Raw genomic sequence first — 70,634 nt, forward strand, 5'->3', positions numbered from 1 at the left:
GTCTTCAACAACCACACACAAAAGTTTGCACATTTACATGAATTTTGTGGAATTCATATTTCATTGTATTTGTCTAAATGCATACGACGCTGAAGTTGGCATCCGATTCGCAGCATCCGATTCGGCTTGAAAACCACTTAGAATCTTCAAATCGGTCCTGATTGAAAACCACTACACCTAGACTCTTCAAATCTGGACTACATTATCACAGTGAGGCTATACATTATGTAAAACATAGTTTCAGATTTGTGAAACCTTTACCCTATTTGTGAAAATGCAATACAGGCTTATTTGAATGCTTTTTAGGGGTCCAGACTGCATTGCATTTTCACAAATAGGTTAAAGGTTTCACAAATCTGAAACTATGTTTTACATAATGTATAGCCTCACTGTGATAATTTAGTCCAGATTTGAAGAGTCTAGGTGTAGTGGTTTTTAATCAGGATCAGTTCTAATGCGGTCTGGACCCCTAAAAAGCATTAAAATGTGCCTTTATTGCATTTTCACAAATAGGGTAAAGGTTTCACAAATCTGAAACTATGTTTTACATAATGTATAGCCTCACTGTGATAATTTAGTCTAGATTTGAAGAGTCTAGGTGTAGTGGTTTTCAATCAGGACCCGTTCTAATGCAGTCTGGACCCCTAAAAAGCATTAAAATTAGCCTGTATTGCATTTTCACAAATAGAAAAAAGGTTTCACAAATCTGTAACTATGTTTATTATAATGTATAGCCTCACTGTGATAATTTAGTCCAGATTTGAAGAGTCTAGGTGTAGTGGTTTTCAATCAGGAACGATTTAAAGTGGACCAGCTGCTGAATCGGATGCTGCGAATCGGATGCCAACTTCAGCGTCGTTAAATGCATACTAATGCAGACTGTAGATATATTTATGAGTGACGTTTACCAACACAATTACACATTTACTTGGCCGTAACACACTCACCCATTATCTCTATCTCTCTCTCTCTCACTCACACACACAGAGAGAGAGAACGTTACCTTGTGTGTAATTCAAAGTTATTGTTGATGTATCTGCATATATCTCTTAATGTTGCTGATTTCTACAAGGCAAAAAATTATCTTAAAACGTAGTTCCCTGGCCCCATTCGTCTTTGTAAGTAAATGTTATTTTTTTGCCTTTACTATTTTGTCAGAATGCACCAGAATGCTTCGTTTGTTTGTGAAAATCACAAAAAATCTGACGGGGGAGGATGCCCCCATACCCCCCCACAGGGGTTTGGAATGCAAACGTTCAGCCCCCCCTCAAATAAATTCCACCAGCCGCTAGGGCTGCACAATATATCGAATTTTTATCGCGATGACGATATTGGCGTCCCACGATGGCACCTAGTGTTCCCGCGATATTTTCGCGATATTTTTTTTATATTATTATTATTATTTATTTATTTTTAATTTAAATTTTTAATTTTAAATAATGCGTCCTCAAAAAAAAGAAAACGAAAAAAGAAACGAGCCCCGCCCATGCAGTAAACGCTCTACCTCCGCTGCAAAGCAAACCAAGCGCTCCCTGTACACCTGTCTGCGACTGCGTGGGTCCGCCGCGAAGCGTGAAAACAGGGGGAGGGGGGGGGGGGGCGTGGGCTGGTGGCAATTTGCCGCTGAGCACAGTGTGTGGTTCCTACCACAAGGGGGTGGTAGAAATTGGAAAGATTTATTTTTCAATGAATAATCGTGGTAAATAATCGTGATATCAATATTGATCAAAATAATCGTGATAATCATTTTGGCAATAATCGTGGCAGCCGCCACTGGTTTGTGCGCATGAGCACGAAATCGCGTGATACCGGGTGGCCCCTGCTCCGGCCGAGCTGGCTGTCGCCTTGCATGGTTGACTCTGCCGTCGGTGTGTCAATGTGTGTGTTAACCGATGTAAGTCGCTTTGGATAAAAGCGTCTGCTAAATGCCCTAATTGTAATTGTAATGTAAAAACTTTTTTTGTTTGTATATTTTGATATATTACCTGAGGTTGATCCCTTCTCTAGACAAGACACACGTATACACACACGTATACACACATACACACCCACCCACACACACACACACACATACATGTATACATGCACACGCACGCGCGCGCACGCACACGCACACGCACCAACACATACTAACACACACTAACATATCGGTTGTAAAAATAAACAACAAGTGTCCTTTGCACGCTCAAAGCCTTGGCAGAACTTAATTGGCGGTTCAACTTCCCTGTCTATGGCGTTCATTCCTTTGATAGGTGGGTCCTCCCAGCTCTTTGGGAGGCTGTTCTGTATGTCGTCGGCCAACTTCTGCAGAAAAACAAACAGAACTTCAACGTTGGCAACAAAGATATCCCCAGTGCACATGAATCAACAGTTTGCCTTCTTAATTCTGATTATGCATGGGAGATTAAGGCCCAACCCCATTTCTACCCCTTACCCCTTCCCCTTACCCCTCCCCCTTGTTTTGAAGGGCTAAGGGGAAGGGGTATAAATGGGATTGGGCCTTAGGTCCAATCCCATTTCTACCCCTTACCCCTTACAGGTTAGGCATTAGGGGATAGGAGACGGGGGTAGGAGTTAGGGCCGGGGCGGGGGAGTTAGGGGTTAGGAGATAGGAGTTAAGAGGTAGGAGTTATGGCGAGGGTTACAGGTCAGGCATTAGGGGATAGGCATTAGGGGATAAGGGGATTAGGGGAGTTAGGAGTTGGGGTGAGGCATAAGGTTAAAGGGTTAGGGGTGAGGCATCAGGAGAAGGGGTTAGGAGTTAGTATTAGGGGTTAGGGGTGAGGCATAATATTCCCCTTCCCGTACGTCAGTACTACGCTGTTGTTGGTAGGAAGGCTGCTGTAGAAGGACAACATTCAGCCAAGTCTAGATGTTTACCTGGTGTTATCAGCCAGAGCAGCTCTGATAAGCTCAATTTGAATTCATCAGGCTCTCTCTCTGTAGGCCACACGAGAGAGAGAGAGAGAGAGACCCATCCTTTTTATCTATTCCGTTCACACGATAGTGTTCCCTATGTTGTGCACAAGCACAGCCCCACCCACACATTAGGCAGTTATGGAATTTCTCTTCCTGTTTTTACGATTGATTCCCGCATTTAGCTGGTAATTCTAGTTCTTCAAATTTCTTAATTGGCCGTCCCACACATTATATAAACCTGGAAGAGGCTCCATGCGTCAATGTTGTGCTGAATAGGATCTCCTCCAGTCTGCTGAACTGCTGTGATATCTGACCTAAGGACAAGATGATGAACCATGTTCTGTTTGCCACCATGCTCACTGCCGGGCTGGTTGCTATGGGTAAGTTTGGCTTTTCCTACCGCCTGCTGTCGAAGACGTTAGAATGACGGTCTTAGTTCTGGTCTTTTTTTCCATGGCGGGAAGCCACAGAATTGATGAAATATGAGGCAAAAGGTGGAGTATTGTCAGTACCTAATTCTTGGGGTATTCTCCGTTTTTTTTTTGGTGATCACAGCAGTGCTTCGGACATGGGTTAGAAGCACCGGGCTACTTTTGAAGTAAATCTTGTACTTTAATCATTTTATTTATTTTTTCAATAATTAATTCATCTTATTGAATAACATAAAGATATACCTGTGTGCCTGTGATACTACGACTACTACTGCCACCACTCCAAAAAACGACTACTACTGCTACTACTAGTACTGCTGCTATTACTACTATAATTGCTACTACCAGTACTAATACTACACTCCAACTACTTTTATTTCTACTACTATGAATTCTGCTCCAACCACTACGCCTAAAACTACTACGACTGCTTATACCAATACTCCTACTTCCACTTCTGCTAATACCCCCCCCCCCCCACAATGTCTTCCAGGCGGGGCGATGGTCTGTAACTACTGCGGACTGAGTCTGGAAGAGGACTGCCTTGGGAACTCAACCAACACCATGACCTGCACGGCCAATCAGAGCTGCTACACACAAACTCTGAGTAAGAAAAAAAAAAACGCTCGGTATAAATGGAATTCATTTGTTGAACAAAAATACCTCGGAAAGTTGGATAGGACATGATAAGGGGCCGATCAGGGATCCTGTTATAACGCTATACATTATAGGCCTTACTACGGAAATAGGTTATGTTTTACAAAGTATGATTCTTCCTAAAAAGTCTTCATTTTGAATGATTAGACGTAAAATGTGTGGTTGTGCAGTATTTCTTTCACCTGGTGGAACGCCCGGGTAGTGCAGGTGGCTCATGGGATTTTATTTTTTACGTACCCATTAACAACACCTGGGCATTTGTAATCATGAAAAATTGGAAACGAGTTATCAAGGTTCTACGTCTGTTTCATTTATTTCCCAATTCATGACATCACCCTTTCCCCTCTTTAGATTTGACCAGTTTTCGTTACAGAACTAAAGGCTGCGTGGACAACAACCGGTGCGTTAGCTCGGGACTCCTGACCGGTTTCAACGCCTCTGTTAGATTGAGCACCTCATGCTGCACGACAGACCAATGTAATGGAGCCACCTCCCTTGATGTTGGGCTGCCAGCCGTGATCATCGCCGCCCTGGTGGCAGTGTGGAGCAGCTAAAAGCAGTAGAACAAGAAGCTGCATCGCTGTGAGAGTCATGAAACAAGATTGACTCCATTTTCTGATTAGTAAATTAATGTTAAGGCTCTGTTTTATTGCATATCAATGCAAAGGCAAATTGTAGCCCATTGTTAGCTTCGGGATCATGTGGTTTTCTTTAATCTTAAAAAATCTTTAAAATCTTGCTTTTATGTCTGAAGGAAAGACGATTTTCATATAAAACAGATATAAATATTAATGTTTCATTCACCATCTTTATTTGTGTTCATATTTGTATCTTTGGTGTCGTTCTGCATGCAAAAGGTACTTATTTTTGCTCCCTTAAAAAAATCAAACAATAAAGAGAAATTCTAAAACAAAGGCTCCTGTCATAAGCATCAAATAGTAACCAGACATCTCATACATATTGGGTTAAAAGCACGCAGCAGGCACTTTCATTCAAAGTCAATGTTCAGGTGGTTTATGGTCAATTGTGCTGTAAAACATAAAAAAGAGTAAAGCCATTCTGTACACTGAAACTCCACTGAGACGGTGAGGGTCATCTTGCCTTGTGCCTGCAGATCAGTCTGGCCTCAAGCCTATGAAAGCGTCCCAGTTTATCTTTAAAGATCTGTCCAATCAGCCCTCAGGGGAGGTTGTTTCAGTTCACGAAGGAGCAAGGAGTGCCCAAGAAAACGTAGAAATTGAAGGAGCAATCAAAACAGTTTTTTCACTGATGAGGACGGGTTGTCCCTCATTCCAATGAACCTGATTACCTTCATTCCTATATATTTTGTTTCATCTGTCTTTACTTCCTCGATGCGGGACAATAAATACAGAGAAGAGCTGTTGAGCACCAGACTGTTGATCCTCTGAGTCCTGTTTGTGTCCAAGCCGTCGTCTTCTGATCTGCTGGGAAAAATGGCCGCTGTTTGGACCAGACTTCTTCTCCTGGGATTGGTTGTTGCCGTCGGTGAGCAAAGAATTAGGTTTTTGACTCAAAACCCTGGTCTGTATAAACAGACTTCGGGAATTAACATTCAGTATAATTTAAGATAATATTGAAATTGAATATTCTGATTTTTTTTTTCGAGGTGATCTACGTTGTATTTCATGAATATATTGTACCTTAATTCAGTGACAATTTTCTCAAAGTTAAATATATGTGGCCGTTGTTGGATGTTATTGAGATCTTTATATATAAGGTTCATCATTGGGGGAACAGGTAAGCTACAGGTAGTCCTTCTTCTTTTTCTGTTTACGGTTGTAAAAACTTTAGGAAGGAGTTTCTAGACTTGACCCCGGCCCGGTTAACCCTCTTTTGAGACAGTCTCTCCTAACTAAACTAACTAACTACGCGCCGCCTAACATTCCCCCCGTTGTCCTCATACAGCCTTTTGGTTCTCCGTTCACGGAGCACTCAGCAGGTATGCAGCCGGGCGAGTGCCATGCCGACAACGTTTCCTCTGATCTCTTCTTCTCTCTGTGCCGCAGCACACGGGCTGACATGCCACCGCTGTCCGATCGGGATCTTGGGGCGTTGTCTGATCCCCAGCGATGATGTCCAATGCGACAACTCAACCAGCAGCTGCTTCAGCGGGACTACGTGTAAGCGGCCCCCCACACATGCTACACACAAATCTGACTGAGTATGATATATATATATATATATGTATATATATATATATATATGTAGATGTACATACATATAGATCTACATCCATATACATGGATGTATGTATCCTTTGATTTAGCCTACTCGACAACCTCACCTTTAAGCCGCAACAAAAAATCAAATCCAACAATAGCCCTATTGATGCAATGCATGCTTTCCATTATGGAGTCAGAACAGTCTCATTATTAATGAATGCACAGAGAAGGATTCACAAATGTATTTTGTGATTTATATATAAATTACTCTCTTCTCACAAATACATTTCAATGCACACACAAATGGATATCGGCATGTATAAATGTAAAATAAATCCATAAACAAAAATAAGTTTCACAAACATATTTCTCATCCACACACAAATATGTCTTGTTTTAAATAAAGGTAATATAAATCCATAAATATATTAATTTAAGAAAGATTTGCAATTTTCATCAAAAATGTATTTGGATGTTGTTACATTTATGTACAAACTGTTAAACTTGAATTTACAAGACGCTTTTCATTTGTGAGCTTGTTTGCATTTGTGTGTGAAACTGTCTGCATTTATGTGTGGATTTTTGAGACTCTCCTGACGTCGCGAGATTCACAAATGCATTTTTTTCAACAAGGAAGTCTCTGTAGCCAATCAGATGCCTCCCTCGTTTTCAGTCAACCACATGACTGCTGTGACTGGGTTTTTACGTCGGTGCCGTTTACTACTTTAACGGCACCGATAATCCCAAAACCCAGTCGAAATTAGATGTAAAAAGTGTCGTGACGCAGCATTTACTTCTTCACCACCTAGAGATTGTTATGTACGATCATTCAAAAAACCATGTTCTTTCCGATAGAGTAGACATTTGACAGAGAACCGGGAGGCTCGGAGGCTGGACTCAGAGGTCGGAACTGCAGCCATGTGATTGGCTGAAAACGAGGGAGGCATCTGAGTGGCTACAGAGACTTCCTTGTTGAAAAAAATGCATTTGTGAATCTAGCGACGTCAGGAGAGTCTCAAAAATCCACACATAAATGCAGACAGTTTCACACACAAATGCAAACAAGCTCACAAATGAAAAGCGTCTTGTAAATTCAAGTTTAACAGTTTGTACATAAATGTAACAACATCCAAATACATTTTTGATGAAAATTGCAAATCTTTTTTAAATTAATATATTTATGGATTTATATTACCTTTATTTAAAACAAGACATATTTGTGTGTGGATCAGAAATATGTTTGTGAAACTTATTTTTGTTTATGGATTTATTTTACATTTATACATGCCGATATCCATTTGTGTGTGCATTGAAATGTATTTGTGAGAAGAGAGTAATTTATATATAAATCACAAAATACATTTGTGAATCCTTCTCTGTGCATTCATTAATAATGAGACTGTTCTGACTCCATATTCCGTGCCTGATTTGTTTTGCCGAAAGCGAAACTAAAGTGCCAACACCTCAGTAGGGTCAAACTTTACAGTAGTCAAGCCCAAGGAGAGAGAACATTAACTAAGTTAAGTAACCCAGGTAACTGACCAGTCGTGGAGTCGAGATAGGCCCACGTGTCCGTTTCCCAGCATTCAGTAGGGCAGATCATTAAGTTGAATGTTGTTGTGTTTTAAACTGATGTTTCAGCCTCTTTTACGTTTTTAATCTTGACAGCGTTCAATGGCACCTCTGCAATCCGACTTCAAACCCGGGGGTGTGTGATTGATAACGCCTGTGACCGGACAGTGGGTGGCTCCTTCCTGGGAATCGGTGTTACCACCTCCTTCGCCTGCTGCAGGACGGACCTGTGCAACGGAGGTTCATCGGTGCAGCTGTCGCTCGCTGCCGCGTGCGCTGCCGTGCTGGCGTCACTGTGGGCTCGTTAGACGACTACTACGATGCTACACTGCGTTCTCTGCAGATAGAGCTATGAATAAATACATAACTGATTAAAGAGACCATAATATGGATTTGGATTTAAATGTGTTGATTCAAGTGTGCGGCATGTCAGAATATTGGTTTTATAAAGTTGAATATTGGTAACTGGTTTAAATAATATTGAAGAATTAAAGGGTGAAAACGTTTTTACCTGTGTCAAATTAATCGAACTCTTCCCATAATCTGTAAAATCATGAACTGCAATATATTTTAAGCCATTCTTTCAGAGCGCATTCTGAATTTAAAGCTCGTATCAGTACGTAGGGTGTGTGGCTTTTATCCAAAGCGACTTACAATAAGTACATTTGTCATAAGAAGTGAAACAATATATCGCTGTCGGTACAGTAAGGATGTTAATGGAACCAAGTGCATGTACTAACGATCGCTAGGCTAACCCATTCCCCGTGTACAGCAGTGAGAGCAGCTACTGCAGACGCTACACAATTAAGTACTATGAATAAATGCAATGTAGATTAAGTGCGTACAATAAGTGCGTACATTAAGTGTAAGCACGTACAACATACAATGGTGGCCCCTGGCCGGAATGGGCTGGGTGGATATGCTGAGTTCAGGTGAACTCTGAACAGGTGAGTTTTGCGGAAGCTGGTGAGCGACTCTGCGATCCTGACATCGGCAGGGAGCTTGTTCCACCACTGAGGTCCCAAAACAGAGCAGAGTTGTGACTTTGCCGATGGACCTTTGCTTGCTCTTAGCGATGGTGGCACCAGACGTCCAGCTGAGGTAGTTGAGCGGAGGGATCGAGGTGGGGTGTGTGGCTTTACCAACGCTTGGAGGTAGGCAGGGGCAGTTCCATCGACCGTCTTGTATGCCAGTGCCATAATCTTGAATCTGATGTGAGCTACTATAGGGAGAACACGATGCACGCTGCCGCATTCTGGATGCGCTGCAAAGGTTTAATCGCAGAGGCAGGGAGTCCAGCCAGGAGCGAGTTGCAGTAGTCGAGGCGGGAGATGACCAGCGATTGGACTAGAAGCTGATTTGCTTAACTTGTGAGGAAGGGCTGGCTCCTGCGGATGTTGTGAAGGGCAAATCTGCGGGACCGGGCCACCGCGGTGATGTTTGCGGTGCAGCATAACTGATTGTCCAGTACCACACCGAGGTTTCTGACAGTTGTAGAAGAAGATACAGTGATGTTCTTAACAGTGACCATGACCAGTAAGTCCATGTGGGGGCAATCTTTCCCTGGCATTAGGAGGAGCTCAGTCTTGTTGAGGTTAAGCCTCAGGTGACGGGCAGTTGTCCAAGTGCTGACGTCTGCCAGACATTCAGATATGCGTGTTGCAATCAGGGCTTTGTCAGCGTAGCAGTGATAGGAAAAGCTGTGTAATGTAATTAAAGAGCCCAGAGATCTGGTATAGAGGGAGAACAGAAGAGGCCCCAGTACAGAGCCTGGAGGGACACCAGTGTCAAGCGTGCAAGGTTTGGACAAGAAGCCATTCCATGTTACCTGATAGGTGCGATTCGTCAGGTAGGATGTGAACCAGAAAAGTGCAGAATCAGCAATGCCAAGTTTGGCAAGAGTGGCAGCGAGAATCTGGTGGTTCACCGTGTCAAATGATGCGGACAGGTCGAGAAGAATGAGAACCGATGAGAGGGACTAGGCTTTGGCAGTACGGAGGGACTCAGTCACCGCGAGGAGAGCCGTCTCAGTGGAGTTTGCCTTCTTGAAGCCTGACGGCTGAGGGTAAGGCAGGTTGTTAGATGAGAGGTAGGAGGACAGTTGGTCAGCGATGGCACGTTCTAGTGTTTTAGAGAGGAATGAAAGAAGAGATACCGGTCTGTAGTTCTGGATGTCATTGGTATGAAGGGTCGGTTTTTTGAGGAGAGTCTTTATTATGGCAGTCTTGAAAGACGCTGGAACAATGCCTGAAATGAGGGAGTTGATAAGCGCGGTGAGAAATGGCAGGATGTCGCTCGAGACGGCCTGGGGGAGTGAGGAAGGGATAGTGTCAAGGGGGCAGGTGGTGGCATGGTTAGATGTTATTATTCTCTTCTGAAGTGAGAGGGATAAATTGGGTTTAAACAGAGGTTGGGTTGGGAGGAGGGAGGATGGTGGCAGGGATAGAAGAGGAGCTAATTTCCTTCACCTTCTGGGTAAAGTAGGTAACGAAGTCATCAGCAGTGAGGCAGGAAAGGGGTGGAGGGGAGGGAGGGGTGAGGAGGGAAGAGAACATGGAAAACAGTTTCTTGGGGTTTTAGGCGGAGGAGTTGATTTTTGTCCGGTGGAAGGCAGATTTGGCTGTTGACACAGTGGACGTGAAATCAGAGATCAGTCTGATCTTTTCCATATCCTCTCAGCTGCCCGCAACTCTGCCCTATAAGTCCGCAGAGATTCGGACAGCCAAGGAGGGGGGGGGGGTCACGCAGGTCTGGAGTGGAAGGAACAGAGGGAGTCCAAAGAGGAGGAGAGGGAGGATTCCTCTGTGGATATTTGAGAGAATCGTTCGACAGAAGGTAGTGAAGACAGAACAGTTGAGGCAAACGTAGAGGGAGGGAGAATGACGATGACGATGTGGCGCTGACGTTTATGACGTTTTGCCGATTTCCTGTCGGCCTCACCTCATTGGGACATCCTTCTCTCGTCCCCGCCAATGATATGAGGTTTGTAGCCTCCCTTCTGCCTGAATCGATAAGCTGTATTTTGTGCCAGTAACCTTGAATTCACACTACATGCACCCATCAACGGATCTCATTGACTTTGCATTGGGCGCTCTCGAAATGCATTGTGGGTCTGTCCGTTCTGTCGGCTTCGTGGCCTGCGTCAAAAGTTGATACATTTTCCAACTTTTCGGGCAGCGACTGATCCGTCGTCCAATCAGATCGCGTTTTGCAAACATACGCAAATACACTGTCCAATGAAATCGCCTTTGTCATACAACCCGGGAAAACACATTGATATGCCAAAAAGCCTCCATACGTCGACGGACGCAAGTAGTGTGACGGTAGGGTAAGGCTGTAGGAAGTCAGGTGCCGAAGTATAAAGTCGTGGATGGTGGAATTTGGATAGGTTTAGGCAACACAACTACTTGGTAAGATTTAGGCAGGAATTAGGAATTAGTTGGGAATAATAGTTATTTAGGAATAATTAGACCAATAGTTTCCCAAACATTTTTGTTCTTCCCTTCCCAGCATCTTAACCGTATTAAATACTATTTCCCTGTCACTTTATACCAGGCCCATTATATTACAGACTTTGATTTAATGAACCCTAGAAGGATACTTTTTCTTTTTCAAAACTTAATGTTTTTGCCCTCATTATTGATAAATGCATTTAGGCGGGCTTTACCTTTCATTTAGGTAACCGGCTGAAATTGTTTAACAGTAAAAAAATGAAGGCAACATATCAAATACAAATGTTATATATTCAATCAAATAATTTCAATGGAAAGAATCTAAAGTAGCCTTTTAAATTCGGTTAGCAGGCTCTGCTTCGTCTTCCTCCAGAAGTGGCTGCTCGGGTGCTTGATCCAAGATTACCCTTCAATCTCTATTTGCTCCTAAACGACAAATGATTTGACTGTAAGGAGCTTTGGATGAGAGCGATTGCTTTCAGTCAACAGTCAGTCGCTTGTCAAAAGAGCGACGGAGGATGTGTGTTTTTTTTATACCGCACGTTTTTTTTTACTGGAGGCGTGAATTTCTGAAAACACTGCCACCCAGTGGATGTATGGAGGACCACATCAGCTAAATCTACCTAATTTGGCAGACGTGGTGACAAGCAAGTTATTCTTACTGGTAATTTTGGAGTGAATTCAAATAATAATTAATAAATCCTCCTAACCCTTTACATTCACTAAAATGGAAGGCTTAAAAAGGCATAGTCATGAACACAGGCCTATGTAGCAATGTAGAAGCATTTTTAAACAGTGTTGAACATAGTGCTCTTGAACACAGCATGAAAATGGCCCAGTCCCCTAATCAAGCCCCTTATATAAAGCAGGTGTGATGTGCGTCAGTATGGCTTTGTCTCTCCTGTGGCTGGTGACCATCTTTAGGATAGCCCCCATCTTTAGGATAGCCCCCATCTTTAGGATAGCCCCCATCTTTAGCCCCCATCTTTAGGATAGCCCCCCTGTGACCGAGTGACTTGCATGCTTACCCCCAAACCCGTGGTGGTGAGTAGTTTGTAGGCCACACCAATTGATCTACGTATGCAGCACACTAGTTTTAGTGTGTAGTGACTGTTGATGTGAGGCACTTGTGGTGAGTGGTAGCACCCCTAGGCACTCTGCGTAGTTTGCCTCTCAGCAGTTGGCCTCAGCTTTAGTCTGGTTGGTTTTGTTTAAGTTTGGGACTGCTATTTTAGATATTGTGACTTTTAGACGTTCTATATAAATGAGTTTTAGCTGTTGGTAATAAAGATTTGGTTAATTTGAATTCCCTCCAATCAGTTAAACGAATCTGTTTGCCTTATCAACATTGTTAATATTATTTAACACAAAAGTAACATCTCTTTTTATTATACTTTATTTCCAGGGGTGTAATTCCCTTGGTGGCGTTGTCGGTCCTCCCTCCCCCCTAGACTTATCCCATGCAATATCGCCCCACACGCTACACCTACATTGGTGATTGTAATGCCAGAGTATGGGCAATTAGATAGCAATTATCAATCATTAGTCAATAAGTCACGACCCAAAAATAAGAAATGTACTAATTTTTCACCTATCAACAATGCCTTCATGTAGGCCTACGGTTAAAAACCTTGAGAAACAAAAATTCTGCAACAATCTATCCATCACCAAGCTTGTCACGTTGACACTTTAATTCATGGGCTTCTTTCTCCGGATTAAGGTTTGCTCTCACCACCCACTTACAGGTCTCGACCCAACAGCCGGAGATCGCTGGTTGTTTGTATACGGCCTACGATTGTATACTGTACCACTGGAATACACTGTAGTAGCACGGATAGCTTGAGAACAACCGGGGTCTACTGTAGTCTGTGTGTCTGTCTGTCTCTCAGCACTACGTGACAGTGGAGCCATAGACCTCTAAGTAATAAGTCCCGCTTCCGAAGCTCTGGTTCCCTTGGTAAAATGTCCATGGTAAATAACATGTTTTTTTTTAATGATCGTACAGAACAAACTCTGTAGGTGGCGAAGAAGTAAAATCTACGTCATGTTTTGAACTACAAGCTTTTCCCATCTAGTTTCCACTAGGTTTTTTCTTTTCTTTTTTTAGGATTCCCTGCTGCTGTTTTGTACGGTTTTAGTTGTTCTGTTGTAGCTGTGCTGTTTCGTACGGTTTTAGTTGTTCTGTTTTAGCTGTGCTGTTTTGTTATGGTTCTGTTTTGGTTCTGCTTTCCTATTTTGTTTTGATTATTTTAGTTCAGTTTGCTTTTGTGTTATTTCCCCTTTTTCTGTTTCATTGTTTGATCATTGGGTTGCTGGGTTACATAACCGCTGTTTGGTTTGGTTTTGCGCAAGTTGTTATTATTGTAATAAAAGAAACAGTTAGTATATTTATTGTCTCTGCCTCTTTAGTTCTCGAACCTGTGTCCTTATTATTTCTGTAATATCATTGTTTAATTTTCTTTGTTCTATATTTCCTGGGGTGTAATTCCCCAGTTGGCGTTGTCGGTCCCTCTTTAGTTATTTCCCCCTCCCCCCTAGCCTAGAAATTTAGTCGCCCCTAGTATGGAGCCAGTTTCCTGCCATAATTCAAACCTGAATTTTTTTTTTTAAGTCTGGGTTTGAGAACTCAACACCTTGTAAAAAAGGTTTTGCAACACTGAAAAAAGACATTATAACCTGAGAAAAATTCAAACAAAAATTCAAACAACTGTAAACATGATTTGGTGTTCTATTTTATCTTCATTTTCACCAACATATTTTCAAAGTATTTTTCTTTTTCACAAACATGTTTTCAAAGTTCAAACAATATCACCAGCGCATTTGCAGAGTTTCAAAACTGGCACTGTTCAAACAGTGCATTTCATTGTTTCCCGGTTTTTAAACCTTGTAAATGGGATTCTGCAAACAGGTGTTCATACATTGAGAAATAAGTTTTGAAAGGTTGAATATTTATTTTTTAAAACCAGCTAAAGGTGTACGTTTACGCCATTGCAATGTATTTTTTCAGAAGTGACTTTTCAGCACTGACTTTTCAGAGATTTGACCACACAGGCGCAAGCTTTGAGTCACGTGAATATTGGCAGTGTTCTGTCACACATTTGTTTTGAAACTCCTGACAGTCAAAGTCTGAAAAAAAAAAAAAACTTCCTGGGGGCGGGACCATTTAGCTCTAAACCTATTGGTTGCTCTCGGCTGACGTACATTCCAATCACATTCTTGTCATCGGCAGAGCACTCTCAATCACGCACAGCCCGGTGAACGGCACATGTACATCCTTCGTCCCTCCCCATGCGGGTGTTGGCGCGGATGGGGGAGTCTGGGCGGTGGACTGCGACTGTATGATAGTTGTCTGACCGCTTGGAATGTACTGACGTACTGACGTACATTCCAATCACATTCTTGTCATCGGCAGAGCACTGTCAATCACGCACAGGCCGGTGAACGGCACATGTGATTAGAATGTACCTCAGCCGAGAGCAACCAATAGGTTTAGAGCTAAATGGTCCCGCCCCCAGGAACGTTTTTTTTTTTCTTCAGACTTTGACTGTCAGGTTCAAAACGAATGCACGACAGAACATGGCCAATATTCACGTGACTCAAAGCTTGCGCCTGCGTGGTCAAATCTCTGAAAAGTCGGTGCCGAAAAGTCAGTTCTGAAAAAATACATTGCAATGGCGTATACGTACACCTATACAAGTTTTTAAAAATAAATATTCAACCTTTCAAAACTTATTTCTCAATGTATGAACACCTGTTTGCAGAATCCCATTTACAAGGTTTCAAAACCGGGAAACAATGTAATACACTGTTAGAACAGTGCCAGATTTGAAACTCGGCAAATGCGCTGGTGATATTGTTTGAACTTTGAAAACATGTTTGTGAAAAAAAAAAAAATACTTTGAAAATGTGTTGGTGAAAATGATGAAGAAGATCAAATAGAACACAAAATCATGTTTACAGATGTTTGAATTTTTGTTTGATTTTTTTTCAGGTTATAATCTCTTTTTTCAGTGTTGCAAAACCTTTTTTACAACGTGTTGAGTTTTGAAAACCAGACTTACAAGCCTTTGAAACTTTTTTTTTCAGGTTTGAATTATGGCAGGAAACTGGCTCCATACCCTAGCGGCAGCAAATTTAATTTGCAGCCAGGGAGGTCTAGCCTTCTGTCGTCGTTTTTCGCTGCTGGAAACAGAAAATGGGACAGGCCAATCAGATCGTCAGGGGCGGTATCGAGCCGAATGACGACAGAGCTGCGACGGTTCCGTGTTAAAGGTAAACAATAATGGCTGCTGCTTTTCGACTCGGCTTTGGCCGCGACTCTTCAAGACTTGAAGTTATCATTTTCTTTGAGCAATGAACAAAGAACTGCACTGAAGTCTTCCCTGGAAAAGAGATGTATTCAGAGTTTTGCCGACCGGATACGGTAAAAGTTACGTCGTTGGTCTCCATTCTCTCAATCCACCATTCGCAACACTTCCCCATGGAAATTTCCGTCGCTCTCACTACGTCACCTTCTTCGTTGCTCTGATTGGTTGTAGCGCTATCCTATTGCGTGCAGAGGGAACTTGAAAGACAACCGTTTATCCCGCCCACACTGCCACCTTACGAGACCAGACCCAATATCTCTCCGATAGGGGTCTGGCTTGCCAGTTGCCAGGCTAAGCCCCGCCACATTTTGGTGCTAACTGTGCCCACGGTCCACTGCGTTTTCGTCTTCACGTCCATTGTTTACTTTGGTGTTTTTAAAACTGCCGGTCTTCGTTGGTCTTCCTGTTTATGAAGGTAAGGATAAGCCCGCCCCCTGCCCCTGGCGTAAAGGCAGTTCTCGTTCTAGCCCATGGTTCTAGCCCAGCTCAATCCTGGGGTTGGAGTTGAACCGGTTTTTACCAGCCGGAGCCGGTTCTTTGGCGATGTGAAACCAAAACACTGGTTCTAGCTCCGAACTAGCCCGGAACGGGCTCAGATTTTGCGGCGGTGTAAAAGGCCCATCATATGTGACATCATGCTCCCTGCGACTGGCGTGGACATCCTCCCCTTGGAAAAAGCGGTGAAGTGGAGCAGAGAGATCGCCATGTCTGTACCAGAGTGGTGATGCAACGTATATCATTCGCGTTGAGAGCAGCAGGGGGCTGTAGTTCGCAAAGCGGGCTCACACAAAACCTAGCATTATTAAACTCCTTCGCAATTTTAGTTTTCTTTGCATGAACAATTATCATTTAAATCCACAACAAACATATGTGTAATCAAGGACATATTAAGACTGGGACCAGAAAAGAATACTTTCTCTCCATTGAAACCCATTCATATTTTTCGATCTGGTAGGTCCCATGGGCTCTACCGGAAGGGGCGTGACTTCGCCACTCTATAGTCAGACCCTTCGCCCTGCAGAAGGGTCTGGAGAAGAGCAATACATTTCTTCCCCAGACCAATGTGCAATCTACAATTGAGCTTTGTCTGGCAATAGCAAGGCTACCGAGTTCAGTGATGACGCTCTCAACAAAAATCGCTGCGCCCATAAAGAGATGTACCACGTTGGACATTTTAATGTCGATTTTAAATGCTCTTACACACTTGAATACATTGCTACTTTATTCTGGTCTCCAATTTATGCATTGCACGATCTTGCTGTGCTTGCAATACAATGTAAAGTTGTGCTGTTTGTTTTCAAGCTGGTTTGCCAAAGAGGCTAATTGCATGACACAACTAAAAAAGAGGAACGGGAACGCTATAAGTGCTCAGAGACCGGTGTGCGACTCGGAAGACTGGTGTCCGAGGCATCTGGATCACACCATGTGTGGATGTGACTGGATGGAGGAGTCGCATGTCACTAAGCTATGGTGCTACACCGTATCCTATCTTGCTGAATAATCAATTATTTCAAAAAGTCCAACCGCAACAATTGGTTCAAACAAATAACTCAGTGTCACAGGCTATAACTGTTGAATCACGCTCAATGCTAAATAAAGTAACAAAAGCGAGCTGAGTTAAAGGGGGCATGTTATGAAAACAACACTTTTCCTGGGATTTGGGGCTTTGGTTTTTGGTATCTGGTGCTCCCACAAGCATTCAAACTTTGAAAAAAGTCTACATGATTATTTGAGTGAGGTATGCATTTCTAAAAGTACCCCGCCTACTGTTACCAAACGGGCGAGTCAGTTTCGGCGCCCCCTCCTACGTAGGAAGGGGGCACATTTTAATATTACCCCCCACTTCCCCTCTCCCCTCCAATCAGAGCATAATTACAAAATCGGAATACAATCCCTTTCTCTTCCATGTTGCGGTTCATGGATATTAAAGCTACAGACACCAGAAACTGCTCATTCTGAAGGGACTGAAACAGAGGGGAATAGCGGTAGGCAAGATCTTTTTCCCTAAACGCTATTTCCAGCAAACAGCTTCGTAAACATGTTTTCTGGAACTCAAATAGTATGTCAGTTGTTGGGAAAACACCATAATATGTCTTCTTTAAGACCCATCATTCCTCCCTCTTTCTTGGTAATTCTGACAAGATGGATACATGGAGTGTGTTGTTAAGTCAACTGTATCTGCAGAGACAGACTTGATCCCAGGCCACGTTATCGTTGATAAAGCAGGATGCCGTCTGAGGTTGGAGCTGTGTGTGTGTGTGTGTTACTTTGTGCAGGCGGGGAGCGATGGCCAGTGCATCGGGACCTTCCCCTTCTCCCAGAGGCTCTTCATGGTGCTGTGGCTCAAAGGAGTGACCTTCGACGTCACCACCGTGGACATGACCAGGTCCGACGCGACCCAAGCCTCTCCACGTCCTCCGCCTTCTCCACCTCCACCCTGCTCTTCCTCCACCTTCTTTCTCCTCCTCCTTGTCCCGGTCAACCCCTTCCTTCCACCTCCTTCTTCCTCTCCTCATCCTTCTCCTCCCTCCTCTAACCCCCCCCCCCCCCCCCCCCCTGTAATCCTCCTTCTCCTCCTCCTCCTCCTCCTCCACCCTGCTCCTCCTTCCTTCCTCCTCCTCCACCCTCCTCCTTCCTCCTCCCTCCTCTGTCAGCCTCCCCCCTCCTCTGGCCTTCCACCCCCTCCTGATTTTGTGTTGATTAACTCGAATGACTGACAAGATGACTTGTCCAGATTAAGATCTTGATTGAATGATGATGCCCTCATTGTTTATTCATTCAGTTTAACTACCTTGTAGTCTTAAGCGTGGGAGGGTGGGTCGTTCCTCATGCCAATAAACCTGATTCCCTTCATTCTAATATCTGTTGTTTCAGCCGTCTTTACCTCCTGGATGCGGGACATAAAAACAGCAGAGACGAGTTGTTGAGCATCAGACTGTTGACCCTCTGAGTCCTGTTTGTGTCTAAGCCGTCGTCTTCTGATCCGCTGGGAAAATGGCCGCTGTTTGGACCAGACTTCTTCTCCTGGGAGTGTTTGTTGCCGTCGGTGAGCAAAGACTTAGGTTTTTGCCTCAAAACCCTTTTCTGTACAAACAGCCTTGGGGATTTAATATTCTGTATTATTTTTTATATAATATTGATATTTATTGTTCAGATATTTTTTTAATCTACTATCATATTGGATCTTAATTCAGTGCAAATTCTCTCAAGGTAAAATACATGTTGCCTTTATTGAGATGTTATTGAGATATTTCTCTGTAAGGCTCATGTGGGAGTATAGGTAAACTACAGGTAGGTCTAGTACTTTGTCTGGTTAAGGTTGTAAAACTTTAGGAAGGAGCCTCTAGACTTGACCACCCTGTTAACCCTCTTTCGAGGTTTTTTTGGTTCTCCATTCACGAAGCACTAAGCAGGTATATGCGGCGGGCCGAGTGCCTGCCGACAACTTTTCCTCTAATCTTCTGCTCTCCGCTCCGCAGCACACGGGCTGACGTGTCGCCGCTGTCCGATCGCCATCTTGGGGCGATGTCTGGTCGCCAGCGATGATGTCGAATGCGACAACTCGACCCGCAGCTGCTTCACCCGGACTGCGTGTAAGCGGCCCCGCAGACATGCTACACACAAATCTGACTGAAATGGAAGGGAGTGCTGTCTATGTAGTCCTGAAGTGTATATATATATATATATAAATATATACATGCATGTAGATATACATGTATGTATGCATCGTTTGATTTACTTGACAACCTCACCTTTATGCCTCAAAAACGAAAACAAAATCCAACAATAGGCCTATTGATACAATGCATGCTTTCGGTGCCCGGTTTGGTTGGCAGAAAGCGAAACTAAAGTGCCAACACCTCAGTAGGGTGACACCTTACAGTAGGCAAGCCCAAGGAGAGAGAACATTAAGTTAAGTAACCCAGTAAACTGACCCATCGTGGAGGTGAGAGAGGCCCGCTTGTCCGTTTCCCAGCATGCAGTAGTGCAGACCCTGAGTTGTTGTTGTTTTTGTTGTTGTGTTTTAAACTGATGTTTCAGCCTCTTTTACGTTTTGAATCTTGACAGCGTTCAATGGCACTGGTTTTTTCCGACCTCAAAGCCAGGGGTGTGTGCTCACGACCTCCTGTGGCCGGACAGAGGCCGGCACCTTCCTGGGCTTCGGTTTTACCGGCTCCAGTGCCTGCTGCAGGACGGACCTGTGCAACGGAGGGACGTCGGTGCAGCTGTCGCTCACTGCCGCGGGCGTCGCCGTTCTGGCGTCGCTCTGGGCTCGTTAGACGACGCACGGCGCTACGATACGTTCTCAGCAGACACAGTTACGCCTTGTTCACACTGCTTGCGTCCGTCGACGGATGACCGAGGGCGTGTCTGACGTATAGGGGACTAGTCTTTGTAGACGCATACTGCAGCCAATCAAATCGCCTCCCTCTACAAAGCCAATATGTGGATATAAATACAAAAGATGACACAAACAACAGGTGACAAAAACAATCCTATCATTCCACATTTCTTTGAATAAATATGGCGGACAGATTTTTCCTGCTACTTTCTGCTTGTTATTGCAAAATAGATCCAGTAGACGCGTGAAGTTTATTTGCATAACCGCGATCTGATTGGCCGACGGATCTGGCGCTGCCTGAAAAGTTGAACATTTCTCAACTTTTTGACGCAGGCCACGGAGCCGAATGGACGGACGGACCCACAATGCATTTCGCGAGCGCCCCATGCAAAGTGACTTGAACACTAAACAGAAAACACAGCTGTCATTAGCACTGTCACTGACAGCGATATACTGCTTCACTTGTTATGACAAATGTACTGATTGTAAGTCGCTTTGGATAAAAGCGGCTGCTAAATGGTAATTTGTCAGCTGTCTATCCTCTATTAAACTGCATTGAAGTGACATGTTTGTTCCGTGCATTATTCATTTGCATTATTATGCATGCATTATTCCTTTGCACAACGTATTATTCCTTTGCACAAAGATTAGTATGCTAGGACCTCGGTTAGCAGGCATGTATCGCGCCTATTTTACAATAATCTCAAACGTTTCATTAATTCACAAACCAGACCAATCAACCACGCGTGCCTTTATGTTGCGATCTCTGAAATGAAAAGGGCTCGGATCGTACAACACTGGGTGCCCAGATACAGTCATTCACGATATATTTTTCAGTCGACATTTTGTAGTCAGCAGGAACCAAAAAAGGTAGGTGGGAACCAAAGTGCCGGTGTTCGGTGTTTCCTGGGATCCACGCAAGCGAAGAGCGTCTACATTCCGATTGGCTGTCAGTGTTTTGCCGCCAAACGCGTCATAGTAATTTGCATAAAGTTCAGCCGTCTTCAAGTTTTTTTGGTCGCTCTGGTCGCTCACCTTTTGCCGCTGGTAGCGTTTGACGCTTGCGTCGCTTTGGTCGCTCTTGCCCATAGAAAGATGGATATGGGCAAGAGCAAAACTTAACTCAACTTATCCAAAGAATGGTGCTGCTTGAATGGAAATTATTGATAAATGCATTTAGGCAGGCTTTACCTTGCACATGGCTGAAATTGTTGAACAGAAAAAAAAAAAAAAAAACAGCTTCGTCTTCCTCCAGAAGAACTGCTCTGGTGCTCGATCCGAGATTAGCATTCAATCTCTAATTGCTCCTAAACGACAAATGATATGACTGTAATGAGCTTTGGATGTTGCTCGTCCACAGAGCGACAGAGGATTTGTGTCTTTTTTAAACCACACATGTTTTTTTAATGGAGGCGTGTATTTTGCAGAAAACACTCCCACCCAGTGGATGTATGGAGGACCACACATCAGCTAAATTGACCTAATTTGGCAGACGTGGTGTCAAGCAAGTTATTCTTACTGGTGATTTTGGAGTGATTTCAAACTATATTTAATCTATCCTCCTAACCCTTTACTGAGACTTAAATGGAAGGCTTAAAAAGGCCTAGTCATGAACACAGGGCTACATAGTTGATTGTAAGCCTAATGGCTGAGTAGGCCTATTGGCAATTAGTTATTAATTATCCATCATTAGTCAATAGGCCTAAGTCACGACTCAAAAAACACAAATATTTACCATTATTGCACTTTAGAACGGCATTCTATCATTATAAAATCGCTATTGTAACATAAAAAAAAAGTTTTTTTCCCCCTCATTCTAACCCATGGACATATTAAAGAAAGGACAGCGGACTAAAACATGGCCGCCCATTCATTCCTATGGAAACTGCTCAATGGCACAGAGGAACATCGAGAGATTTGCTTCCGCATCATGGGCGCCTAGCCACTCCCTCGTGCATGACGTGCCGGATGCAGAAATATTCTCGTTAACTAGCATTGTTAGCATTGTAGCATCATCAGCGAGAGGTCTGAGCGAGCACAGTCGCATTGTTTACCGACAATGTAAGTATAATAACCCCCCCCCCCCCTGATGGTTCTCTATGTGACCTTTAAATTATACTCCTCCTGCCATCTGGACAACAATTAGTAGGTTTAACAATTATTATGCCGAGCCTTAACAACATTTGTTTCACTACGACTCCTTTCAGCTGCCCACCCCTCCTTCTCCCAGCAAAAAATAGGCCTACATCAATAAAATAAAACGCTTGAGTTGGCGTTTTGAAAAGAGAAAACTTACATTTTATTAGTGTGTGGTATAAAGATACTTAAAGTGTACGTACGCCCAAAAGCCAAGTTTTGCGTGCGCCAAACAATATTCAGACTTATAAAACCCTGGGTACGCACACCTCTAAGCAATCTTTGCTGTATAAATCACAGAGTGCCTGCAAGTGTGCGCAGCTGAATCAGCTTCACGTCCGCCCTGTACACGCCCCCTTTTTTTTTTTTACCATATATGGTCAATGCAAACGCCCTTATGAATGCGATTTGCATATAAAAACGACTCAGATGCAGGTATTATGTCTTGTCGGAAACAATGGCAGAAGGACTGAGAAAAGCAAAAAAGCGAAATTTCGCGATGGTTGAAGTGGAGACACGTGGTTGAGGTGGAGGCCCGAAAAGTAGTTTTGTTCGGCAGTCACGACTCACGGGATTGGGATCACTAAAATCAAAAAGCAGAGTGAGTGGCCACATGTTGCTGCAGCAGTGAACACTGTCAGTGGCACGGAGCGCACAGTCCCAGGATTAAAAAAGAAGTGGTCTGACATGAAGGTACATATTTTTATGTACCTATAAATCGTTATGGTCCCTGAAGACCCTCTCCCTCTGAATCGTGCCATTTGCATGGTCCTCCAGCAGTGCATTGGTACCATGGTGCAGCATTACGCACGGGGCTCACCGCTGTATTTATAGGGTTACGGTATTAAGACTGACCGACACCTTGGATAATCAGTTTGTAATCACCCACGTAAAATGTTTTTGAACATAACCCCTTTTTAATGCCTGATTTGTCATGAAAAGCATCAAGAGGAACGGACAAAAATATAACGATTGTGATGAGGAGTATGTGGCTTGGTTTTCCACACTTGGGATTTCATTGACATTTGATTATGTGTTTACAGTGTTACATAAGAATATTATGTTATTGACACATGTATGACAGATGCTTTATTCCATGCAGTCGCACCGTCAGTGGACAGTAGCCTAGGCCCTATGGAGTGACGGGATTAAATATAGAGAATTTTTTTTTCTTTCATTTCTATTCTAAGGAGGTAGATTTAACGCATGATACGGGTTGAAATGAAACTTAGGATGGCGATGATAAAACATAATCGTTCTTCTCACTCTACAATTCTTCTGTCTGACTTCAGTTCACCACCACACCGTCTGTGTCGCCAATTCTCCTTTTCCTCCAAACCATGCGTACGCATGGGTGAGAGTTTGCTTAGGGCTGCGCACATTCTCCCGTCAAGTTGTTTTTTATCCCAACCTTGGCGTGGAAATTCACGTACGCCAATTTCAGCCCCGTTTTGGGCGTACGCAACGGTTATAAATTAGCCCAGGGGCCAAAGAGAACAGCAAGATTAATCTGATTTAGCACACATTAAGACAATGGGACACAGGACTTTAATCTATGTTTAGTAAATTGTATGCGTGTTGAAAGACAACATGTTTCTATGTACACGATCAGGTTTCTTATTCGTAAGCTGAACAGGCTTCTCCATAATGATTTCTGTGGGTGGATGAATGGCCTTCCTCCTTGCTTCATAATGCCGTTGTCTTTTAGTATTCTGATGGTTAATGCATGGTGTCATTGTTATTTGATTCGGTCTACTATTTGATGTTTGTATGTATTTATTTATTAACTAAGTTATGGTGTTACACCATCATATCCGGCTGAAAAATCAATTATTTCCCTAAGTCCAACAGCAACCCTTTGTTTAAATAAATAACTCACAGTGCCACAGGCTATAACTGTTGAATCACGCTCCATGATACATTTCTCTGAAGTAACAACACAAGGTGTGTGTGTGTGTGTGTGTGTGTTTGTAACCATGGGAATCATCACCTAAAAACTAAAGTTTGTGAAGTTTTGTCCGTCGTTACGGCATAATGTCTAAGTGGCTAATAAACATTTCTTAAGACCCATCATTCCTCCCTTTTTCCGGTTAAATCTGACACGATGGATACATGGAGTGTGTTGTTAAGTCAACTGTATCTGCAGAGATAGACTTGATCCCAGGCCACGTTATCGTCATGTTCGCGTGTTCGATGCTGTCTGAGGTTCCCGCTGTGTGTGACCTGTGTGTGACTTGTGTGTGCAGGCGGGGAGCGATGGCCAGTGCATCGGGACCTTCCCCTTCTCCCAGAGGCTCTTCATGGTGCTGTGGCTCAAAGGAGTGACCTTCGACGTCACCACCGTGGACATGACCAGGTCCGACGCGACCCAAGCCTCTCCACGTCCTCCGCCTTCTCCACCTCCACCCTGCTCTTCCTCCACCTTCTTTCTCCTCCTCCTTCTCCCGGTCAACCCCTTCCTTCCACCTCCTTCTTCCTCTCCTCATCCTTCTCCTCCCTCCTCTAACCCCCCCCCCCCCTGTAATCCTCCTTTTTTCTCCTCCTCCACCCTGCTCCTCCCTCCTTCCTCCTCTGCAGGCCTCCACCTACCTCCTCCTTCCACCCTCCTCCTCCTGACTTCCTCCTCCTCCTCATTCTGTGTTGAATAACTCAGAATGACTAACAAGATGGCAAATTATGAGACTTCCTTGTCCAGGTCTGCTTGATTGGATGGTGATGCCCTCATTGTTTATTCATTCACTTACACTCCCTTAACTGTGGGAGGTTGGTTTATACCTGATTCCCTTAATTCTTATATCTGTTCTTTCATCTGTCTTTACCTCCTCGATGGGGGACAATAAAAGCAGTAGAGACGAGGTATTGAGCACCAGACTGTTGAACCTCTGAATCCTGTTCGTGTCTGCGCCGTCGTCTTCTGATCCGCTGGGAATATGGCCGCTGTTTGGACCAGACTTCTTCTCCTGGGAGTGTTTATTGCCGTCGGTGGGCAAAGATTTAGGTTTTTGACTCAAAACCCTTGTCTGTACAAACAGTCTTTGGGATTTCATAATCTGTATTTCTTTGTATAATATTAACATGAATAGTCATATATTTTTTAAATTGACATAATCATATTGGATCTTAATTCAGTGGACATTTTCTCAAGGCAAATTATAGGTTGCCGTTATTGAGATGAACCTTGCCATTTTTTTGTGTATGGGATATTATCTTTCTCTGTATGGGAAAGCTCATATTTGGGAGTACAGGTAAACTACAGGCAGGCCTACTACTTTGTCTAGTTACGGTTGTAGAACTTCAAGGAGTTTATTAGACTTGACCCCCCATTTAGCCTTCTTTTGATACGGTCTCTCCTATCTAAACTAATTACGCGCCACTTAGCATTTCCTCCATCGTCCTCCTGTAGCCTTTTAGTTCTCCGTTAACGGAGCACTCAGCAGGTATACGGCCATGCGATTGCCTGCTGACATCCTTTCCCCTAATCTCTTCTCTCCTTTCCGCAGCACACGGGCTGACGTGCGGCCGCTGTCCGATCGCAATCTTTGGGCAATGTCTGTTTCCCAGGTATGATGTCCATTGCAACACCTCGACCAGCAGCTGCTTCAACGAGACCATGTGTAAGCCGCCCCGCACACATGCTACACACAAATCTGACTGAAATGGAAGGAGTGCTGTGTTTGTGGTGCCAACAGATACATACATGTATGTAGAGCTATATACCTTCATGAAGATCTACATAGATATACATACATGTATGTTTGCAGAGTTTGAAAGTAACTAATTACATTTTCTAAAGGTGTATTGAGTCGATTTTTTTGGTATTTTGTATTTTTTCAGTAGTTTTTAAAAACTAATTTTAATTTTACTGAAGTAAGTTTTGGTTGAAGTATTGTACTTAGTTACATATTAAACCTCACAAGTTACTGAGTAAAAAAATGCAGGCAAGTATGTCGAGAACTAAACACCTCAGTAGGGTCACAGTTTCCAGTAGGCAAGCACAAGGAGAGAGAACATTAACTAAGACAAGTAACCCAGTTAACTGACCAGGAGTGCGTTTCCCAAAACAGTAAAAAATAATTACTTTTGTCCCAAATGCTGTGCAAGAGTCAAATGGCTGAGTGGGTAGAGCACTCGCCCTGAGAGTATCAAGTTTTGATGTTTTTTTTGCCATGGGTTCTTCAAGCCCTTCCAGATGTCTTGTTTCTTTAGTTCTAATGATAGACTTTTGAGGTTTGAAGTCTGTCGATCTCTTGACAGTACCTAGGCTGTATATTTCCCTCCTCCTTTTGACAGGGGGGCAGCAATGACACCATGCATTAACCATCAGAATACTAAAAGCTACAACGGCATTATGAAGCAAGCAGGAGTCGCCATTCATCCACTCACAGAAATCATTATGGAGAAGCCTGTTCAGCTTACGAATAAGAAACCCTTTGATCGTGTACATAGAAACATCTTTTTTAATTTTGTTTTGAATAGTAGGCAATCACGGAATTGACTTCTCTAAAACCCGCTGCCCAGAATCTTATCACAGTATGTAAAAGTAACAGGGTTATTAAAGAAAACCGAGTCATTAAATGTCCAGTGAAGTTCCACACCCTAACATTTGGAGGTCGTACTGCGCTAACTCTGAACGCTAATTGCGTAAAAAATACAAAGAAGGCTGAAACTGGTCACGTGACCATCAATATCCAGGAAGCATGTGGCATAATATGGACCTACTTTGCCTTTTTACCATGTGAGTAAAAAGGACTCTATGACTATGTTGTTGGGAAACATCCAGGAAGCCTTACCTTACCTAGTACTTCGGGCCTTCCTATGTAGGTGAAATGGTTTTTGGGAACACTTTACTATTAACTGTTGAGTCCCTAAGAGGAAGGTTGCTAAGGAAGTTAGCAACTATGCTTTTGGGAAACTAACCCCAGACGTGGAGGTGAGATAGGCCAACGTGTCCGTTTCCCAGCATGCATTAGGGCAGATCATGAGTTGTTGTTGTATTTTAAACCGATTTTTTTCAGCCTCTTTTACTTTTTTGAATCTCAACAGTGTTCAATGCGACTGATTTTATCCGACTTCAACGCCAGGGGTGTGTGCCCTCGACCGCTTGTGACCAGACCAAGGCCAGCGCCTTCCTTGGAATCGGTTACACCTTTTCCGTCGCCTGCTGCGGGACGGACCTGTGCAATGGAGGGACGTCACGGTCACAAACATACAATGGAGGGACGTCGGTGCAGCTGTCGCTCGCTGCCACGTTCGTTGCCGTTCTGGCGTCGCTCGTGGCTCGTTAGACGACACATGGTGCTACGACGATACGTTCTCAGCAGACAGTTATGAATAAATCCATGATTCATTAAAGAGACCGTAATATATATTTCGATTTAAATGTGTTGATTTAAGTGTGCGGCTTGTCAGTTGTCAGGTCATGGGTTTCATAAAGTTGAATGTTGTTAACTGGTTTAAATAGGCCTAATATTGAAGAATTAAAGGATCAAAAAGTGTTTACCTGTGTCAAATGAATTGAAGTCTTCCAATAATCTGTAAAAATCATGAACTACAATATATTTTAAGCACTGCTATTCTTTCAGAGCGCATTCTGAGTTGAAAGTTACAATCACTATGGGGTGTGGGGCGCAGGATGCTAAATCCACGAACGGAACGCATTGCGATATGTCGCTATGTGTCGTTTTGCCGATTTCCTGCCAGCCTCATCTCATTGGACCGTCCTTCTCCCGTCCCCTCCAATGATATGAGGTTTGCAGCCTCCGCTCTGTCTGAATGGATGAGTTGTATGTTGTGCAGTTCAGAAAGTCGGGTGCCAAAGTATAAAGAGCGACTAACCGGTTTGGAGAATGTATTATAAGATGAACGGGTCAAACACAGAACTTCCCCCCCGTGGTTCGAGTCCTGTATTCATGATTGGCTGTTTTCAGGTAGTATTTGGATAGGTTTAGGCAACACAACTAGCCTACTTGGTAAGATTTAGGCCCCACAACGACTTGGTAATGTTTAGGTAACACAACTAAAGTGGGTGGTTAGAAATAATTTGACCAATAGTTTCTATTGGTCTATTCCCAATCCCTACCCAGTAGGCCTATCGTGGCATTTCCGCACAACTTTATACCAGGCCTATTATAGTAAAGACGTTGAATGAATGAACTCTACAAGAATATTTTTTTTAAAACTGAAATGTTTTTGTCTTCATACCACTTATGTGTCTCGACTCCTGCCTAGACAGAGAGCCGGTTTTCCCTAGATACCAGTGGGGTCGTGACATAATTGGGTTGCTCGTCCGAGGATTTTGACTAGCGAGTATTACAGGCAGGCAATCTGTTGGCGAGAGAAGCGATACGGGAGTTGTATTCAGCTCATTAAAAGTTATGTGCTGTTAGCATTTGAGGAGCACATGGCTAAGGGTGGATTAGCCTCTGTATCAAGTTCTCATGTAAACAGATGCTTGTGTATGTAAAGAACGGTAGTTGGCCAGCTTGGATAGCCAGCTTGGAAAGCTAGGGCTGTGGTGATTTGTGATGATTTGTGGTGATTTGCAAACTAGCTTAAGGATTGTGGTTTTTAGCTACATGTAGCTAGGTTTAGCATTGAAGAGATCACGTGTGGGTATTGTTTGTAGTGGGTTGCTACAGAGGAAACTATTGTTTGGTTGTGTCAGGGTAGTCAGTATGGCGTCCGCACAGGTGGATCTCTCTGAAGGGTGCGTGGGTCTGACGCGTGACCAGTTCAGGAGGCTAACGAAAGAGCAGCTCATCTCCTTGGCTGGAGTTGAGGATATTGAGTTAGCTAAAGATATCAGGAAACCAGCAATAGTGGCCTACTTGACTAGGGAGTTAAACCTGGAAGAGCAGTGGTTGGAACAACAAGGGCAAGCTACACTCCAGACTGAGAAAGAGGAGCGGTTAGCTACCCTTCAGAGTGAGAGAGTGGAAAGAGAAGCAGCTTATGCACACTCGGAGAGGTTGGTTAGGTTGGAGGTGGAAAGGTTTGGCCTTCACTTCCGGTAGGCATGCTGAAAACAGGGGCTCAGGTTTTGATTTAGGTAGGGCCCGTACATTCATGCCTGTCTTTATGGAAGACGCAGTGGATATCTTTTTCGAAATGTTTGAGAAAATGGCCAAAGAGAGTGAGTGGCCAGAGGAAAAGTGGCCTCTGCTTGTACAGAGTGTAATGACTGGTAAAGCACAGAGGGCGGTAGCTGCTCTAGACTGTCGGTTGGGTCTGGAGTATGATTCACTCAGGAAGGCTGTGTTAGAGGCCTATGGAAGTGTGCCTGAAGCCTATAGACTTAGGTTTAGGGAGCTAAGGCGGCAGCCTGGCGAAACCTATCTAGACTTCTGGCGGAACCAGGAAATAGCTATTGATCGCTGGCTTAACTCCTGGGAAGCCTTTGATTACTCAGAGCTAAGGGCCTTAGTCTTGTTCAAACAGTTTAAAGCTAGTGTTTCCAGGGAAATATAAATTTATCTTAATGAATGGGCAGTGAAGTCTCCACGAGAAGCGGCTGAGCTTGCAGATAACTATGAAGTGATTCATGGCAAGAGGTTCACAAGTGAAGTAGGCAGGAGAAGGCCAGTTGACTCATTTAGTGGTGAACAGCAGTCAAAGAGTGCCCAATCTTTTGGTTGAGGCTATACATCCCCTTTGGAAATGCTGTGTTTCCGGTGCAATAAGAAGGGGCATAAGAAGAATCAATGTCCTGGTCTGAGGTCCCGGTTTGAGAGCTCAGGTAGGCCGGTGGCACTGGTGTCTTCTGGCAGCGGTATTACCAGTGACCTGGAGGGTTATGAAGGGTTCACTTCGGAAGGGACAGTGGCAGTGTCTCAGGAGGGTCTTCAGGTGCCAGTAACAATTCTGCGTGACACGGGGGCAGTTCAAACCCTGTTGTGTAAAGGGGTGGTGGATCTTCCACCTGCCTCATTCACAGGCAGATATGTATTGGTGCATGGTGTAGGTGGTGGCTACGTGCATGCACCTATCTACCATATATATCTCAAATCAGAGTTAGTTTCAGCATGTGTTGAGGTTGCTGAGGTGAACAATCTCCCAGTGAGGGGTATTGATTTGCTGCTGGGGAACGACATAGCAGGGACTAGGGTCAACCCACAGGTTGTAGACTGTCCAGTCTACCCAGTTGAAATGAAGGAGATGGAGGTAGAGTTTCCAGAGGTTTTTACCTCATGTGTGGTCACTCGAGCTCAGGCTAGGGAAAAGCTAGCTGTTGGTGCACCAGCTCCCAGTGCCCTGTCATCACCCTTGGTTGATGAGGAGCCAATGGTGGATCTGTGTGACACGGTCTTCCCTCAGTGGTTGACCTCTGGCGTTCTAAAGGGGGTCAGAGAGCCTATCAGTGATATAGCTGGCGAAATAGGGACGTCCCAGAGTTTACGGAGTGCTGAGGTGACAGAGGTGGTGTTGCCATCTGAGGTCGGTGGTGATGATGTTGCAGAGTCAGATGCCAGAGTGGTTGTTAGCCGTTCTGAGATGTCTAGGGCTCCAGAGGTAAGCCAACCCACGTTCGTTCAGGAGCAGGAGGAGGATCCTTCCCTCGAGTATGCAGTTAAAGTGGCAACGTCTGCTAGAGAGAGTGACGAAGTGGCAACAGGTTACTTTGTGAGAAAGGGGATTCTGTTTAGGAAATGGAGGCCAGCCAGTAGACCTGCTAGTGAGGACTGGGCCAGTTATGAACAGATTGTGCTACCACAGTCTTACCGTGGAGAAGTGCTCCACATGGCACATGGCCCTTTATTCGGGGGTCATTTGGGTTTTAAAAATACCCTAGCCAAGGTAAGCAGGCAATTTTATTGGCCAGGGTTACGCAAGGACGTAAAGGAGTTTTGTCGTCGGTGCCACACCTGTCAGGTGGTTACAACCTTTACCCGTGGTACGGGAGCCCTTTGCTGAGATAATGATTGACTGTGTTGGGCCCTTACCGAAAACCAAGAAGGGAATCGAATACCTGTTGACTATATTGGATACCACCAGAAGGTATCCGGAAGCTATTCCACTACGTAACATTAAGACAAAAGTAATCGTGGAACATTTGCTTAAGTTCTTTGCATGGGTTGGTTTGCCCCGCTCTATTCCATCTGATAGGGGCTCCAACTTTACAGCCAAACTTTTTCATCAGGTTTTGTCCGAGTTGAATGTGGTGGACAAGCATTCTTCACCTTATCACCCACAGTCAGGGGGCCATTGAACGTTTTCATGGAACCTTAAAGACCATGATACGGGCCTTCGTTGAGAGTCAACCCAAAGAGTGGGATGAGGCCATCCCGTTTCTGTTGTTCGCAGTTAGGGACGCCCCCACTGAATCCTTGGGTTTTAGCCCATTTGAATTAGTTTTTGGACATGAAGTTCGTGGGCCATTACAGCTCTTGCGGGAGAAAATTATTCGGCCAGCACCTCCCGGTGATGTGCTAGATTATGTTTCATTAATGCGGGGTCGACTACAGTTGCCGTGTGAGGTTGCCTCCAAGAATTTAGCTGGGGCTAAAGCTCGCATGAAGGCCAGGTATGACCGCAAGGCGGTGTGCCGCGTTTTTGATCCAGGTGATTTGGTCTTAGTTTTAGGAGCAGGACCACGGGGACCGTTAGGTCCTATGTTTGCTGGTCCTTACAGGGTCTTGAGGAAGGTCGGGGACCTCAACTACGTTGTTAGTACCCCAGAGAGGCGGGCTAAGACCCGACTGTGTCACATTAATGCCATGACAGCTTATAAGGGAGAGGTAACTGAGGCAGTAGTGACTTGTGTTCAGAGAGACCTCCCAGAAAGTACAGAGGAGCTTAGTGATGTGGACTCGTCCCCTGACGTGGTTAATGCTAGGTTGTATAATACCCAGGCTCGTGCTGAGTTGGAAGGGAAGTTGGGGTGCCTTACTGACTCCCAGCGGGGGGATGTAGTGCGTCTGATTGACCTTTTCCCTTCGCTTTTCAGAGATACTCCCGGTAGCACACATAGGGCGGTACATGATGTGGATACAGGGTATGCTGACCCTGTGAAACAGCATCCATACAGGCTCCCTCCATGTAAGAAGTTGGTGGTACAGGAGGAGGTAGACTATATGATGCGCATCGGGGTAATTGAGCCCTCAGACAGTCCCTGGAGTTCCCCAGTTGTCTTAGTTGCTCAAGAGGGCAGAGCAGATAGGTTCTGTGTTGACTTCAGACGGGTTAACGTGGTCACAAAAGGGGATGCGTTCCCTCTTCCTCGGTTAGAGGATTGCAGGGTACGTATCATGAACCTACGGGCTTCAGTGGGGGTTTCATTCCGTCTGCGCACGGCACCTTCTCAACAAGCAGGTGTGCGCCTGCAGCCAGAGGGGGCGCCAAAATACCTATTCCCAACACAATGTTATGTAGTACTTCATTGATAACCGCTACGCAGTGCGATTTCTTTTTACTGCTCGTGGCGCCCCCCATGTGACTTGGCGCCCCCCACAAATATGCCGCCCCGGGCGGCTGCCTGGTTCGCCCGTGCCTAAAACCGCCACTGTTCAGGCCATTGCGGATTTTCCGACACCACGCACCTGCACTCAGCTGAGAAGGATCTTGGGGATGCGTGGGTTCTATCGCCGTTTTGTCCCTAACTTTGCGGCAGTGACCGCCCCTCTTACCAATTTATTGAGGAAGGGTGTGAAATGGGACTGGACAGATGGGTGTCAGGTAGCATTGACTCAGGTTAAAACCATTTTGTCTAGTGCACCTGTTCTCCGAGCACCAGAGTTTGAGAGGCCATTCGCTCTCACTGTTGATGCCTGTGATGTTGGAATAGGAGCTGTCCTCCTACAGGCAGGAGAGGATGGTTATGAGCGGCCGGTGGTGTACTTCTCAAAGAAACTCAACTCGCATCAAAGAGTGTACTCTACCATAGAGAAGGAAGCTTTGGCCCTAGTCTTAGCAGTTAGGCATTTTGAGGTCTATATTGCGGGAGGTGAGCAGGCGGTGGTGGTTTATTCCGACCATAATCCCCTAGCTTTCTTAGCCAGGTTCCGTAGTGCTAACGCCAGGGTATTTCGCTGGGGTCTCGTATTACAGCCTTACAACCTGGTGGTGAAGCATATAGCTGGCAAGGACAACGTTATTGCTGATGCTCTCTCTAGGGTGTGAGGGGAGTGGCTCCCTTGATTGGTTGATTGTGGTCACCTTGGGGATCCAAGATGGTGGATATACACAGCATGGTGGCCAGTGGTTACAGCCCGGCAGGATAAGACTTTGTAAAGCCATTCACCCAGATGCCAGTACACACCAGAGCTAAGGAGTCCAACGGGGGAACGTGACCGCCCCTTCACCGTCTTTGTTTGTCAAGTGTTTGTCTAAACATGTAAACCATAACTGAACGAGACAGCTACCGTTCACCACAACGCTTGGGCTATCTCCATAGCAAGAGAGAGAAGGACCAGCGCTCACCAGGAACCCAGGTGAGTCACTGCACACGTGCCCCGGAAGCTAGTTGCCTACCAGCTGTGGTTATACCACGCATGTGTCTCGACTCCTGCCTAGACAGAGAGCCGGTTTTCCCTAGATACCAGTGGGGTCGTGACAGTTGCCGTGTTATATGAGATGTTATGCTACCCGATGCTACGCTACCGATGCTACAAGCGACTGCTAACGGAGCATCCCCCTCGTGTACACAGAATGTTAACCCTTTTGTTTACCTTGTGGCTCATGAACGACAGAGCTGTCGGGGTTGAAAGTCGTTCTCGGTAGGGTTAGGCGAGTAACACGCCAGGAGCAGAAAGAATGGGAGAACAGGACGAGTCGAAGACGAGGTACACAACGAAAAACCAAAGCTTAATAAACACAGGTGGGGATGGTAGCGGAGGCGGATGGTTTTATGAACGTGTCAAAGTCTTTGAGTCGTGATGTTTGGCCTGTTACTTTCCACAAAGGGAAAGTTACAGGCGGATTGTACAGCTGTGGACAATGAGTCTTGTTTGGGGAACTCAACCTCAATAATGCAGAAACGATAATATCTCAGGGCCTCTGTCAGTGCTTTGACATTCGCAAAATGGGGAACAAGTTCCGATCTCTTCAGTTGTTATCTGTGAGGGCATGTAGAAGGGACCTAACCCTAACCAACCCGGTATCACGCGATCCCGTGCTCATGCGCACAAACGTTATTAATCTATTGAATCGTGTTCCAGATTACAATTGTCAGACTTTTTTAGTGCTACACAGAACGAAATGGAAAACCAATGCATTCTGACTGGGAGCTTTCTCCGACAATTGACGTGCTCCACAAAACGAAACGAGAGAGAGAAAGAGAGAAAGGGAGGGACAGAGAGAGAGAGCGAGAGAGAGAGAAGCTTCAGAAGGGGTGAGCGCAGATAGTACAGTGCACCCTCTAGTTATATATCTGTATATATTATTATCTAGTTATAAATATGTCAACATTTTGTCAACAACGACGTCAATTGTCGGAGAACGCTCCCAGTCAGAATGCATTGGTTTACATTTCGTTCTGTGCAGCACTAAAAAAGTCGGACAATCGTGATCTGGGACACGATGTGCACAGATTAACGTTTGTGCGCATGAGCACGAAATCGCGTGATACCGGGTGGCCCCTGCTCCGGCCAAGCTGGCTGTCGCCTTGCATGGTTGACTCTGCCGTCGGTGTGTCAATGTGTGTATTAACCGATGTAAGTCGCTTTGGATAAAAGCGTCTGCTAAATGCCCTAATTGTAATTGTAATGTAAAAACTTTTTTTGTTTGTATATTTTGATATATTACCTGAGGTTGTACACACACACACACACACACACACACACACACACACACACACACACACACACACACACACACACACACACACACACACACACACACACACACACACACACACACACACACACACACACACACACACGGCGTTCATTCCTTTGATAGGTTGGTCCTCCCAGCTCTTTGGGAGGCTGTTCTGTATGTCGTCGGCCAACTTCTGCAGAAAAACAAACAGAACTTCAACGTTAGCAACAAAGATATCCCCAGTGCACATGAATCAACAGTTTGCCTTCTTAATTCTGATTATGCATGGGAGATTAAGGCCCAACCCCATTTCTACCCCTTACCCCTCCCCCTTGTTTTGAAGGGCTAAGGGGAAGGGGTAAGGGGTAGAAATGGGATTGGGCCTTAGCTCCAATTCCATTTCTACCCCTTACCCCTTCCCCTTCCCTCTCCCCCTTACCCCTTACCCCTTCAAAACAAGGGGGAGGGGTAAGGGGTGGAAATGGGATTGGGCCCAAGGGTCTACTTTGGTGTCAAAATCCTTCTATTATACAATGTGTAAAAGAAAAGGATGAGGGGGATGGGGTTAGGAGTTAGGGCATGTGTTAGAGGTTAGGCATTATGGGATAGTAGGGCAGGGGTGAGGCGCTACGGGTTTAGGATTTCTGAGTTTTGCCGGGGTCTACAGGTTAGGCATTAGGGGATAGGAGACGGGGGTAGGAGTTAGGGCGGGGGCGGGGGAGTTAGGGGTTAGGAGATAGGAGTTAAGAGGTAGGAGTTATGGCGAGGGTTACAGATTAGGGGATAAGGGGATTAGGGGAGTTAGGAGTTGGGGTGAGGCATAAGGTTAAAGGGTTAGGGGTGAGGCATCAGGAGAAGGGGTTAGGAGTTAGTATTAGGGGTTAGGGGTGAGGCATAATATTCCCCTTCCCGTACGTCAGTACTACGCTGTTGTAGGTAGGAAGGTTGCTGTAGAAGGACATTCAGCCAAGTCTAGATGTTTACCTGGTGTTATCAGCCAGAGCAGCTCTGATAAGCTCAATTTGAATTCATCAGGCTCTCTCTCTGTAGGCCGAGAGAGAGAGAGAGAGAGAGAGAGAGAGAGAGAGAGAGAGAGAGAGAGAGAGAGAGAGAGAGAGAGAGAGAGAGAGAGAGAGAGAGAGAGAGAGAGAGAGAGAGAGAGAGAGAGAGAGAGAGAGAGAGAGAGAGAGAGAGAGAGAGAGAGAGAGAGAGAGAGAGAGAGAGAGAGAGAGAGAGAGAGAGAGAGAGAGAGAGAGAGAGAGAGATTTTATATAAACCTGGAAGAGGCTCCATGCGTCAATGTTGTGCTGAATAGGATCTCCTCTGGTCTGCTGAACTGCTGTGATATCTGACCTAAGGACAAGATGATGAACCATGTTCTGTTTGCCACCATGCTCACTGCCGGGCTGGTTGCTATGGGTAAGTTTGGCTTTTCCTACCGCCTGCCGTCGAAGACGTTAGAATGACGGTCTTAGTTCTGGTCTTTTTTTCCATGGCGGGAAGCCACAGAATTGATGAAATATGAGGCAAAAGGTGGAGTATTGGCAGTACCTAATTCTTGGGGTATTCTCCGTTTTTTTTTTGGTGATCACAGCAGTGCTTCGGACATGGGTTAGAAGCACCGGGCTACTTTTGAAGTAAATCTTGTACTTTAATCATTTTATTTATTTTTTCAATAATTAATTCATCTTATTGAATAACATAAAGATATACCTGTGTGCCTGTGATACTACTGCTGCTACAACTACCACTACTACTGCCACCACTACAAAAACGACTACTACTACTACTGCTACTACTAGTACTGCTGCTATTACTACTATAATTGCTACTACCAGTACTAATACTACCCTCCAACTACTTTTATTTCTTCTACTATGACTTCTGCTCCTACCACTACTCCTCAAACTACTACCACTACGACTGCTTATACCAATACTCATACTACCACTTCTGCTAATACCCCCCCCCCCCCCCCCCACAATGTCTTCCAGGCGGGGCGATGGTCTGTAACTACTGCGGACTGAGCCTGGAGGAGGACTGCCGTGGGAATCCAACCAAGACCATGACCTGCAGGGCCAATCAGAGCTGCTACATACAAACTCTGAGTAAGAAAAAAAAACGCTCGGTATAAATGGAATTAATTTGTTGAACAAAAATACCTCGGAAAGTTGGATAGGACATGATAAGGGGCCAATCAGGGATCCTGTTATAACGCTATACAGTATAGGCCTTACTACGGAAATAGGTTATGCTTTACAAAGTCTGTTTCTTCCTATAAAGTCTTCATTTTGAATGATTAGACGTAAAATGTGTGGTTGTGCAGTATTTCTTTCACCTGGTGGAACGCCCGGGTAATGCAGGTGGCTCATGGGATTTTATTTTTTACGTACCCATTAACAACACCTGGGCATTTGTAATCATGAAAAATTGAAAATGAGTTATCAAGGTTCTACGTCTGTTTAATTTATTTCCCAATTCATGACATCACCCTTTCCCCTCTTTAGATTTGACCAGTTCTGTTTACAGAACTAAAGGCTGCGTGGACAACAACTTCTGCGATAGGATGAGAGTCATGGGACTCCTGACCGGTTTCAACGGCACTGTTAGATTGAGCACCAAATGCTGCACGACAGACCAATGTAATGGAGCCACCTCCCTTGATGTTGGGCTGCCAGCCGTGATCATCGCCGCCCTGGTGGCAGTGTGGAGCAGCTAAAAGCAGTAGAACAAGAAGCTGCATCGCTGTGAGAGTCATGAAACAAGATTGACTCCATTTTCTGATTAGTAAATTAATGTTAATGCTCTGTTTTATTGCATATCAATGCAAAGGCAAATTGTAGCCCATTGTTAGCTTCGGGATCATTTGGTTTTCTTAAATCTTAAAAAATCTTTAAAATCTTGCTTTTATGTCTGAAGGAAAGACGATTTTCATCTAAAACAGATAAATATATATTAATGTTTCATTCACCATCTTTATTTGTGTTCATATTTGTATCTTTGGTGTCGTTCTGCATGCAAAAGGTACTTATTTTTGCTCCCTTAAAAAAATCAAACAATAAAGAGAAATTCTAAAACAAAGGCTCCTGTCATAAGCATCAAATAGTAACCAGACATCTCATACATATTGGGTTAAAAGCATGCAGCAGGCACTTTCATTCAAAGTCAATGTTCAGGTGGTTTATGGTCAATTGTGCTGTAAAACATAAAGAGTAAAGCCATTCTGTACACTGAAACTCCACTGAGACGGTGAGGGTCATCTTGCCTTGTGAGACCCTCCTGATCTCCTGAGCTCCCATTCTGTCTCTCTGCAGATCAGTCTGGCCTCAAGCCTATGAAAGCGTCCCAGTTTATCTTTAAAGATCTGTCCAATCAGCCCTCAGGGGAGGTTGTTTCAGTTCACGAAGGAGCAAGGAGTGCCCAAGAAAACGTAGAAATTGAAGGAGCAATCAAAACAGTTTTTTCACTGTGATGAGGACGGGTTGTCCCTCATTCCAATGAACCTGATTACCTTCATTCCTATATATTTTGTTTAATCTGTCTTTACTTCCTCGATGCGGGACAATAAATACAGAGATGAGCTGTTGAGCACCAGACTGTTGATCCTCTGAGTCCTGTTTGTGTCCAAGCCGTCGTCTTCTGATCTGCTGGGAAAAATGGCCGCTGTTTGGACCAGACTTCTTCTCCTGGGAGTGTTTGTTGCCGTCGGTGAGCAAAGAATTAGGTTTTTGACTCAAAACCCTGGTCTGTATAAACAGACTTGGGGAATTAATATTCAGTATAATTTAAGATAATATTGAAATGTAATATTCAGATTTTTTTTTTTCGAGGTGATCTACGTTGTATTTCATGAATATATTGTACCTTAATTCAGTGACAATTCTCTCAAAGTTAAATATATGTGGCCGTTGTTGGATGTTATTGAGATCTTTATATATAAGGTTCATCATCGGGGGAACAAGTAAGCTACAGGTAGTCCTTCTTCTTTTTCTGTTTACGGTTGTACAATTTTAAGAAGGAGTTTCTAGACATGACCCCCCTGTTAACCCTCCTTTGAGACAGTCTCTCCTAACTAAACTAACTAACTACGCGCCGCCTAACATTCCCCCCGTTGTCCTCCTACAGCCTTTTGGTTCTCCGTTCACGGAGCGCTCAGCAGGTATGCAGCCGGGCGAGTGCCTGCCGACAACGTTTCCTCTAATCTCTTCTTCTCTCTGTGCCGCAGCACACGGGCTGACGTGCAGCCGCTGTCCGATCGCGATCTTGGGGCGATGTCTGGGCTCCAGCGCAGATGTCCAATGCAACAACTCAACCAGCAGCTGCTTCAGGGGGACTGCGTGTAAGCGCCCCCTCGCACACGCTACACACAAATCTGACTGAAATGGAAGGGAGTATGATATATATATAGGCCTACATGTATATAGATCTGCATACATATAGATCTACATCCATATATATGTATGTATGTATCCTTTGATTTACTCGACAACCTCACCTTTAAGCCGCAACAAAAAATCAAATCCAACAATAGGCCTATTGATGCAATGCATGCTTTCCGTGCCTGATTTGCTTCGCCGAAAGCGAAACTAAAGTGCCAACACCTCAGTAGGGTCAAACTTTACAGTAATCAAGCCCAAGGAGAGAGAACATTAACTAAGTTAATTAGCCCAGTTAACTGACCAGTCTTGGAGTCGAGATAGGCCCACGTGTCCGTTTCCCAGCATGCAGTAGGGCAGACCATTGAGTTGTTGTTGTTGTGTTTTAAACTGATGTTTCAGCCTCTTTTACGTTTTTAATCTTGACAGCGTTCAATGGCACCTCTAGTGCATTCGACCTTCAAAGCCGGGGGTGTGTGATTAATGCCGCCTGCCGGACAGTGGGTGGCTCCTTCCTGGGAATCGGTTATACCGGCTCCGTCGCCTGCTGCAGGACGGACCTGTGCAACGGAGGGACATCGGTGCAGCTGTCGCTCGCTGCCGCGTGCGTTGCCGTTCTGGCGTCGCTCTTGGCTCGTTAGACGACACATGGCGCTACGACGATACGTTCTCAGCAGACAGTTATGAATAAATCCATGATTCAAGAGACCGTAATATATATTTCGATTTAAATGTGTTGATTTAAGTGTGCGTCAGTTGTCAGGTCATGGGTTTCATAAAGTTGAATGTTGTTAACTGGTTTAAATAGGCCTAATATTGAAGAATTAAAGGATCAAAAAGTGTTTACCTGTGTCAAATGAATTGAAGTCTTCCAATAATCTGTAATAATCATGAACTACAATATATTTTAAGCACTGCCATTCTTTCAGAGCGCATTCTGAGTTGAAAGTTACAATCACTGTAGGGTTTGGGGCGCAGGATGCTAAATCCCCAAACGGGACTCTCTAAATCGACGCCACTTCGGCCTGGGCGGGACTTTACGTCCTACGTCACTCGCTATGGGTGTGCATGTGTGCGCGTAGCCGTTTGTCTCAGGGATCTGTGCACGAACTCCCTTGCACTACAGGATTACGAGCGTCAGTAGGTGCGGTTCCATCCCCCTAATTGAATGCGAACTTTGAAGTATCGAATCAGTAAACGTTGATGGAAACATCAAAATCCTCTAATTTGCAAAAAAGTTTATCAGCTCGCCTGAGGGGGTTTTTGAGAAATGCGAAACAGAGTAAATTCGCAAAATGGGAGATGGAAACACATTTTGCGAATCAGCTGTGACGTAGCGAACTTTGAACACACAGGACTGACAGTCTTTCCGTTTTCTGCATAACGACCGGCCATAGCAACCCTGCCGACATCAACGTGTAACGTCATCACCCTATTCCGCTCCAACCACTTGATGGAAACGCACCTAATTCGAATTACTTTTTTGCGAACTTTCTAAAGAATCGCATCACCTTTTAGATGGAAACGCAGCTAGTGTCCTACGCGATGGAGGGTGGCTGACATTCCTACAGTCTGTGATGATAGGCTATATTTCTACAAATGACTTACTATTACTAGCGATTAACATGACAAAAAAACGCGAACTAAGCTAACATTAGACTATAGCCATACCAGATAACGTCATACCAGCTAACCCTAACTATTTCTATTAACTCTGAACCCCCAATCATCAGTTGGTCGTTGGTAACTGTAAACAAAGAGATTGCATTTTGTTTAACTGCTAACTAACAAACGGGTTTATGCGTTCACTGAACAAAGATTATGGAAATAAAAGACCACTTTTCCATCAGAAAAATCATCAGAACCGTAATTACCAACCCATAGACACTAAAAGCCAAAACCATTCTCACATGAACTCCCATCGCGAGTGACGGCTACGGGCATACATGCACACCCATAGTGAGTGACGTAGGACGTAAAGTCCCGTCCCGTGTAAAGTCCCGTCTACATCGTTTTTTGTGTATGGTTAAACATATCTATCAATCATTATAACAACGTTTATAGGTCATAAAAGTCGAAAAGCATAATGGGTACCCTTTAAAGACTGATGATTGGGGGTTCGATTCCCCAGTGATGCCAGGTTTTTTCTTTAATTTTGGACTGCACACACAACACAGAACTTTCCCCCGTGGTTCGAGTCCTGTATTCATGATTTGCTGTTTTCAGGTGGTATTTGGATAGGTTTAGGCAACACAACTACTTAGTAAGATTAAGGCCCCCCAACAACTTGGTAAAGTTTAGGTAACATAACTAAATTGGGTGGTTAGAAATAATTTGACCAATAGTTTCTATTGGTCTAACTTTTTATTCCCTACCCAGTATCGTGTCACAATTCAATACCATTTCCGCACAACTTTATACCAGGCCTATTATAGTAAAGACTTTGAATGAATGAACTCTACAAGGATACATATTTTTTTCAAAACTTAAATGTTTTTGTCTTCATTATTGATAAATGCATTTCGGTTTAACAGTAAAAAAAATATAGGAAACGTATTAAATACAAATGTTATATATTCGATCAAATAAATTAAATGGATAGAATCCTTTTTTCACATCGTTAGTACAACAAACAGAATGTAATAATAGATATTTCTTCTATAGCAGCCTTTAATTCGGTTAACAGGCTCTGCTTCGTCTTCCTCCAGAAGAACTGCTCTGGTGCTCGGTCCGAGATTACCATTCGATCTCTAATTGCTCCTAAACAACAAATGATCTGACTGTAATTAAGCAGCTTTGGATGAGAGCGACTGCTTCAGTCACTCGTCCACCGAGCGACGGGGGATGTTTTAATTTTAAACCACAAATGTTTTTTACTGGAGGTGTGTAATTCGGAGAAAACACCGCCACCCAGTGGATGTATGGAGGACCACACATCAGGTAAATTGACCTAATTTGGCAGACGTAGTGACCATGGTGACAAGCAAGTTATTCTGATTGGTGATTTTGGAGTGATTTCAAACAATAATTAATACCTCCTCCTAACCCTTTACTTACACTTAAATTGAAGGCTTAAATAGATTAGGCATAGTCATGAACACAGCTACATGGTGATTGATAGCCTAATGGCCGAGCATGGGCAATTAGTTATAAATTATTAATCATTAGTCAATAAGTCACAATCAGTCACGACCCAAAATGAACAAATATTTAGGCCTACTTATATTGAGGTAGGCTCATCAGCAATGCCTTCACGTAGGCCTAGTGTTAAAACCTTGAGAGAACAAAAAGCTGCAACTATCTGGGGCAAAATCACCGAAATAGTTGAAAGTCAAACTTGTCACATTGAAACATTAAGTTAATTCATGGGCTTCTTTCTCCGGATTAAGGTTCGCTCTCACGGGTCGCGACCCAACAGTCAGGGACCCTGTTAGTTTGTGTGCGGCCTACCATTACTGTAGCCTGCCACTTGTTCGAGCACCACTGGAATACACTGTACGCTGTACTAGCATCCATAGTTTGAGAACAACCGGGGTCTACTGTAGCCTACTTGAGTCTGTGTGTGTATGTCTGTGTGTCTGGAGACATAGTGGCGAGCATGCAGGAAACGGAGCCGTGATGCGGCGCAGAGGGCGGGGACACGAGCAAGGCGTCAACGGCAACTTTCAGCGCTAGAAGGGTAAAAAAAAAAAGCTTTACGAAAATAATTATCGCAATTGTATCGCTCTTTTTCTCTTCTAAATTGGACTCGTATATGCGTGTCGGGGTTCCTGGTAGGTTTGCGGTGGTTTCACCGTGGAGGTCTATAGCGCTTGGATGTTTGTTACTTTGTGGATGTTTGACGAGTCTGGAGACTCGATGGTTTATTTGCAATGTCCTGTGATGAGATAGTAACATCAACTGGAACTAAATACTTGTTTGTTAACGACTGGTTCTGTCTCACTTGTCCCTTTTCTTTCCGATTAGAAGCTCAGAACGGACATCGGCGAGATGAGTGACGAAAATCGAACCAAAGTGGAACTTTTCGTGAAGGTAAAGCGAGTGGATGTGACTGTATGGAGGAGTGAGTGTTTCAGCGCGGAGGGATAGAAGAACGCTGTCACATACGCACACACGGGGAGATATGTTATCGATGGAGATAGTGAAAACCCACACACACGCACACACACGCACACACGGGGAGATATGTTATCGATGGAGATAGTGAAAACCCACACACACGCACACACACACACACGCACACGCACACGCACACGCACACACGCACACACGCACGCACACACACAGGGAGATATGTAGGCTATTCAATGGAAATAGTTTGGAGCCACATACACATTGTGGAGCGTTTATTCTAACACCTCACAGTAATTTCCAGTAAAGTTGCTGAGTCAACTGGTCTACTAGAGAGCAGCAAGACTAATCTGATTAAGCACACATTACGATAATGGGACACAGGACTTTAATCTATGTTTAGTAAATTGGACATGTGTGTGGTGAAAGACAACATGTTTCTATGTAGGCCTACACGATCAAAGGGTTTCTTGTTCGTAAGCTAAACAGGCTTCTCCATAATGATTTCTGTGTGTGGATGAATGGCTGCTCCCTTCCTCTTTTTGCTTCAAAATGAAAGATGCCGTTGTGACTCACATTTCCTGTGAACCTTTACTGGCCACTTCTCTTGCCTCTCCACTGTAAAGGAAATATGCCAATGGCTATTTGAGTCTATTTTATAGCTATTTAGTTTACTGATGTTTAGGCAGTTAATGCATGGTGTCATTGTTGTTTGATTCTGTCTACTATTTGATATTTGTATGTTTTAAGTTAGTTATTTAAACTAAGTTATGGTGTTACACCGTGTCCTATCTGGCCACAACAATTGGTTTAAAAATCTGTCAGGCTATAACTGTTGAATCAGGTGCAATGCTTAATGTTTCTGAAGTAAAGAAAACAAGGTGTGTGTGTGTGTGTGTGTGTGTGTGTGTGTGTGTGTGTGTGTGTGTGTGTGTGTGTGTGTGTGTGTGTGTGTGTGTGTGTGTGTGTGTGTGTGTGTGTGTGTGTGTACCCATGGAAATCAGGCCCTAAAAACAAGTTTATGTGGTTTGCATCCGTGGTTACGGCATAATGTTGTCATGGTGACAAGTGGCTAATAAACATTTCATAAGACCCATCATTCCTCCCTCTTTCCGGTTAAATCTGACAAGATGGATACATGGAGTGTGATGAGTTAAGTCAACTGTATCTGGAGAGACAGACTTGATCCCAGGCCACGTTATCGTTGATAAAGCACGATGCCGTCTGAGGTTGGAGCTGTGTGTGTGTGTGTGTGTGTGTTACTTTGTGAAGGCGGGGAGCGATGGCCAGTGCATCGGGAACTGCCCCTTCTCCCAGAGGCTCTTCATGGTGCTGTGGCTCAAAGGAGTGACCTTCGACGTCACCACCGTGGACATGACCAGGTCCGACGCGACACAAGCCTCTCCACGTCCTCCGCCTTCTCCACCTCCACCCTGCTCTTCCGCCCTTCGTTCCGCCTGTGTTCCACTGCCTTCTCCTCCTCCTCCTCCTCCACCCCCCTCCTCCTGCTTACTCCTCCTCAATCTTTTTTGTATGACTCAGAGTTCAATCATTTTTTCAGTTTGGATTTAACGTTTCTTACGCACTCGCTCTCAATACTCAAATTCCCTAATCCTATCTTGGTTTGTTGACTGACTCTTCGTCTTTTTCTCTTCTTCAATCAGTACAATTTGCGTAGATAGTATAAAGTTGTATGTGTGTCTCTCTCTCTGCCTCTAGCTCCACCTCTCCCATCCTCTGACTCTCAGAGGACCCTTGTTAAAGCCCTCTGCCTCTATCTCCACCTCTCCCATCCTCTGACTCTCAGAGGACCCTTGTTAAAGCCCTCTGCCTCTCCGCAGGAAGCCTGACATCTTGAAGGCCCTGGCGCCCGGCGCTCAGCCCCCCTTCCTCGTCTACGGCAGCGACGTGAAGACCGACACCAACAAGATAGAGGAGTTCCTGGAGGACAACCTCTGCCCCCCAAAGTAATCCTTCCTTCCATAGTCCTCTTGAACCACCTCCATGTTAGTCATCTTAAAACTTTGTCCACACCATTGCTGCCTTATAACTTAGAACGTATCATCGTCCGCTTTATGGTGACATATTTTACCACCAGGTGTGAGTGGGTTAGCTGTTACAAGCCGTTTTGAAAATCGGCCTCTTCTGACATCACAAGTGGGCGTGGCCACCTAGATGTATGACGGATATATGAGCATCGTTTGCTACAGTCCACTTGGTGTTTCTGGTAGACTGATCTATCCGTCATACATCTAGGTGGACACGCCCACTTGTGATGTCAGAAGAGGCCGATTTTCAAAACGGCTTGTGACACTCATACCTGTTGGTATAATATGTCACCTTTAAAACACCTTTCATACCATAGTCCCCTTAAACCACCTTCATAGACCCCTTAAAACCACCAACGCACCATAGTCGTCTTAAAACCACTTCCATTCCTTAGTCCTCTTAAACCACTCTCATAGTAGTAATCTTAAAACCACTTCTATAGAATAGTCCCCTTAAAACTAATGTCATACCATAGTAACCTTATGACTATTGTCATACCATAGTCCACTTAAAACCACTTCCATGCTATAGTCCTCTTAAAACCACTTCCATACAATAGCCCACTTAAAACCATTTCCATTCAATAGTCCTCTTAAAACCAATTTCTACAATAGTCTTCTTAAAACCACTTCCACACCATACAAAAATGCTCTCAACTTTCCAATATCTTCTGTGAGACGGAACAAAAAATTGTCGACATGGTTTCTGGTTCTCCAGGTTCTGATTCCCCAGTTGACGTTAGACTACCCCCAGCCCGCGGGGCTAATCCTGTGTTTGTTGCCCAGGTACCCCCGCCTGGCGGCCCGTAACCCGGAGTCCAACACGGCAGGGATGGACGTGTTCTCCAAGTTCTCCGCCTACATCAAGAACTCCAACCCCCAGCTCAACGACAGTGAGTCAGCACGCCCACACACCTTGACTTCCAGACAGACGGGTCCAACAGAGTTCCTTCTGTGAGGCAGCTTTAAAGGGCCAGAACCCTCAAGACCTAACTCAGGAAATATCTGTGAAGGATATCAGCAACTGTCATCATGGGTATTGATCCTGAAGGAAACATAAATTGGCAACCACTATTCTCAGACAATATTAGCAAATAATGTTGGGCCGATTTTGTCAATTGGCCAACCAATTTTAGAAACCGATATTGGTACCGACCATTTTGGCAGATTACTGTTTAGAAACACCAGAAATATTCTGGTGTGTTCTGTAGTTTTTGTCAAAGGAAAATGTGTCTAAGGTTGAGAGTTTTAGGAAAGAGGCGGGCGTGTTATCTCCTTGGTTACGGCAACTTTGTGATACCTTTTTAGTACGTTGTTGTATTTGAAAGTTATAATGAGCGATATGAAATCTGGCACACACCGTAGCAATATACTATACGTGTCCGGAGAGCCTCTCCCTCGCTGGGACACCGACCACGCCCAGACAGAGCTCCACCCGTCCAGCCACACGGCACGCCCCTTTGAGGAGTGTTTTGGGGAGGAACATCGGATTCGACCCCTTTTTTCCACTAAATTGGGAACCTATTTCAGTAACATTGATAAAGTGGCATTGATTACTATGTTGACAATCATTTAAGACAAATAACCACGTGTGTGTGTGTGTGTGTGTGTGTGTGTGTGTGTGTGTGTCTGTGTGTCTGTGTGTGTGTGGGGGGGATCAGACTTAGAGAAAGGGCTCCTTAAGGCGTTGGCCAAGCTCGACGCCTTCCTCGGCTCGCCACTTCCTGACGAAATCGACCAGAATAGCGCGGATGATGTCACTTCCTCGTCCCGCCCTTTCCTGGACGGCTCAGAGCTGACGCTGGCAGACTGCAACCTGCTGCCCAAACTGCACATCGTGAAGGTAATCCGGGGTAATCCCTCCCCGGTGAAGACCCCTCGGGGTGGGGGGTGGGGCTAATCCGTCTGTTTACCCTGCTGCAGCCTGCCTGGAGTTAAGAACACTTTAGTATGATTACAATCGTGTTATAATCAGGAATGTTTTGTGAAATGAATCATTATTATGATTCGCAAATATTAATTTTCTCTCTCTCTCTCTCTCTCTCTCTCTCTCTCTCTCTCTCTCTCTCTCTCTCTCTCTCTCTCTCTCTCTCTCTCTCTCTCTCTCTCCCAGGTGGTGTCTCTGCGTTACCGTGGTTTCAGCGTGCCTCGCGACCTGGCCAACCTGTGGCGTTACCTGGACATGGCGTACGGCCGCGAGGAGTTCTCCTCCACCTGCCCCGCCGATGCCGAGATACACATGGCCTACGCCTCCGTGGCCAAGGCCCTCAAGTAGGACGGGGGGCGTGCACGGGGAGCACGCACGAGGAGTGTGCATGGGAAGCCAGCACATTAGCCAGCGGGACACTATACTGGAGATGAAATACACACAGACACACACACACACAAACTGGGAGTGGCAGATGAAGAGCATTCTTCCAAAATACATACATACACTGCATGGGTAAACAAACGCACACCTAAACCTACAGCCGCCATGTGTAAACTGAACCTTTGCTAACTGCTGTTACGTTGAAACCCTTGACAACCTTTTGGTGGGTTTTTTACAATGCTTTTTGAATCCAGAGTCGGTTTGGATAACCAGTGTTCCTCTTTTGTAATGATTGGATGAATGGATGAACGCCATATCCCGTAATTTACTGTATCATTATCCTGCATGTCTCTCTGCTTATCACAGTCCCCCCCCCCCCGTGTAGAAGAAAAAACTAACGCGTTAGTTAAAAAATGGTTCAATTCTGTAAAAAATGTATTGCTTCAGTAAATATAAATGCCAAATTCGGAAAGCAAAAAAAAACATTAATTCCATAAAGAATGTGTTGGTTTAGGTTTAAAAAAATCGGTTGATTTCACAAACCACAGCTAGATCATAGATCTACTGATCATGTGTCTTTTTAATTGCAGCCGTGTAATATTCTATATAATATGTCATGACAAATGACACGTAATTTGTCATGCCACACACTAAAGTGACTTAGCTAGCTAACAAAATGCTAACATGACGTGTCTTCTTGGAGTCAGAACACAATCACAGTGAGGCGGGGGCAGCTTCTGCACATGCACAGCAACAGAGACCGTATTCAGACACAGGAAATGACCTCAACGGAGCGCCACTTCCTTCCTCTGTTCTCCTACTTTTGCGTGCAGCGCCGGATCCGTCCAGATTATGGCCGTTGACTTCATGTGGTCTTTCTGTGCGTGTTTGGTTGGTTGAGGTTCTCGCCGTGCTACTGTGTGTACGTTTCTCTGTGCTGGTCTGCCACACCAGACCTCTTCCTTCTCACCTTTCATGCGAGAGAAGCCTGCCTGACACTCTCTCACTCACTCACTTATTGTTTCAACAACAAACCGACCGAAGAGCCCTTCCAAAACCGTTTTGGTCTCTCTCATACTTCATCCTTAAGGAGTGTCAGGGTAATACTCCTATCTCCCTCACGGTTGAAAGAAGTTCCCATTTTCCTTCTGTTCATTTCCATGCGTCGTGCTCTGTCACAGCAGGATCATTTTACTTCTGGATTTCCCTGTCGGCCATTGCTGTTCTCGATCCCTAAAGGATATGTTGAACAAAGCGCTTCATGTTCTGTCTGGATTTTTCATGCATAGCTTTTATAGAAAATGAAGAAAGGAAAATAAGAGTTGACAGAGACAATTAGTTTAAAACTTAGTTTTATAGTATAATTGAATAAACTTGAGTGTGAGATATTGTCCCAATATAATGACATTAGATAGTGATAGTTGCTCTTAATTTAAATTGTTAGTTTTATAGTAAGTTAATATCCTTGTATGTGAATATTGTCAATGTAATGGCAATAGATTGTGATAGTCATGCTACGTTAATACAGTGTTTCATATGACCAGGGAAAAGATTTTAAGGCAATTTAACCAAGTGCAATTGAATAATTCTGGGATAAATGTTACCAAACAATAAGTCCATTGCGAACGCTGCCTGTTTCATAGTTTAAACCGTCCGAGGATGGTGGAGGGAACGTCTCAGTATCTCGACTGTAAGATAAACTGTTGTTTTTACGCTGTTTGAAATACCGATAAACTGCGGCCAGGATGCTAACTCTTGCTGTGTTTTTGGTCCTCCATGTTGTGTTTGTAAAATGCTTTTGGTATTGGGTCTGTCCATTTCAATCCACTAAATCTGTCATTTCAGTCTCAATGCTTGCAACCTTTTTTTTGTTTTAGTTTTTTTTACTGTAGCTTTCCAGGTGCTTAGCGTGTCTGGTGGTTTTCTCCTCTTTGTACAACCGTTCACAGTTGTAACTGACAATCAAACTAAGAGCTAAACAAATAAGGCGGTTGTGTAGATGATTTTGTACGTTCAAATATGTTCATTTTTCCAAGACACGTTCCAGTCTTCCCGAGCTGATTAAAAATGAATTGATGCAACATTGTGTCTTCTGTATTTTTCTTTTATCAGTTTTATTTTCTGTCGATGACCCAGATTAGCATGATGCCACAAGCCCTAGTGAAGGTATCTGCATTATTTATTTTTTAATGCAGAACTCCTGGAGTTTTTGTTGAACGTAAAAGGTATAAACCAGGGGTTCTCAAAGTTTTGACAGCTGAGGGCCAATTTAGGAACCCAGAATTTGACTGAGGGCCGCCAAAGGAAAAAAAATTAGGCGGGAAACGCCGGCAGCAACCCAGTGGTGTAAAAAAACATCGAACCGTGGACCGCTGGGAGAGAGGTCAAGTGAGGTCTAAATCACGAAACTGAGGTTCATCCATTCAATGTAATGGACAGTCGGGTTAAAGCTAACAAATGTAACAGGATTTAGTTGAAAGCTAGAGAGAGTCGACTTTTCTCTTTACATTTATTTATGTTTGTTTAAATTAATATTGATATATAATATAAAAATATATATATATAATTAAAAATATAAATATATATTTTTATTTTTACTTACATCTGTATGTCAGGAATGTTTCTGCAGGCCGCCATTGGCCCGAGGGCCACATTTTGAACCAATGGTATAAACCAAAGCAATTGAACTTGTAAACAATACCAGACAGTACCGCTCCTTTCCAGATGGGGGCAGCAATGTATGAAGGTATTATTGTAGCAAAAACACTGTCGTTTTTTATTGGTCGTCATGAGAAAAAACATAAGGGGTAACACTGACGTTTTTTATCGGTCGTCATAAAAAAAAACATAAGGGGTAACACTGTCGTTTTTAATCGGTCGTCATGAAAAAAAACATAAGGGGTAACACTGTCGTTTTCTATTGGTCCTCATGAAAAAAAAAAAAACATAAGGTGTAACACTTGTTTTTTATTGGTTTTCATGAAAAAAAACATAAGGGGTAACACTGTCGTTTTTTATTGGTCGTCATGAAAAAAAACATAAGGGGTAACACTGTCGTTTTTTATCGGTCGTCATGAGAAAAAACATAAGGGGTAACACTGACGTTTTTTATCGGTCGTCATGAAAAAAAACATAAGGGGTAACACTGTTGTTTTTTATCGGTCGTCATGAAAAAAAACATAAGGGGTAACACTGTCCTTTTTTATTGGTCCTCATGAAAAAAAACATAAGGGGTAACACTGTCGTTTTTTGTTGGTCCTCATGAAAAAAAGAAAAAAACTATAAGGGGTAACACTGTCGTTTTTTTTATTGGTCGTCTTGAAAAAAAACATAAGGGAAATAATAGAAATACACACATAATAATAATTCTTTATTTAAGACCCAGGTGGATCCATATCAACACAGACAAAATAAACAAACATACATTTTAATGTCATGTATATCCTCTTCATTGATGATTGATTAATTTGTTGTGTCTTCGCCTCCGTGGTGCAGTGGAGTGCACTCTGCCTAACCCCCTGGAGACTGGGGTTCAAGTCCGGTTGATGTTATCTGTTGAAATGTCGAAATTCATCAAATAAAACATAGGGGCTAACACTGTTGTTATTTTATATGTCGTCATGAAAAAAAACATAAGGGGTAACACTGTCGTTTTCTATTGGTCGTCATGAAAAAAAACATAAGGGGTAACACTGTTGTTATTTTATATGTCGTCATGAAAAAAAACATAAGGGGTAACACTGTCGTTTACTATTGGTCGTCATGAAAAAAAATATAAGGGGTAACACTGTTGTTTTTTATCGGTCGTCATGAGAAAAAACATAAGGGGTAACACTGACGTTTTTTATCGGTCGCCATGAAAAAAAACATAAGGGGTAACACTGGTTATTATTATTGGTCGTAATGAAAAAAAACATAAGGGGTAACACTGTTGTTTTTTATTGGTCGTCATGAAAAAAAACATCAGGGGTAACACTGTTGTTTTTTATTGGTCGTCATGAAAAAAAACATAAGGGGTATCACTGTTGTTTTTTATTGGTCGTCCTGAAAAAAAACATGAGGGGTAACACTGTCGTTATTTATTGGTCGTCATGAAAAAAACATAGGGGCTAACACTGTCGTTTTTTATTGGTCGTCATGAAAAAAAACATAAAGGGGTAACACTGTCCTTTTTTATTGGTCGTCATGAGAAAAAACATAAGGGGTAACACCGTTGTTTTTCATTTTGTCGTCATGAAAAAAAACATAAGGGGTAACACTGTTGTTTTTTATTGGTCGTCCTGAAAAAAAACATGAGGGGTAACACTGTCGTTTTTTATTGGTCGTCATGAAAAAAAACATAAGGGCTAACACTGTCGTTTTTTATTGGTCGTCATGAAAAAAAACATAAAGGGGTAACACTGTCCTTTTTTATTGGTCGTCATGAGAAAAAACATAAGGGGTAACACTGTCGTTTTTAATCGGTCGTCATGAAAAAAAACATAAGGGGTAACACTGTTGTTTTTTATCGGTCGTCATGAAAAAAAACATAAGGGCTAACACTGCTGTTTTTTATCGGTCGTCATGAGAAAAAACATAAGGGGTAACACTGACGTTTTTTATCGGTCGTCATGAAAAAAGACATAATTGGTAACACTGTCGTTTTTTATCGGTCGTCATGAAAAAAAAATAAGGGGTAACACTGTCGTTTTTTATTGGTCGTCATGAAAAAAACATAAGGGGTAACACTGTCATTTTTTATTGGTCGTCATGAAAAAAAATATAAGGGGTAACACTGTCCTTTTTTATTGGTCGTCATGAGAAAAAACATAAGGGGTAACACTGACGTTTTTTATCGGTCGTCATAAAAAAAAACATAAGGGGTAACACTGTCGTTTTTAATCGGTCGTCATGAAAAAAAACATAAGGGGTAACACTGTTGTTTTTTATCGGTCGTCATGAAAAAAAACATAAGGGGTAACACTGTTGTTTTTTATCGGTCGTCATGAGAAAAAACATAAGGGGTAACACTGACGTTTTTTATCGGTCGTCATGGAAAAAGACATAAGGGGTAACATTGTCGTTTTTTATCGGTCGTCATGAAAAAAACATAAGGGGTAACACTGTCGTTTTTTATTGGTCGTCATGAAAAAAACATAAGGGGTAACACTGTCGTTTTTTATTGGTCGTCATGAAAAAAAACATAAGGGGTAACACTGTCCTTTTTTATTGGTCGTCATGAGAAAAAACATAAGGGGTAACACTGACGTTTTTTATCGCTCGTCATAAAAAAAACATAAGGGGTAACACTGTCGTTTTTAATCGGTCGTCATGAAAAAAAACATAAGGGGTAACACTGTTGTTTTTTATCGGTCGTCATGAAAAAAAACATAAGGGCTAACACTGTCGTTTTTTATTGGTCGTCATGAAAAAAAACATAAAGGGGTAACACTGTCCTTTTTTATTGGTCGTCATGAGAAAAAACATATGGGGTAACACCGTTGTTTTTTATTTGTCGTCATGAAAAAAAACATAAGGGGTAACACTGTTGTTTTTTATTGGTCGTCCTGAAAAAAAACATGAGGGGTAACACTGTCGTTTTTTATTGGTCGTCATGAAAAAAAACATAAGGGCTAACACTGTCGTTTTTTATTGGTCGTCATGAAAAAAAACATAAAGGGGTAACACTGTCCTTTTTTATTGGTCGTCATGAGAAAAAACATAAGGGGTAACACTGACGTTTTTTATCGGTCGTCATAAAAAAAAACATAAGGGGTAACACTGTCGCTTTTAATCGGTCGTCATGAAAAAAAACATAAGGGGTAACACTGTTGTTTTTTATCGGTCGTCATGAAAAAAAACATAAGGGGTAACACTGTTGTTTTTTATCGGTCGTCATGAGAAAAAACATAAGGGGTAACACTGACGTTTTTTGTCGGTCGTCATGAAAAAAGACATAAGGGGTAACACTGTCGTTTTTTATCGGTCGTTATGAAAAAAACATAAGGGGTAACACTGTTGTTTTTTATTGGTCGTCATGAAAAAAACATAAGGGGTAACACTGTCGTTTTTTATTGGTCGTCATGAAAAAAAACATAAGGGGTACCACTGTCCTTTTTTATTGGTCGTCATGAGAAAAAACATAAGGGGTAACACTGACGTTTTTTATCGGTCGTCATAAAAAAAAACATAAGGGGTAACACTGTCGTTTTTAATCGGTCGTCATGAAAAAAAACATAAGGGGTAAAACTGTTGTTTTTTATCGGTCGTCATGAAAAAAAACATAAGGGGTAACACTGTTGTTTTTTATCGGTCGTCATGAGAAAAAACATAAGGGGTAACACTGACGTTTTTTATCGGTCGTCATGGAAAAAGACATAAGGGGTAACATTGTCGTTTTTTATCGGTCGTCATGAAAAAAACATAAGGGGTAACACTGTCGTTTTTTATCGGTCCTCATGAAAAAAAACATAAGGGGTAACACTGTCCTTTTTTATTGGTCCTCATGAAAAAAAACATAAGGGGTAACACTGTCGTTTTTTATCGGTCGTCATGAAAAAAAACATGAGGGGTAACACTGTTGTTTTTTATCGGTCGTCATGAAAAAAAACATAAGGGGTAACACTGTCCTTTTTTATTGGTCCTCATGAAAAAAAACATAAGGGGTAACACTGTCGTTTTTTATCGGTCGTCATGAAAAAGAACATAAGGGGTAACACTGACGTTTTTTATCGGTCGTCATGAGAAAAAACATAAGGGGTAACACTGACGTTTTTTTATCGGTCGTCATGAAAAAGACATAAGGGGTAACACTGTCGTTTTTTATCGGCCGTTTTGAAAAAAACATAAGGGGTAACACTGTCGTTTTTAATCGGTCGTCATGAAAAAAAACATAAGGGGTAACACTGTTGTTTTTTATCGGTCGTCATGAAAAAAAACATAAGGGCTAACACTGTCGTTTTTTATTGGTCGTCATGAAAAAAAACATAAAGGGGTAACACTGTCCTTTTTTATTGGTCGTCATGAGAAAAAACATATGGGGTAACACCGTTGTTTTTTATTTGTCGTCATGAAAAAAAACATAAGGGGTAACACTGTTGTTTTTTATTGGTCGTCCTGAAAAAAAACATGAGGGGTAACACTGTCGTTTTTTATTGGTCGTCATGAAAAAAAAACATAAGGGCTAACACTGTCGTTTTTTATTGGTCGTCATGAAAAAAAACATAAAGGGGTAACACTGTCCTTTTTTATTGGTCGTCATGAGAAAAAACATAAGGGGTAACACTGACGTTTTTTATCGGTCGTCATAAAAAAAAACATAAGGGGTAACACTGTCGCTTTTAATCGGTCGTCATGAAAAAAAACATAAGGGGTAACACTGTTGTTTTTTATCGGTCGTCATGAAAAAAACATAAGGGGTAACACTGTTGTTTTTTATCGGTCGTCATGAGAAAAAACATAAGGGGTAACACTGACGTTTTTTATCGGTCGTCATGAAAAAAGACATAAGGGGTAACACTGTCGTTTTTTATCGGTCGTTATGAAAAAAACATAAGGGGTAACACTGTTGTTTTTTATTGGTCGTCATGAAAAAAACATAAGGGGTAACACTGTCGTTTTTTATTGGTCGTCATGAAAAAAAACATAAGGGGTACCACTGTCCTTTTTTATTGGTCGTCATGAGAAAAAACATAAGGGGTAACACTGACGTTTTTTATCGGTCGTCATAAAAAAAAACATAAGGGGTAACACTGTCGTTTTTAATCGGTCGTCATGAAAAAAAACATAAGGGGTAAAACTGTTGTTTTTTATCGGTCGTCATGAAAAAAAACATAAGGGGTAACACTGTTGTTTTTTATCGGTCGTCATGAGAAAAAACATAAGGGGTAACACTGACGTTTTTTATCGGTCGTCATGGAAAAAGACATAAGGGGTAACATTGTCGTTTTTTATCGGTCGTCATGAAAAAACATAAGGGGTAACACTGTCGTTTTTTATCGGTCCTCATGAAAAAAAACATAAGGGGTAACACTGTCCTTTTTTATTGGTCCTCATGAAAAAAACATAAGGGGTAACACTGTCGTTTTTTATCGGTCGTCATGAAAAAAAACATGAGGGGTAACACTGTTGTTTTTTATCGGTCGTCATGAAAAAAAACATAAGGGGTAACACTGTCCTTTTTTATTGGTCCTCATGAAAAAAAACATAAGGGGTAACACTGTCGTTTTTTATCGGTCGTCATGAAAAAGAACATAAGGGGTAACACTGACGTTTTTTATCGGTCGTCATGAGAAAAAACATAAGGGGTAACACTGACGTTTTTTATCGGTCGTCATGAAAAAAGACATAAGGGGTAACACTGTCGTTTTTTATCGGTCGTTATGAAAAAAACATAAGGGGTAACACTGTCGTTTTTTGTTGGTCCTCATGAAAAAAAGAAAAAAACTATAAGGGGTAACACTGTCGTTTTTTTTATTGGTCGTCTTGAAAAAAAACATAAGGGAAATAATAGAAATACACACATAATAATAATTCTTTATTTAAGACCCAGGTGGATCCATATCAACACAGACAAAATAAACAAACATACATTTTAATGTCATGTATATCCTCTTCATTGATGATTGATTAATTTGTTGTGTCTTCGCCTCCGTGGTGCAGTGGAGTGCACTCTGCCTAACCCCCTGGAGACTGGGGTTCAAGTCCGGTTGATGTTATCTGTTGAAATGTCGAAATTCATCAAATAAAACATAGGGGCTAACACTGTTGTTATTTTATATGTCGTCATGAAAAAAAACATAAGGGGTAACACTGTCGTTTTCTATTGGTCGTCATGAAAAAAAACATAAGGGGTAACACTGTTGTTATTTTATATGTCGTCATGAAAAAAAACATAAGGGGTAACACTGTCGTTTACTATTGGTCGTCATGAAAAAAAATATAAGGGGTAACACTGTTGTTTTTTATCGGTCGTCATGAGAAAAAACATAAGGGGTAACACTGACGTTTTTTATCGGTCGCCATGAAAAAAACATAAGGGGTAACACTGGTTATTATTATTGGTCGTAATGAAAAAAAACATAAGGGGTAACACTGTTGTTTTTTATTGGTCGTCATGAAAAAAAACATCAGGGGTAACACTGTTGTTTTTTATTGGTCGTCATGAAAAAAAACATAAGGGGTATCACTGTTGTTTTTTATTGGTCGTCCTGAAAAAAAACATGAGGGGTAACACTGTCGTTATTTATTGGTCGTCATGAAAAAAACATAGGGGCTAACACTGTCGTTTTTTATTGGTCGTCATGAAAAAAAACATAAAGGGGTAACACTGTCCTTTTTTATTGGTCGTCATGAGAAAAAACATAAGGGGTAACACCGTTGTTTTTCATTTTGTCGTCATGAAAAAAAACATAAGGGGTAACACTGTTGTTTTTTATTGGTCGTCCTGAAAAAAAACATGAGGGGTAACACTGTCGTTTTTTATTGGTCGTCATGAAAAAAAACATAAGGGCTAACACTGTCGTTTTTTATTGGTCGTCATGAAAAAAAACATAAAGGGGTAACACTGTCCTTTTTTATTGGTCGTCATGAGAAAAAACATAAGGGGTAACACTGTCGTTTTTAATCGGTCGTCATGAAAAAAAACATAAGGGGTAACACTGTTGTTTTTTATCGGTCGTCATGAAAAAAAACATAAGGGCTAACACTGCTGTTTTTTATCGGTCGTCATGAGAAAAAACATAAGGGGTAACACTGACGTTTTTTATCGGTCGTCATGAAAAAAGACATAATTGGTAACACTGTCGTTTTTTATCGGTCGTCATGAAAAAAAAATAAGGGGTAACACTGTCGTTTTTTATTGGTCGTCATGAAAAAAACATAAGGGGTAACACTGTCATTTTTATTGGTCGTCATGAAAAAAAATATAAGGGGTAACACTGTCCTTTTTTATTGGTCGTCATGAGAAAAAACATAAGGGGTAACACTGACGTTTTTTATCGGTCGTCATAAAAAAAAACATAAGGGGTAACACTGTCGTTTTTAATCGGTCGTCATGAAAAAAAACATAAGGGGTAACACTGTTGTTTTTTATCGGTCGTCATGAAAAAAAACATAAGGGGTAACACTGTTGTTTTTTATCGGTCGTCATGAGAAAAAACATAAGGGGTAACACTGACGTTTTTTATCGGTCGTCATGGAAAAAGACATAAGGGGTAACATTGTCGTTTTTTATCGGTCGTCATGAAAAAAACATAAGGGGTAACACTGTCGTTTTTTATTGGTCGTCATGAAAAAAACATAAGGGGTAACACTGTCGTTTTTTATTGGTCGTCATGAAAAAAAACATAAGGGGTAACACTGTCCTTTTTTATTGGTCGTCATGAGAAAAAACATAAGGGGTAACACTGACGTTTTTTATCGCTCGTCATAAAAAAAAACATAAGGGGTAACACTGTCGTTTTTAATCGGTCGTCATGAAAAAAAACATAAGGGGTAACACTGTTGTTTTTTATCGGTCGTCATGAAAAAAAACATAAGGGCTAACACTGTCGTTTTTTATTGGTCGTCATGAAAAAAAACATAAAGGGGTAACACTGTCCTTTTTTATTGGTCGTCATGAGAAAAAACATATGGGGTAACACCGTTGTTTTTTATTTGTCGTCATGAAAAAAAACATAAGGGTTAACACTGTTGTTTTTTATTGGTCGTCCTGAAAAAAAACATGAGGGGTAACACTGTCGTTTTTTATTGGTCGTCATGAAAAAAAACATAAGGGCTAACACTGTCGTTTTTTATTGGTCGTCATGAAAAAAAACATAAAGGGGTAACACTGTCCTTTTTTATTGGTCGTCATGAGAAAAAACATAAGGGGTAACACTGACGTTTTTTATCGGTCGTCATAAAAAAAAACATAAGGGGTAACACTGTCGCTTTTAATCGGTCGTCATGAAAAAAAACATAAGGGGTAACACTGTTGTTTTTTATCGGTCGTCATGAAAAAAAACATAAGGGGTAACACTGTTGTTTTTTATCGGTCGTCATGAGAAAAAACATAAGGGGTAACACTGACGTTTTTTATCGGTCGTCATGAAAAAAGACATAAGGGGTAACACTGTCGTTTTTTATCGGTCGTTATGAAAAAAACATAAGGGGTAACACTGTTGTTTTTTATTGGTCGTCATGAAAAAAACATAAGGGGTAACACTGTCGTTTTTTATTGGTCGTCATGAAAAAAAACATAAGGGGTACCACTGTCCTTTTTTATTGGTCGTCATGAGAAAAAACATAAGGGGTAACACTGACGTTTTTTATCGGTCGTCATAAAAAAAACATAAGGGGTAACACTGTCGTTTTTAATCGGTCGTCATGAAAAAAACATAAGGGGTAAAACTGTTGTTTTTTATCGGTCGTCATGAAAAAAAACATAAGGGGTAACACTGTTGTTTTTTATCGGTCGTCATGAGAAAAAACATAAGGGGTAACACTGACGTTTTTTATCGGTCGTCATGGAAAAAGACATAAGGGGTAACATTGTCGTTTTTTATCGGTCGTCATGAAAAAAACATAAGGGGTAACACTGTCGTTTTTTATCGGTCCTCATGAAAAAAAACATAAGGGGTAACACTGTCCTTTTTTATTGGTCCTCATGAAAAAAAACATAAGGGGTAACACTGTCGTTTTTTATCGGTCGTCATGAAAAAAAACATGAGGGGTAACACTGTTGTTTTTTATCGGTCGTCATGAAAAAAAACATAAGGGGTAACACTGTCCTTTTTTATTGGTCCTCATGAAAAAAAACATAAGGGGTAACACTGTCGTTTTTTATCGGTCGTCATGAAAAAGAACATAAGGGGTAACACTGACGTTTTTTATCGGTCGTCATGAGAAAAAACATAAGGGGTAACACTGACGTTTTTTATCGGTCGTCATGAAAAAAGACATAAGGGGTAACACTGTCGTTTTTTATCGGTCGTTATGAAAAAAACATAAGGGGTAACACTGTTGTTTTTTATTGGTCGTCATGAAAAAAAACATAAGGGGTAACACTGTCGTTTTTTATTGGTCGTCATGAAAAAAAACATAAGGGGTAACACTGTCCTTTTTTATTGGTCGTCATGAGAAAAAACATAAGGGGTAACACTGACGTTTTTTATCGGTCGTCATAAAAAAAAACATAAGGGGTAACACTGTCGTTTTTAATCGGTCGTCATGAAAAAAAACATAAGGGGTAACACTGTTGTTTTTTATCGGTCGTCATGAAAAAAAACATAAGGGGTAACACTGTTGTTTTTTATCGGTCGTCATGAGAAAAAACATAAGGGGTAACACTGACGTTTTTTATCGGTCGTCATGGAAAAAGACATAAGGGGTAACATTGTCGTTTTTATCGGTCGTCATGAAAAAAACATAAGGGGTAACACTGTCGTTTTTTATCGGTCCTCATGAAAAAGAACATAAGGGGTAACACTGTCGTTTTTTATCGGTCGTCATGAAAAAAAACATAAGGGGTAACACTGACGTTTTTTATCGGTCGTCATGAGAAAAAACATAAGGGGTAACACTGACGTTTTTTATCGGTCGTCATGAAAAAAGACATAAAGGGTAACACTGTCGTTTTTTATCGGTCGTTATGAAAAAAACATAAGGGGTAACACTGTTGTTTTTTATTGGTCGTCATGAAAAAAACATTAGGGGTAACACTGTCGTTTTTTATCGGTCGTTATGAAAAAAACATAAGGGGTAACACTGTTGTTTTTTATTGGTCGTCATGAAAAAAACATAAGGGGTAACACTGTCCTTTTTTATTGGTCGTCATGAGAAAAAACATAAGGGGTAACACTGACGTTTTTTATCGGTCGTCATAAAAAAAAACATAAGGGGTAACACTGTCGTTTTTTATCGGTCGTCATGAAAAAAACATAAGGGGTAACACTGTTGTTTTTTATCGGTCGTCATGAAAAAAAACATAAGGGGTAACACTGTTGTTTTTTATCGGTCGTCATGAGAAAAAACATAAGGGGTAACACTGACGTTTTTTATCGGTCGTCATGGAAAAAGACATAAGGGGTAACATTGTCGTTTTTTATCGGTCGTCATGAAAAAAACATAAGGGGTAACACTGTCGTTTTTTATCGGTCCTCATGAAAAAAAACATAAGGGGTAACACTGTCCTTTTTTATTGGTCCTCATGAAAAAAAACATAAGGGGTAACACTGTCGTTTTTTATCGGTCGTCATGAAAAAAAACATGAGGGGTAACACTGTTGTTTTTTATCGGTCGTCATGGAAAAAAACATAAGGGGTAACACTGTCCTTTTTTATTGGTCCTCATGAAAAAAAACATAAGGGGTAACACTGTCGTTTTTTATCGGTCGTCATGAAAAAAAACATAAGGGGTAACACTGACGTTTTTTATCGGTCGTCATGAGAAAAAACATAAGGGGTAACACTGACGTTTTTTATCGGTCGTCATGAAAAAAGACATAAAGGGTAACACTGTCGTTTTTTATCGGTCGTTATGAAAAAAACATAAGGGGTAACACTGTTGTTTTTTATTGGTCGTCATGAAAAAAACATTAGGGGTAACACTGTCGTTTTTTATTGGTCGTCATGAAAAAAAACATAAGGGGTAACACTGTCCTTTTTTATTGGTCGTCATGAGAAAAAACATAAGGGGTAACACTGACGTTTTTTATCGGTCGTCATAAAAAAAAACATAAGGGGTAACACTGTCGTTTTTAATCGGTCGTCATGAAAAAAAACATAAGGGGTAACACTGTTGTTTTTTATCGGTCGTCATGAAAAAAAACATAAGGGGTAACACTGTTGTTTTTTATCGGTCGTCATGGGAAAAAACATAAGGGGTAACACTGACGTTTTTTATCGGTCGTCACGGAAAAAGACATAAGGGGTAACATTGTCGTTTTTTATCGGTCGTCATGAAAAAAACATAAGGGGTAACACTGTCGTTTTTTATCGGTCGTCATGAAAAAAACATAAGGGGTAACACTGTCGTTTTTTATTGGTCGTCATGAAAAAAACATAAGGGGTAACACTGTCATTTTTTATTGGTCGTCATGAAAAAAAAACATAAGGGGTAACACTGTCCTTTTTTATTGGTCGTCATGAGAAAAAACATAAGGGGTAACACTGACGTTTTTTATCGGTCGTCATGAGAAAAAACATAAGGGGTAACACTGACGTTTTTTATCGGTCGTCATGAAAAAAGACATAAGGGGTAACACTGTCGTTTTTTATCGGTCGTTATGAAAAAAACATACGGGGTAACACTGTTGTTTTTTATTGGTCGTCATGAAAAAAACATAAGGGGTAACACTGTCGTTTTTTATTGGTCGTCATGAAAAAAAACATAAGGGGTAACACTCCTTTTTTATTGGTCGTCATGAGAAAAAACATAAGGGGTAACACTGACGTTTTTTATCGGTCGTTATAAAAAAAAACATAAGGGGTAACACTGTCGTTTTCAATCGGTCGTCATAAAAAAAAACATAAGGGGTAACACTGTTGTTTTTTATCGGTCGTCATGAAAAAAAACATAAGGGGTAACACTGTTGTTTTTTATCGGTCGTCATGAGAAAAAACATAAGGGGTAACACTGACGTTTTTATCGGTCGTCATGGAAAAAGACATAAGGGGTAACATTGTCGTTTTTTATCGGTCGTCATGAAAAAAACATAAGGGGTAACACTGTCGTTTTTTATCGGTCGTCATGAAAAAAACATAAGGGGTAACACTGTTGTTTTTTATTGGTCGTCATGAAAAAAACATAAGGGGTAACACTGTCGTTTTTTATTGGTCGTCATGAAAAAAAACATAAGGGGTAACACTGTCCTTTTTTATTGGTCGTCATGAGAAAAAGCATAAGGGGTAACACTGACCTTTTTTATCGCTCGTCATAAAAAAAAACATAAGGGGTAACACTGTCGTTTTTAATCGGTCGTCATGAAAAAAAACATAAGGGGTAACACTGTTGTTTTTTATCGGTCGTCATGAAAAAAAACATAAGGGGTAACACTGTTGTTTTTTATTGGTTTTCATGAAAAAAAACATAAGGGGTAACACTGTCGTTTTTTATTGGTCGTCATTAAAAAAAACATAAGGGGTAACACTGACGTTTTTTATCGGTCGTCATGAGAAAAAACATAAGGGGTAACACTGACGTTTTTTATCGGTCGTCATGAAAAAAAACATAAGGGGTAACACTGTCGTTTTTTATCGGTCGTCATGAAAAAAAACATGAGGGGTAACACTGTTGTTTTTTATCGGTCGTCATGAAAAAAACATAAGGGGTAACACTGTCCTTTTTTATTGGTCCTCATGAAAAAAAACATAAGGGGTAACACTGTCGTTTTTTATTGGTCCTCATGAAAAAAAGAAAAAAACTATAAGGGGTAACACTGTCGTTTTTTTATTGGGCGTCTTGAAAAAAAACATAAGGGAAATAATAGAAATACACACATAATAATAATTCTTTATTTCAGACCCAGGAGGATCCATATCAACACAGACAAAATAAACAAACATACATTTTAATGTCATGTATATCCTCTTTATTGATGATTGATAAATTTGTTGTATCTTCGCCTCCGTGGTGCAGTGGAGTTCACTCTGCTTAACCCCCTGGAGACCGGGGTTCAAGTCCGGTTGATGTCTTCTGTTGAAATGTCGGAATTCATCAAATAAAACATAGGGGATAACACTTTTGTTATTTTATATGTCGTCATGAAAAAAAACATAAGGGGTAACACTGTCGTTTTCTATTGGTCGTCATGAAAAAAAACATAAGGGGTAACACTGTCGTTTTTTTATTGGTCGTCTTGAAAAAAAACATAAGGGAAATAATAGAAATACACACATAATAATAATTCTTTATTTCAGATCCAGGAGGATCCATATCAACACAGACAAAATAAACAAACATACATTTTAATGTCATGTATAACCCCTTTATTGATGATTGATTTATTTGTTTTGTCTTCGCCTCACTGGTGCACTGGAGTGCACTCTGCCTAACCCCCTGGAGACCGGGGTTCAAGTCCGGTGGATGTCTTCTGTTGAAATGTTGAAATTCATCAAATAAAACATAGGGGCTAACACTGTTGTTAATTTATATGTCGTCATGAAAAAAAACATAAGGGGTAACACTGTCGTTTTTTATTGGTCGTCATGAAAAAAAACATAAGGGGTAACACTTGTTTTTTATTGGTCCTCATGAAAAAAACCATACGGGGTAACACTGTTGTTTTTTATTGGTCGTCATGAAAAAAAACATAAGGTGTAACACTGTTGTTTATTATTGGTCGTCCTGAAAAAAAACATAAGGGGTAACACCGTTGTCTATTATTGGTTGTCATGAAAAAAAACATAAGGGGTAACACTGTCGTTTTTTATTGGTCGTCATGAAAAAAACATAAGGGGTAACACTGTCGTTTTTTATTGGTCCTCATGAAAAAAAACATAAGGGGTAACACTGTCGTTTTTTATTGGTCCTCATGAAAAAAAAAAAAAACATAATCGGTAACACTTGTTTTTTATTGGTCGTCATGAAAAAAAACATAAGGGGTAACACTGTCGTTTTTTATTGGTCCTCATGAAAAAAAAAAAAAACATAAGGTGTAACACTTGTTTTTTATTTGTCGTCATGAAAAAAACCATAAGGGGTAACACTGTCGTTTTTTATTGGTCGTAATGAAAAAAAACATAAGGGGTAACACTGTTGTTCTTTTATTGGTCGTCATGAAAAAAAGCATAAGGGGTAACACTGTTGTTTTTTATTGGTCGTCCTGAAAAAAAACATAAGGGGTAACACTGTTGTCTTTGTCAAATAAAATATAAGGGGACACTGTTGTTTTTTATTGGTCGTCATGAAAAAAAACAAAAGGGGTAAACACCGTCGTTTTTTATTGGTCGTCATGAAAAAAACATAAGGGAAATAATAGAAATACACACATAATATTACAGACCCAGGAGGATCCATATCAACACAAACAAAATGAACAAACATACATTTTAATGTCATGTATATCCTCTTTATTGATTGATTAATTTGTTTTGTCTTCGCCTCAGTGGTGCAGTGGAGTGCACTCTGCCTAACCCCCTGGAGACCGGGGTTCAAGTCCGGTTGATGTCTTCTGTTGAAATGTCGAAATTCATCAAATAAAACATAGGGGCTAACACTGTTGTTATTTTATTGGTCAACATGTTTTTTTATTGGTCGTCCCCTCCACGAGGTGGAGGAGCTTCACTAAAGACGGCGTAGCGTTTTATTCCCAGCGCCTCACACTCTCACACTGCACCTCCTCCACCTCCCCCACCTCCTCCACCTCCTCTACCTCCACCCCCTCCACCTCCTTTTCTCCTCTACCTCCTCCACCCCCTCCACCTCCTCTACCTCCACCTCCTCTTCCTCCTCCACCTCCTCCACCTCCTCTTTCTCCTCTACCTCCTCCACCCCCTCCACCTCCTCTACCTCCACCTCCTCTTCCTCCTCCACCTCCTCCACCCCCTCCACCTCCTCTACCTCCACCTCCTCTACCTCCTCCAACTGGGGTTTTTCACAACGCTTTTCCTCCACCAGGATCTGAACCTCACTGTTAAGTTATTAGGTACAGCCAAGCTGGTCTGGGGGGGCAGCCATGAGTGTGGGTTAGGGGGGGCCCATCCATGAGTGTGTGAGGGGGAGCCGCAGCCATGGTGGTCTGGTCGGGCCCCTGCCATGAGTGTGTGTGGGGGGGCCGCAGAATGAGTGCGTTTAGGTGGGGGCATATCCTAGGTCCCTTCTTCCATAAGGTCATCAGATTGACTCCCAGCTCAATCCCAGTGTTCTTCTATATTATAGTTATATAATCAAATGTATTCTTATGAATGTTCTGTTTGGCGTTACATTAAGACGGTTCATCTCTTTATTAGTCATTGCGTACTCAACACAGAATGACTCTGCATATATAATAATAAATGGACATGGGGAGAGAGACAGACAGGCTCCACACGGGGAGAGAGAGCGACAGGCTCCACACGGGGAGAGAGAGCGACAGGCTCCACACGGGGAGAGAGAGAGAGACAGGCTCCACACGGGGAGAGAGAGAGACAGACAGGCTCCACACGGGGAGAGAGAGAGAGACAGACAGGCTCCACACGGGGAGAGAGAGAGAGACAGACAGGCTCCACACGGGGAGAGAGAGACAGACAGGCTCCACACGGGGAGAGTGAGACAGACAGGCTCCACACGGGGAGAGAGAGAGACAGACAGGCTCCACACGGGGAGAGAGAGAGACAGGCTCCACACAGGGAGATAGATAGACCGACCCCCACCGGGTTTGAACCAGGGACCTTGTGGCTGTGAGGCAGCAGTGCTAACCACTGTGCCAGCACGACACCGGTGGTAGAGGCTGAACGTATTTGAGTACATTCAGCGTCATCATCTAGTGGTAATAAGCTCAAGAAGCGCATGGACATGAATGTCCGTTCCTCCAGGACACGGCTGTGCCTGTCTTCTCATCTCAACACACCGACTCGGGTAACCCCTTATGGATTTTTCATGACGACAGATAAAAAATGACAGTGTGACCCCTTATTTTTTTTTCATGACGACCAATAAAAAACAACAGTGTTACCCCTTATGTTTTTTTCATGACGACCGACATAAAACAACAGTGTTACCCCTTTTGTTTTTTTTCATGACGACCAATAAAAAACGACAGTGTTACCTGTGTTAAAAAAATAATAATAATACATTTGATAAAAACGACAGTGTAACCCCCTATGTTTTATTCAATACATTTCGACAGTGTTACCCCTTATGGGTTTTTCTTGACGACAGATAAAAAACGACAGTGTTACCCCTTGTGCTATTTTCCCATGATGACTGATGAAAAACAACAGTGTTACCCCTTATATTTTATTTGCCAAGGACAATTTTTTTTTTTCAAATATGTTTTTTTTCATGACGACCAAAGAAAAACGACAGTGTCACCCCTCATGTTTCATTTGATAAAAACGACAGTGTCACCCCCTATGTTTTATTCGAGACATTTCGACAGTGTTACCCCTTATGGGTTTTTCATGACAACAGATAAAAAACGACAGTGTTACCCTTTACGTTTCATTTGATAAAAACGACAGTGTTACCCCTTGTGGTTTTTTCATGACGACCAATAATAAACAACAGTGTTACCCCTTATATCTTTTTTCATGACGACCAATAAAAAACAACAGTGTTACCCCTTATGTTTTTTTTCATGACGACCAATAAAAAACAACAGTGTTAACCCATATGTTTTTTTTTGATGACGACCAATAAAAAACAACAGTGTTACCCCTTATGTTTTTTTTCATGATGACCAATAAAAAACGACAGTGTTACCCCTTTTGATTTTTTTCATGACGACCAAAGAAAAACAACAGTGTTACCCCCTATGTTTTATTTGATGAATATCGACAGTGTTACCCCTTATGTTTATTTCATGACGGCTGATAAAAAACGACAGTTACCCCTCATGTTTTTACCATGTTGACCAATAAAAAATGACCGTTTTTGCGGGGATCCGAACCTGAGCTGTTTAGAGTATTAACCTCCGAACTTATCAATGCACCATCAAGACACGGATTAAAGACAACACAATGGTTATACTTGACTTTATAATACACAATAATCAATCATCAATAAAGAGGATATACATGACATTAAAATGTATGTGTGTATTTATATTATTTCCCTTTTTTTTCTTTTTTCATGACGACCAATAAAAAACGACAAGGTTACCACTTATATTTTATTTGACAAAGACAACAGTGTTACCCTTTATGTTTTTTTTCATGACGACCAATAAAAAAACAACAGTGTTACCCCTTATGTGTTTTTCATGATGACCAATAAAAAACAACAGTGTTACCCCTTATGTTTTTTTTCATGACGACCAATAAAAAACAACAGTGTTACCCCTTATTTTTTTTTTCATGACGACCAATAAGAAACAACAGTGTTACCCCTTGTGTTTTTTTTCATGACGACCAATAATGTTTATTTCATGACGGCCGATAAAAAACGACAGTTACCCTTTATGTTTTTTTTCATGACGACCAATAAAAAACAACAGTGTTACCCATTATGTGTTTTTCATGACTACCAATAAAAAACAACAGTGTTACCCCTTATGTTTTTTTTCATGACTACCAATAAAAAAAAACAGTGTTACCCCATATGTTTTTTTTTATGACGACCAATAAAAAACAAAAGTGTTACCCCTCATGTGTTTTTCATGACGACCAATAAAAACAACAGTGTTACCCCTTATTAATTTTTTCTTGACGACCAATAAAAAACGACCCTGTTACTCCTTATATTTTATTTGACAAAGACAACAGTGTTACCCTTTGTTTTTTTTCATGATGACCAATAAAAAACAACAGTGTTACCCCTTATGTTTTTTTTCATGACGACCAATAAAAAAACAACAGTGTTACCCCTTGTGGTTTTTTTCATGACGGCCGATAAAAAACGACAGTTACCCCTTATGTTTTTTTTCTTGACGACCAATAAAAGACGACACTGTTACCCCTTATATTTTATTTGACAAAGACAACAGTGTTACCCTTTATGTTTTTTTCATGACTACCAATAAAAAACAACCGTGTTACCCCTTATGTTTTTTTTCATGACGACCAATAAAAAACAAGTGTTACCCCTTATGTGTTTTTCATGACTACCAATAAAAAACAACAGTGTTACCCCTTATGTTTTTTTTCATGACGACCAATAAAAAACAACAGTGTTACCCTTTATGTTTTTTTTCATGACGACCAATAAAAAACAACAGTGTTACCCCTTATGTGTTTTTCATGACGACCAATAAAAAACAACAGTGTTACCCCTTATGTTTTTTTCATGACGACCAATAAAAAACAACAGTGTTACCCCTTATTTATTTTTTCATGACGACCAATAAAAAACAACAGTGTTACCCCTTATGTGTTTTTCATGACGACCAATAAAAAACAACAGTGTTACCCCTTATGTTTTTTTTCATGACGACCAATAAAAAACAACAGTGTTACCCCTTATTTTTTTTTCATGACGACCAATAAAAAACAACAGTGTTACCCCTTGTGTTTTTTTTCATGACGACCAATTATGTTTATTTCATGACGGCCGATAAAAAACGACAGGTACCCCTTATGTTTTTTTTCTTGACGACCAATAAAAAACAAGTGTCACCCCTCATGTTTCATTTGATAAAACGACAGTGTTACCCCCTATGTTTTATTCATGACGACCAATAAAAAACGACAGTGTTACCCCTTTTTATTTTTTTCATGACGACCAAAGAAAAACAACAGTGTTACCCCCTATGTTTTATTTGATGAATATCGACAGTGTTACCCCTTATGTTTATTTCATGACGGCTGATAAAAAACGACAGTTACCCCTTATGTTTTTACCATGTTGACCAATAAAAAATGACAGTTTTTGCGGGGATCCGAACCTGAGCTGTTCAGAGTATTAACCTCCGAACTTATCAATGCACCATCAAGACACCGATTAAAGTCAACACAATGGTTATACTTGACTTTATAATTCGCATGAAATAGAAATAAGAGACTTCCAACAGAGGACATCAACCAGACTTGAGCCCCGGTCTCCAGGGGGTTAGCTCACAGCTCTCTCCACTTCCCACTGAGATTTATAATTTATATATGTCTGTGGTTATATATGAGTGCAATAGACATGATAGCATTAGATATTGTGTTTTCCACAGAAATTGAGCCACGGTCGCCAGTGGGTTAAGCAGAGTACACTCCACTGCACCACTGAGGCGATGACAATACACAATAATCAATTATCAATAAAGAGGATATACATGACATTAAAATGTATGTGTGTACTTCTATTATTTCCCTTATGTTTTTTTTCATGACGACCAATAAAAAACGACAGTGTTACCCCTTATGTTTTTTTCATGACGACTGATAAAAAACCACAGTATTACCCCTTATATTTTATTTGACAAAGACAACATTGTTACCCCTTATGTATTTCGTCATGACGACCAATAAAAAACAACAGTGTTACCCCTTATGTTTTTTTTCATGACGACCAAAGAAAAATGACAGTGTCACCCCTCATGTTTCATTTGATAAAAACGACAGTGTTACCCCTTATGTTTTTTTCATGACGACCGATAAAAAACGAGTGTTACCCCTTAAGTTTAATTTGATTAAAACGACAGTGTTACCCCTTGTGTTTCATTTGATTAAAACAAGTGTTACCCCTTGTGTTTTTTTTGATAAATATCGACAGTGTTACCCCTTTTGGTTTTTTTCATGACGACCAATAAAAAACAACAGTGTTACCCCTTATGTTTTTTTTCATGACGACGAATAAAAAACAAGTGTCATAGATCGCTAACTAGCAGAGAGTTTTAAGCACTTTCCACCCTTTTCAGTGGAGGAATTGGACTCCCCAAGCAATGTTATACTTAAAGGAGCAAGTAAGTTACATATTAATTGAGTCTTTCGGCCTGTAGCATATAAACAAAATGAAGCAACTGTCCCATATTTCTAACTGCATTTGAAGTAGACATTGAGACTCACAAAAGAAGGACGCTATAGGACAGTGATCATGATTTGTCTCAATATCAGAATAACAATAATGGGTCAAATAGCAATGGCTGGTGGAATGGCCATAAAGTAGGTCTGTATATGCAGTATAAGCTTGTCCAGGCCCTGCAAGTCAGGTAAAAGCAGGTAAATAGGTAGTGGCCAACCCCAAATTGCACCAGAAAACAGGACATCAAATCTATTAAATTCCCAAAAAATTATGGGGGGGGGGGGGGGGGGGGGGGGAACTTCAGACCCCCTGTCTATTACTGTGCCCCACCAACATGTTTTCTCTGCACAATTTAAATTGTGTTTAAATATGCTACAGTGGTCATTTGTTTAGCCAATTCATGTTAAACAATGAGGGTTTTCATTGACCCGACCCGGCCTATCAGGTCGGGTCGGGCCTTTGATCGATCGT

General features: G+C 42.1%; 5 protein-coding genes across 6 annotated transcripts; all 5 read left to right on the top strand.

Annotated features, from left to right (window-relative positions):
* The first annotated feature begins 5,377 nt into the window (after positions 1-5,377).
* LOC130375705 (ly-6/neurotoxin-like protein 1) lies at positions 5,378-8,282 on the top strand. Its single transcript, XM_056582749.1, has 3 exons — positions 5,378-5,513; positions 6,035-6,148; positions 7,859-8,282. The coding sequence occupies exons 1-3, from the start codon at positions 5,462-5,464 to the stop codon at positions 8,068-8,070; spliced, it is 378 nt and encodes a 125-aa protein (XP_056438724.1). The 5' UTR covers positions 5,378-5,461; the 3' UTR covers positions 8,071-8,282.
* Positions 8,283-18,485: 10,203 nt separating this feature from the next.
* On the top strand, positions 18,486-21,844 carry LOC130375707 (sperm acrosome membrane-associated protein 4-like). Its single transcript, XM_056582752.1, has 3 exons — positions 18,486-18,627; positions 19,061-19,174; positions 19,650-21,844. Exons 1-3 carry the CDS (start codon positions 18,576-18,578, stop codon positions 19,859-19,861), a joined length of 378 nt encoding a protein of 125 aa, XP_056438727.1. The 5' UTR covers positions 18,486-18,575; the 3' UTR covers positions 19,862-21,844.
* Positions 21,845-24,868: 3,024 nt separating this feature from the next.
* LOC130375706 (sperm acrosome membrane-associated protein 4-like) lies at positions 24,869-27,578 on the top strand. Its single transcript, XM_056582751.1, has 3 exons — positions 24,869-25,041; positions 25,560-25,673; positions 27,103-27,578. The coding sequence occupies exons 1-3, from the start codon at positions 24,990-24,992 to the stop codon at positions 27,342-27,344; spliced, it is 408 nt and encodes a 135-aa protein (XP_056438726.1). The 5' UTR covers positions 24,869-24,989; the 3' UTR covers positions 27,345-27,578.
* Positions 27,579-38,306: 10,728 nt separating this feature from the next.
* LOC130375709 (sperm acrosome membrane-associated protein 4-like) lies at positions 38,307-40,063 on the top strand. The gene is made up of 3 exons (XM_056582755.1): positions 38,307-38,520; positions 39,038-39,151; positions 39,618-40,063. Exons 1-3 carry the CDS (start codon positions 38,469-38,471, stop codon positions 39,827-39,829), a joined length of 378 nt encoding a protein of 125 aa, XP_056438730.1. The 5' UTR covers positions 38,307-38,468; the 3' UTR covers positions 39,830-40,063.
* Positions 40,064-42,783: 2,720 nt separating this feature from the next.
* On the top strand, positions 42,784-50,066 carry clic1 (chloride intracellular channel 1). Of its 2 annotated transcripts, none has more exons than XM_056582754.1 (7): positions 42,784-42,867; positions 43,155-43,220; positions 44,532-44,641; positions 45,101-45,226; positions 46,094-46,200; positions 46,969-47,150; positions 47,421-50,066. In XM_056582754.1, exons 2-7 carry the CDS (start codon positions 43,179-43,181, stop codon positions 47,580-47,582), a joined length of 729 nt encoding a protein of 242 aa, XP_056438729.1. In that variant the 5' UTR covers positions 42,784-42,867; positions 43,155-43,178; the 3' UTR covers positions 47,583-50,066. The 2 variants fall into 2 exon arrangements, with proteins under 2 accessions (XP_056438729.1, XP_056438728.1); XM_056582753.1 differs by lacking the exon at positions 42,784-42,867 and adding an exon at positions 42,874-42,961.
* Positions 50,067-70,634: the final 20,568 nt, after the last annotated feature.

Source organism: Gadus chalcogrammus, chromosome 22, assembly GCF_026213295.1.
Source record: "Gadus chalcogrammus isolate NIFS_2021 chromosome 22, NIFS_Gcha_1.0, whole genome shotgun sequence".
NCBI classification, from domain to species: Eukaryota; Metazoa; Chordata; class Actinopteri; order Gadiformes; family Gadidae; genus Gadus; species Gadus chalcogrammus.

What these genes read in the sequence shown, in the direction of transcription:
- LOC130375709 (XM_056582755.1), top strand. Translation starts at nt 38,469, where the DNA reads ATGGCCGCTGTTTGGACCAGACTTCTTCTCCTGGGAGTGTTTGTTGCC. An exon ending in GGGAGTGTTTGTTGCCGTCG is followed by an intron (nt 38,521 to 39,037) that starts GTGAGCAAAGAA and finishes TCTGTGCCGCAG; the next exon opens with CACACGGGCTGACGTGCAGC. An exon ending in CTGCTTCAGGGGGACTGCGT is followed by an intron (nt 39,152 to 39,617) that starts GTAAGCGCCCCC and finishes TAATCTTGACAG; the next exon opens with CGTTCAATGGCACCTCTAGT.
- clic1 (XM_056582754.1), top strand. Translation starts at nt 43,179, where the DNA reads ATGAGTGACGAAAATCGAACCAAAGTGGAACTTTTCGTGAAG. An exon ending in CAACCCCCAGCTCAACGACA is followed by an intron (nt 46,201 to 46,968) that starts GTGAGTCAGCAC and finishes GGGGGGGATCAG; the next exon opens with ACTTAGAGAAAGGGCTCCTT. An exon ending in CCAAACTGCACATCGTGAAG is followed by an intron (nt 47,151 to 47,420) that starts GTAATCCGGGGT and finishes TCTCTCTCCCAG; the next exon opens with GTGGTGTCTCTGCGTTACCG.
- LOC130375706 (XM_056582751.1), top strand. Translation starts at nt 24,990, where the DNA reads ATGGCCGCTGTTTGGACCAGACTTCTTCTCCTGGGAGTGTTTATTGCC. An exon ending in GGGAGTGTTTATTGCCGTCG is followed by an intron (nt 25,042 to 25,559) that starts GTGGGCAAAGAT and finishes TCCTTTCCGCAG; the next exon opens with CACACGGGCTGACGTGCGGC. An exon ending in CTGCTTCAACGAGACCATGT is followed by an intron (nt 25,674 to 27,102) that starts GTAAGCCGCCCC and finishes GAATCTCAACAG; the next exon opens with TGTTCAATGCGACTGATTTT.
- LOC130375705 (XM_056582749.1), top strand. Translation starts at nt 5,462, where the DNA reads ATGGCCGCTGTTTGGACCAGACTTCTTCTCCTGGGATTGGTTGTTGCC. An exon ending in GGGATTGGTTGTTGCCGTCG is followed by an intron (nt 5,514 to 6,034) that starts GTGAGCAAAGAA and finishes TCTGTGCCGCAG; the next exon opens with CACACGGGCTGACATGCCAC. An exon ending in CTGCTTCAGCGGGACTACGT is followed by an intron (nt 6,149 to 7,858) that starts GTAAGCGGCCCC and finishes TAATCTTGACAG; the next exon opens with CGTTCAATGGCACCTCTGCA.
- LOC130375707 (XM_056582752.1), top strand. Translation starts at nt 18,576, where the DNA reads ATGGCCGCTGTTTGGACCAGACTTCTTCTCCTGGGAGTGTTTGTTGCC. An exon ending in GGGAGTGTTTGTTGCCGTCG is followed by an intron (nt 18,628 to 19,060) that starts GTGAGCAAAGAC and finishes TCCGCTCCGCAG; the next exon opens with CACACGGGCTGACGTGTCGC. An exon ending in CTGCTTCACCCGGACTGCGT is followed by an intron (nt 19,175 to 19,649) that starts GTAAGCGGCCCC and finishes GAATCTTGACAG; the next exon opens with CGTTCAATGGCACTGGTTTT.